The following is a 57,660-nucleotide window of genomic DNA, read 5'->3' as shown; positions in this document are numbered from 1 at the left end:
AAAAACTTTATAATTGTAGAATGACCACCATGTCAAGGATGCATGATGGTGACCTTTTGACATGTTGTTGGCACTTAGCATACTCCAATCTTTTGTCCCTTTGTTATAATAATTATCATATTCATCTACCCTATACATTACCTTTCTCACAAAATGTGGAGCTAATAACATAAGATACCTAATCCCTTAATTTGTGGGGTTCAAGACTTATGTTTGAGATGATTTTTAATCTTTTACGTACCAATGTAATTACAGGCATATTGATGTTATTGTCAATGTATCAATGATCTTACTTAAGCTTTGGTGACATTTTTTAAGATCTTGGTTTTGTTATTTGACTTCATGTTCAAAAGAATATTATTCTGTGATGACTCAATCTAGAAGATTCTTTTTTCTATCAATGTTAATGTTGTTTATTACGCTATGTCGATTATTGGAGAGTATGCTAAGTAACAACCATAGATGAAAAGTTATACAAAAAAAAAAAAAAAACTATAGATGAAAAGTTAACTAGATATTGCAAGTTGATAGAGCTATGCAACTACAAGTTTGCAAAAAAGCTAAAAGGAATTGAGGACTTATTCAATTACAATAATATCGGGCTATATCAATGGAAATCAATAATTTGAGATTTAACTAAGTACTTTTAAGATCTTTCGAACAGTTACCAACTTGTCATGAATCTAATAAAGCTTCATAAACAAGGAAGAGTATTGATTACAAGCAGACTACTTGCTTGCATTGAAAGCTAATAAAATAACAAGAGAGAAGTCTCTATTGAGTAGTTTGCAATTTGATTTAAGGGTATATTCCTTGAAAAAAGATACATCTAGTAATTTGATCTCATAATATTGTGTAACATAATCTTGTGAGAACCCACAATTTTACATATTATTTTTCTTTTTGTAAAGTACACATTATTATTTTAATTAAATTTAAATTATATTATATATTTAAGCCGTCTATTAGAATTTTGGTACACCATATTTTCGTTAAATAATGAAATATATACTTTTATATACAAACATCATCATAATTTAATAATAACAAAAATAAATACCGAATTTCATATTGAAAAAAAAATATCATGTTAAAGTTATCCATGCATTGCACGGCATACCAATTAATCAATTGCACGGCTTACCAATTAAGTAACATGTTCAAAAAAAAAAAATGCTAGAATCACATTTTTTGCCACAACTTACTCAAATGAAAAGTTGTGAGTAGCGAAGTAAAAGTGGTAGGTTCACAGATCCACCACTTACAACTTCCATATGAGCAACTTATGAAAAAAAATTGTGATTTTAGCATTACTCTCAAGTTGATATCGCGTTTCAATTTGCTGCTGTCACTTTACACATATCACATCCCAACATTGCTTTATGTATACAGCTGGCTGATTTTAATTTTAATTATTATCCAACAGATATCCCAATTTGATCCCTCCTATCTTTTTTATTTATATATTATTTTGATAAGACCCTCCTATCTTTTTAGGCTGAGCAAAAACATAACATAGAGGTTTTGTTCTTTCTACACAAACTTTGATAGGACTATCTCTTAAATTTGGGGGTTGCCACGCAAACATACATCCTTAAAGACTTCTAGCTTTTCATCACGGATGTATCATGTTTCTCATCATGACACACAGCCATATGATACATCAAAAAACCCTTTGAAATGGACATGGTTTTTTGTAATATATGACTCCCACACCCACCATCTTTTGTTTGTCAACGTTGCTTGGCCTCATGGCCATATTCCAATTTACCACTTCTACTTTCAGAGAGTATGGTGCACCCAATTATGTATCATGGTGTTTTGTCTCTTGTCACCATCTCATGTCAATGTGTGATGTGTTATGGGTTGGTTTTGGAAAAAGCTAGCTACATGTTATGGGGAACATACATGTATATTCCTTAAATTTTTGCTTGCCTACGTGTCCATTTTAGCTATCCGACATCCATGTATGGTCATTATACCACATAGTATGAATGCTTTGACTTAAACTCTCTCTCTCTCTCTCTCTCTCAATAGTTGATATAATGGAATATAATTACACCTCTAAGGACAAGTCAAGACATAAATTAATGACAAGTTATGCTAATATTAATCATAGATAATCATTATTATAGATGTTAATGATTACTTGAATAGATGTTACATGATTTTCTTTCTTTAATTGAACATTTTGTTCTCTCTGTTTATATGGTACATATATCTAATTCTGGAGTTACGGTTTGTCCCCGGTAATATCAAATTATTTGAAAGGATTTAACTGATTATAAATGGTTTGACAATAGTACAATTATTGGCCCAATTGAGTAGAACTTTAATAAGAAAACATCCATGAAATTTTCCCTAAATTGCATATTTAGAAATGACATTTTACTATCACACGTTTCTCTTTGAAGACACTAATTAGGAAGTAATGTGTTTTACTTGCAAAATATTATATGGACAAAGTGTTTCTTTAGATGTCTATGTCAACTCACAATGTATTTGTTCACATACTATTCATGTATACTTTTTAACAACATAATCATTATTTATTTTTTTACATTGTCATAATATTATTTAAAATATGTTGGGTAATTAAAAATACATGTAAATAATTGTTTCAATTACAAGTAGTGGATTTGAGAGGAAGTGTCCTTCAAACCACTTTAACAATGTGTTTGGAGGTTTGGAGAGTGGGGAGAGTAGCCAAGAGTCTTGTGGTCAATTAATAAACACTACTTGGTGTTTCCAAAACAAACATCCGTTATTTTAATCCCTCTTCCTTAATTATCGAATTATCAAAAAATAGAATACAAGAGGATGGGGGAAGGAGAGGAGAGAGATGGTTATCCTTTCCTCTTATTTGAATGTTTCAAAAAATTAAGTAGTGTAGGGTGGGGGATATATATCCATCTCATTTATTTCAATGTTTTTATAAAAATAATTATTGGAAGGAGAGGAAATTAAGACATCATATAAATTGAAAATTATATAATTATTTTTTACAATATAAAACATTAAGAAGTAGATTAAAATTTTGATATATAAGATTAAGAATAAAATTGATAATTAAGAAATTAATATGAAGCAACCTGGCCTCTCTCCCTCCAAATTCTTCTAGTTTGGAAGAATTAAAAATTAGGGGTTTGAAAGAATATCTCACCCCTTTAAATCCCCTCAAACCTTTCATGTCATTTAAAAGACATCAAATATGATGAAATAACCCCCCCCCCCCTTCTCCCCCAACCTCTCTTTCCTTCTACTCTTCTCTCCCTACAAATCCCACAAAATCTTCCCCTTTTCCTTTACAAAAAATCAAACTGGATAACTTTCCCAGCCCCATTCCTTTATCTAATTATTTAGCTAATGACATAATGTTGTCAAATATCTTTATAAGAAATTGTTATAAAACATCTATTTAAGCTACTAATTTTCGTTTTCAAAAAAAAAAAAAACTTATTAATTTTCTAAAAAATAGGATATAGTATACTGATTCACAATATGTTGTCAGATAATGGGGGAAGGGTGAGGGACTATCACTCAAACCCACAATATTTTGTTATAGTTGTTACTTATTACTTACCACTAGGTCAATCTATATTTGAGCTTTCCTATTAAAAAAAAAGTATTTGGCTTTCCATGTCATTATTAGTTGTGAAATACCTTTATTGCTAATTGGAATCCTATTCTTATATTGGTATCTTTAGCAAGTATAGATTAGGGCAATGACATTTTAGTCTAAAGTTTGTATTTATCTTTTAAAAGCTGTGCGATTATGACTACTTCATTGTTTTGGAATGATGCTTCATTACCACTTCTTGATGATGCCTCTATATAGCGTGATTAGCTATTTACTAGTACAAGTTATTCAATGATTGTAGAAAGTCAAGCACTTAGCATCATAACTCACATAGGTACCTATTGAAGCAATTTCCAAGGAAAATGACTTTAGATCAAATATTCCATTACTTCCGTGTTATACTTATCTGTTATTTTTAATTTTTGTTATCATGGAGTTCTTTTTTTTTTTTCAACGTGTTTAGTTTCCCTTCAAACTTCACTTCTTTCCACTTGATAATTTGGACTAAATTTAAAATTTTAAAAGTGTGTTAACCATAATGTTGTTTGAAGTTTTAAATGACATGACAATCTTTATACGATTAGATTTAAAAGATAAAATATTAACTGTAAAATAAATAAAATGAAAATAATCTTGTTCCTCTTTTACTTGTATATTGATAATTTGATCATAATTCTTTTAATTTTTTATTTTCTTTCAAAAGAACTAGTTGAGGAATTTTTGTCATAGATAATAGGATTTGACCTTGGCAACATTTTCATTATTATTATTATTATTATTATCACTAGGTAAAGACCCCCCCCCCCCTCGCGTGGCTATTATTTGTCTAGAGTATAGACAAGATTTAATGCAAGGGTGGAGTACATGTAGTTCTGTCCCCCCACCCACCCCAACTTTTTTTCTTCTTCTATAGATTAAGCATCTTAAAGGTTTTGCCTAAAAATTGGCCCTCCCAAAAATTTGAGTTAACTCAATAGTCCTCTTAAAAAATAAGAATTGCCTAATTTGGTCTAGTGGTTATAGAAATAAGGAACTCTATTTTTCTTGATTTCATTTTTTATAGTGAAACTTGTTCTTGTATGAGTTGATGTTTTAGATCACCCATGGTTTAGAAGACTTTTCTTAGAATATTTTTGTTCACTTTTGTAGACAACATGGTATTTTATATTATAAATGAATCTTTTAAAAACTAAATAGATGATAACATATGAATTTTATTTTATGCAAGATCATGAGTGAACATAATTTTGATTTGAGACACTAAGTTATTTATTTGTTTATTTTATATGTCTAATATCAAACTAGACAATACTTATTACTCGTTAGAGTTAAAAAGATGTTAAATTTTTTAAAATTTTACTCACACACATATATATGACTTGCGAAAACATGTAAGATTTCTCATGACTAATGTATCAATAGATTCAATACCATGAATTACCTCCCAAAACAAGAAATCCTGATTTGATCCTTGGTCTTGGTCTCATAGATAACCAGGGACGGAACTACTCAAGGGCAAAGGGGGGCCATGCCCCCCCCCCCCCCCCCAACCTTTGAAAAAAAAATGCTAGTATGTATGTTAACAAAAATAATTTTAATTCTAGCTCTTAAATTTATATACTTGGCCTCCCTTCCCCAAAAAATTTATAAAAAAAAATGCACATATTTTGATAATAAGAAAATCTTTTGAAAACTCATAAATCCGATCTAAGAAAAAACAATAACAACAAATCAATTACAAATCAATTACAAATTCTAGCAAAAAAAATTACAAAAACTAATAACCTTTACCCAATTTCTCCTTCTCATTTGAGAGCTCTATGTCCCTCTCAAATGACTCCACCCTCATAACCATAGAGACAACTTCTATGCTATATATTGATCGCTTCATCCACACATTAGTTAGACTTTGAAAACATTAAGATGTGTCAATTGACTTGCAAAATTCTTGATTATAAAATTTTATTATTAAATTTTTTTTTCAAAAGAAAAAATACAAATAATAATTAATAAATTAATGCTAATATGCAACTTTGTCAACCTCTAATATTGATATTCCAATTTTTTAAAATCGTTGAACAAAAAAATTCGGCCCCTCAAAGCTTGAATCTTGGTTTCGTACATGTAGATAACTATATCTTTCTTTTTGTATATATATATATATATATACCCATACATACGTAACACCATATAAAATGTAGCCATATATAACCCACTCCTTCCGGGAAGCATCACAAAGACGACAGAAAACACTTCGGTTCATGTTTCGACTAAGCTTACACTAGAAAACAACATAGAGCTAAGTTGCTAGCTAACAAACATTTACCACAAAATCTCTCTACTTGTATACTCTCCTTGTTCTTTTAGCTAAAAGATAAGGAAGTATAGGATTATGATATCTTTATCATCATCGAACTTATAGTCCCATGCAAAGACCCTTAAGGGAGGGACCATCCCTTGATGAGGGCAAATGGTTGGGTGCATGCCATGGTTGAGGCCAATGGGACTAGGGGTCCACTATGGTCCACTTGGCTTATGAAGGTGCAAGACCGCATGGCACACCCCCCTTTACCATTGAATTGCCTTGTCCCTTTTGTCTTGTAGAAAGAAAGATAGAGAAAGAAAGTTGATGGATTAAAGAAATAGAAGGTGACATTGATTTGATATATGGCGCTGTCCATATCTCTTTTCAGCATGGGCTGTCCCAAAAATGGACTAGGGAACTATGTTCTCCCTTTGTTTTCATATGTTTTTTGTTCTTTACTCAATTCTCAAGCTATAACGCACCAACATAATATAGACTTTGAAATTTTGTAATTTGCTGTTCATAGATCTGAAGAGCCAGGAGAATTAGCTAGCTAGATTGATAACTTGATGGATTGCTTTCCTAGAATTTGGATCAGGACAGAATGAAAAATTCTTTCCTTTTTTTAAAACTGATCTGTCCATGTTATAGAACATTTAAAGCCTAGCATTCCAATGAAGGTTGTTAAAAGTCTGATCTAGATTATAGGATCTACAATCCTAAAATCATATCTGTCGAAAACGATTAGGATCACATATTCGTAATTCGACATGATTCTTCAATATTATCTGTCCAAAACGATTAGGATCACATATTAATTCGATATTATTGAAATTCAAAATTTGATTTGAGTCGGCACAAACTCAAGTACATCCAATGACCACAATGAATACCAGCTGCCCAAATAGGCCCTAATGAGTATTGAAGTGTCAAAATTAAACCTAGATCAACTTTAAATCCCAAAAAAAAAAAAAAAAAACCTCAATTTAAAACTAAGAAAATCTTTATTCATTGTTCACTTTTCATAAAATCATGTAGCCCACTCTGAAAATTTCAAATCCCAAAAATCAAGACCCATGATCCATCACTGTTTACCATGAGATCAGAACTTGAAAAACATTTTTCACATGTGATAGTTATTTTTTTTTTTAGTTGCTTTTTTTTTTTTTTAAATTGGTATTTAGTTGCTAATTAAACATTTTTTAAACTTTTTGAATACATTATTTTAAAACTTAAGTATATTCATTTCATTAGCATAGATACAATGATGTATGGTATACAAATTACATCATATTGATGTAAATCTTTGTTTTTTTTAATGAATATATTCATAATTTATATGATTATTCAACATATAAAATCACTACCAATATATCTTTTCATTTTTTTTTCCTAAAAAAATAGGATCTTATGATCCACGTACGTAGAATCCCAGCTTTAAAAACTCTTCTTTCAACTATAGTTATAAAAAATGTTATAGGAGAACAATTTTATTGTAAAATATTTACCAATAGGTATAATATGTTAATATGATGTCCAGATAGTAAATGCTTTAAACTTAGATCGATGTAGCAAAAAAAATTAAATTGATTTTTTTTCCTCTCCTTTGAAAAGTGTATTCGTAGGCTCCTAGCCTCCCCCTCTCTCTCTCTCATTTGAAAAGTGTATTCGAGAATCGAGACAAGGAGAAAAAGTAAAAGAAAATAGGAGCTGCTTCAACTTTCAGTACACTAACTTTTTTTTCATTTTTGAGATCTAATCATTGATCCAAACATCTAGTTGTGGGCGTTAGATTATTTTCTTTTTCTTTTCCAATTGTCGTGTCAATATAATTATCAAAATGAATTTTAAAAAGTCATTAGAACTTTATGCTTGTGAACTCAGAAGCCATGGACAAATGACATTGACTAATTGTCCTCATCACAACAATTTACATATTAACTTCTTCTTCTTCTTCTTCTTCTTTTTAAGGCATTATTGCATGCAAGTTGTCAAGTTTGTCGACTTGGCTATGCACAACTACTGAAAAGTCAAGATAATTTCTTCAATTCTTAGTCATAGTTTTGATAGATATGATCAGACTATTTTTTTATTTTTTATATAGGTGGAATTCAATGATGGTTTTTTTTTTTTAATTACTAATGTTCCTGATAGCCTTTGAATTGAATCCTATTGCAATACAAGCAAACTTATTCATTTTGTCACTAAACTAATCAGAAAATGTAAAAACTGAGAAGGCTGCTAAATGCCCTACAGGCACTCCTAGCTAGTGCACAATCCAACAAGTTAAGGGACCAAGGGCCATTACCTGAATAATTGTCTGCTTTGAACCTAAACTTGGGTAGCAGCATCACGTGGTGTTTGGTTGTAATCATAATTTTTCCTAGAAAAAACATTGCCCGAGAAAGTACAAAGCCTTGTTTCTTGGAGAACAACATACTCAAAAAACGTATGGGTAAACAAGAATTTATTGCCACTTATTTATGAATTCAAGTCTGGCCCATACTTTCAGGAAAAAAAAAACTCTGGCCCATAGCTGTCTCGCTTGCACATGGCTTGGTTTGGTTGCAATTATCTTTATGGGCCATGGCCCTTTACTCACAAAACAACCTCTTGGACTTGGAGAGTAAAAAGCCAGTCCATCAATACTTTTAGAAACCCCCACAAAAATATCCATCAAAACGTGATTAAAGCCTTCAATCTCCAATTTTTCTGTTGCCAAGAGGGGTGTACTTGTGAAAATTGCCAAAATTATCTTATGCATCATTTAAAATGTGCGGGTACCACAATCAATATATGTATCATTGGCTCTAGGAATTTTTTTTAAGGGCCATTAAGAAATTTAAGTTAAAGAAAATTTTATAAAAAGATAATATGAATATGTAGAGTTAACAACACATGCACACAAAAAATCTAAACAAAATACACAAATACATGAATTTTTGGAATTTTCTTTAACAAGTTTTTATATTTTGAAATCGTTACATAATAGTTTATTCTTAGTTGTCTTTATTTATTGTCGATATGGGTAGGTGTGACCATTTTATTTGTTAAGTTTGTATAACATTTTTTTTTAATCTGGTTATCATTAACTATTTGTCATTATTTTTATAAAAATATTTTAAACTAAATGACAAAATTCATCTTAGTGGCACTGTATTAATTATTGACACACACAACTACACCCATCCATACATAAATAATACACTAATTATCTATTTAACCAATCAAATGTGTCTTATAAAAAAAACCAATAAAATGTTTGAACAATTACTAATTTTACTTTTTTTTTTTTGAATCACTAATTTTATAACAAAAATTTAGTATAACTTAATAAAAATGCACACATGTAACAAACCCTCTATAATTACTAATTATTAAAATATATCTAATTATATTATATATATTATACACGTGAAGATCTAGTCAATGAGAAATTTGGTGGGTCGTGTCAAAGATCTAGTCAATGACATTTACTTGTTTGAAATATATACTTAGGGGTGTTCACCAAACCGCAAAAATCGCACCAAAATCGCTCACAAAATGACATAACTGCACTGCACCGCAAGTAATTTTGCACCGCACCACACTGCATGGTGCAGTGCGGTTTGCGATTTTATAATAAGAAAACAACACAAACCGCACCGCATTGCACCCTCTCTATATATATTAATATTTTAATATTAAATATGTTATTAATAGTTTAATAACCCTAGTTAAAAAAAAAAGTTTGATTAGGAAAATCAGCCCAAAATAAAGAAAAATTAGCTCAACAATTTAAAACTTGGACTAAAACAAACGAAAAAATTAGTTTTGGGCTAGGTAGAAAAAGCCCAAAATTCAAAAAATATACCAATTTTAAATCATTCAAACCGCATTTTATACACCGCATCTTATACACCGCACCGCATATGTGACCGCAAAAATGAGGTGCGGTGCGGTTATGGTTTTGGCTATACTTTAAACCGCACCGCATATGTGACCACAAAATAAGGTGCGGTGCAGTTATGATTTTAGCTAAACCGCACTGCAAAGTGCGGTGCTAAAAATGACCCAAAACCGCATCGCGAACACCATTATATATACTTGTAAGGACACAATTCGAGCCTCTGACCCACAATCAGAAGGGAAATGGTCTGAAAGGTTTTTTTACAATAAATTTGTAGAGAGTGGGCTTAAAACCTAGGTTTTAAGATGGTTAAACAATAAAGAAAGATGGGCTTTCGGCCCAAAGGCACAAACAAGAAGTTGTTTATATGAATATGAATGAAAACTCCTCCTCGGACACAATCCGAGGATAGTTTATAATACTGCTTCTCAAGATAGATTACAATTATGAATCGTCAAGTCTACAATTTCCTCTTTCTTCTTTTTTCTCTCTAATCCTCCCTATTACCGAAGGTCCTTTCTTTCTTTTATACTCCCTCCTTCTCCCCTTCTCCTCTTCCACCTTATGGTTATAACGCTGGTTTAGATACTTGTCCCATCCATTTTCCCTGAAGTCTCTGGAGACAGGGGCCAAGTTTCAAACCTGATGTTCAGGTCCCATTTCTCCATTCATGCGGCCAGCATATCAGTTGCAGAGTTTTTAATGCGGGGGCGATGGCAGCAGCTTTATCTTAGATATTCCACCGTCCTTTCTCTTATTCTCCACGTGTACCGTGTCTTCCATAAACTATAAAAATTTTTATAGCATAGCCTGGGGATATCAAACCTTCCCTTCTATTACCTCAGCTTCACTATCCGAGGACACACTCTTCCTCAGACATATTTATTCTGACACTATCGCTTTTTTACCTAGTATTTTCTTTATGAGTTAACATTTACACACCCTTAGATCACTTAATATCCTCGGATTGGGCTTTTAGCCTAAAAGATATTCTTAGGCCACCTTTCATAAATTACTGGGCCCAATGTCCATACAATACTTATAATTAACTTAAATTAAATTATTAAGAACAGTCCACCACCCCCCCCCCCCCCCAAAAAAACTTAAATTATTAAGCTACATTATGAAGTAGCTTAAGTATAACAATGATTACTAGCTCTAATACTTGGCTTGAAAAAATAAAATGAAACAAAGCATTAAAAAACAAGTTAAAACTCAGATTTACATTATATTTTATATGTTAGTTTTAAAATAAAATAAGTAGGTTTTTTTTTTTTCTAATATTAATAAATAAAAATGAAATTAATTTTGTCTTCAATATTTTATCTTAATCTCCCCCCAGCTCTCCGAGAACCAAAACTCTAGCTCAACCATTGTCTTTATTCAACATATGTTAGAATCACTGCAAGAGACAAAAATTACAATCCTATAACAACATTCAACATGTGATACAATTCTTGCACAATGCAAACAATATAGTAGTTAAGAACAATACTCAACATGTATCAGTTTATTTGCAAAATACAAAAAATATGATTAAATATTGTCCCCAACAACATGCTAGTTATGCTGAGCCTTTAGGCCTATGACTTTCCAATATTTGAAAACGGCGTAGATGAATAAATTCTTGTTGCTTTGGATCTAAGGTGCTTAAATCCTTCATCATGATTTCATTTTCCATTTTTGCCTTTTCTATTCCATTCTTTTCTATCTTAAGATGAATCAACTCTCACCGTTCTTCTGATGCAATAAGCATTGCCTCTTGTCGTTCTTCTGCTTCTTTGCATTTCTCTTCCATTGCAATGCACTCCGTTTCCTTTTTCTCTTCATACATTTGCCTCTTTTTTTTCCTTTATTTCATCCAATTTGGTGGAAAGACTTAGGACCATATCATCTTGTCTTTTTCTCGTCACTTGTAGGAGATGATGTTGTTGAGGCTGTTTGTTTTCTTCCCTTCACATTATCTTTGTGCTCCAACCATGTAGCATCATACCTCAAAATATTCCAGCAGTGTTCAAATTGAAATGAGGTCTTGTTGTGGTTTTTATACATAAGTTTTGCAAAACTAATCTACAAAATTAACAATTTAAAAATAATAAGTATCTTAAAAGCATTAGTATATTGATTTACAATATATACTAGATGTTGACTGTATATACCTTGTCTTGCTCAATTTTACCACATGGATTCAGTGTTTCAACTTGTGCCAAGCATCCACAAAACTTATTGGTATGTTGTTTAATAATTGACCACCGATGGCGTAAAGAGTTTTTGCTTGTTGTCGCGGAAGTACAAGCAAATTCAATGCCATAATGTCTTATGTTTTTTGCCATTTGCAAACACTAAATCTAAATTAATATTGAGCCATGATGACACTAGCAAATTGTCTTCTTCTATGCTGAAATTCTGTTTTTTTTTTTTGTTGAGATTTCTTAGTAGTTGATCTTATTTCAACGAGTGGTGAAGACTGTCTCATTTCAACAAGGGATGGAGATTAATGGGCGTCCACGTTCATATTTGGGGTGTCTAAAAAAAATCATTGTCTAAACCTTATTCTTGATCCTCTAAAAGGGTATTAAAGAAGAGGTCTCATCTTTGTGAGTCCATCACTATAATAAAAAACAAACAAACTACCTACAAAGACACGTATTTATGCAAAGCAAAACATGAATATTTTTTTAATGAATAATATACTTTCATTAAATAAAAACTTGATATACAACAAAGCTCTAAACACCAACACAAGATTTAGCTAAATTTTACTAAACCAACAAATATGACATACGCAGTATAGCAAAAACAAGCTGAAAGATAGGCTACAAACCCAAACATCACAAGTGTCTGTTTGACAATAACTTTTTTCTGTGGAAGTTCAACTTACACCTACTGCTCTTTATGTACCAACAAAACACAATCAAAATGCAAGGTTCCAAAACACAATCAATTTATTAACAGAACAAAACAAGTTTGGATTACAGGTGAGTTTTGTTAGAAGAAAGCCCTAGACAGACTGGAAATTTACAGGAAAAAATTAAGGGATATTTGCTAAGTGTTGCATTTTGTTCAAAAAAGCCATTCCTTCATAGAAAGAGAGAACCACCATGAGACCACCAAAGGAAGAAATGCAAATGCAGAGAGACCACCACCAGCAAAAACCAAACGTCGTTGGTGAGAAATGGAGGGAAGCTGAGAGTGGTTGAGAGGGTGTTTTTTGTTTATAAGAATGAATGCACAGTTCTTCCTAAAGATAGGGAGCAACTTTAATTAGCAAAATCCTAAATTAGGGAATAGGTAGGAAGTTTGTTGTGGGGTGCTTTTTTTTTTTTTTGGTTTCTTTCTCTTGCTCTCTATTTAAGAACATTGGTAGTAGTTTCTCTAAATTTTCTCAATATTATAGGATAAGAACCTATTTTTTCTCTTTTAGCTAATCATCTTTTCTTTTCACCATGTTAGATTCCTTATTCTAAGTCTCGTTTAATTTAAATATTATTTCTTCATTTTATTTTTTATTATTCTTCTCACTTTTCAAAACACTTACTTTACTATATCATAGTTATTAAGACACAAAAACAATAAACAAATGTTTAGGGAATAAGCCGGGCTCCTTAAAGATAGAGAGCAACAGTAGCTAAAATTCATCTTGGGAGGAAAATGAGTAAGTTGATATAGGTAACTTTTTAGGTTTTTTTTGGTTTTGGTTACCCACATTCCCCCTGACCCTATTTTAGGTAACTTGCTACGGATATTGTAAGGCTCAACATTCACATCAAATTTCCTAAAATTTTCTTCTTGTTTTAAAATAAGAACTTACTTTACATATTTTAGCTAACCACTTTTCAAAACACTCACATCGAATTCCTTATTCCAAATCACATTTCATTCAAATATTATTTAATTATTACTTTTAATTTCTCACGTTTCAAAAATACTCATTTTCTTTATTTTAGTTACCAAGATACAAAAAATAATAAAATGCTAGTTTGGGCATTGGAGAACTAGTAGGAGCATGATATGTGAGTATTTTTGGGTTTTTCTTCTTAATTATGGGTCTCACTCTAAAATAGAGATCGAGCCTATGTTGGGAAGAAAATATGTTTTGAGGGAAAGTAAGAGTTCTTATTCGCTTTTTTTTTTTTTTGATAAAATGAAAGACTTTATTAAAAAAAAAAAAAAAAAGAAGCTAAGAACAAAGAGTAGGAAGAATTCAATAAAAAAAAAATGATGTATTTTCAAAAAGACAAAGTTTGAGTCATGTGCAAACAAAGTTTGAAAAAAAAAATTGTAGAAAAGTAGAAAACTAAGTTAATAAAAAACTATGACTCATTTTATCAAAAAAAGAAAAAAAAAAAACTAGGACTCATTTTGATTTTCTCAAAAAAGAAAAGAAAAAAAAAAAGACTCATTTTGATTTTTTTTTTTAAAAAAACAATGACTAATTTCGTAAGCGTTGTAAACAGAGCTTTACACACGCGCGAAGCACTAGATTGCTCCCTCTTCCTTCTCCTCTCTTGCGCGCCTGGCTTTCCAGTCTCAGATCCACCGCTTCACAAAACTGCAAAAAAAAAATTGAAATTAGGGTTTTTTTTGTTCCTTAATTTTTCCCCAAATTGAAGTTGTACGTCGAATATCTAATAGCAAAAGCAAAAGATGAGACTTTTGCAGCTTGGGTTGTTACTTGCTTTAGTTTCTGGACTCACCGCCATCCTCATCTACATCACTGGCGTCTCCAATCTCTGTACGTATATATATATTTATACATATTTGTGTATTTGTATATTTATCGTGTTTTAATGTGAATGTGATTGTGCTCTGTGTAGACAAGTCTCAGCCTTTGGATGAAGAAGATTTCCAAGCCTTGAGAGCTTTACAGACCCATTTCCACCAGTGTGTGGTGAGCTTCTTTTTTTTAGTTGAATTCAACTTTTTTTTTTTATTGGATTGGATTGGATTGGATTGAACTGAAATTGTTTAGTAGTATTGTTAGATTGGATTAATTGAGGCTACATTGTGAGAATTAGGGTAGCTTAAAATTAAAACCCGAATGGTTGATTTGGGGTATTTGTGAATGTTGTTAGAATAATGGTTAAATGATAAGATTCATCATTTTCTAAAATGGGTTGTCTTGAGTTCGAAGCTTGAATAATGGTTAAGTGATTAAATTTACTATTTCCTAACTACGTAAGCTTTTGGGACAAGTTGTAATTTATCAATGAAATTTGAGTTGGGTTTTTTAGTTATGATGTCTATGTGAGATACCACGAGTTGCATGTAGGGAAAGTTATGGTTTTTATGAATTTTCATGTACTTGCCGAACTTGATTTTTTTTTTTTTTTTTTGGGTGCAGAGTGCAAATGGATTAGGTTTACAAGCTTTGAGTGGTGAAGATTATTGCAAAGTCACAATAAAATTCCCCAGTGATACCATTCCCAAATGGGTAGGTTTCTCTTTGATTTTCGCAATATTTGAGGCTTGTGTTATTGTGATTCTTGAAAATGAATCAATTATGATTTGGGGAAATGTGATTTGATTAATTTCATGCTGCTATTATACTCTGACTTAGTTTCTTGGAAATTTTCATATGTGAACAGAAAGATCCTAAGACTGGTGAACTAGAAGGCTTATCGTTTGATTTTAATCTCTGTGAAGCTGTGGCTACGTGGGAACAGGTGAGCAGGCTGTTCTGCCTTCCTTTAATTGTGATCTTACTATTCAACTGCATGCATTAATGTTGAATCAGACAAAGACCTGTTGACATTAGAGAATATATTTGTTAGCTGACATCTTAGTGCAATTATGTTAAATCTGTTTCTCTCTTTCTTGCTTATTGTCTGATTCATTGTGACCTTTTATACTTAATTTGTTTGTTAGGATTTCCTTTTATGCTTTACAGTTGATTTGTTATATAGTGAGTTGATTACTCAGGTGCGCAATAGTTCTACAATACTCACCAAGGAGTTCATTGATGCTTTACCAAATGGATGGGAGGATTATGCATGGCGCAGGATCAATAAGGGAGTACTTCTGTAAGTAGTTGTACTAGTGACTGGCACTAGTTATCTTATTCAATGTATTGAATCAAAGATGAGAATAAAATGTAGAACAGAAATTATCAACTCATCTTATGAAGTCCTGAGAAGTCAAAAATAATACAGAAGAAAAACTTTTCTAGAAAGTTCTCAAGAGGCTTGGACTTTGTTTAGATTTTTGGTTTTTAGTTTAATATGAAATTGGGTTCTTAAAGGTGCTGGGAAATTCACAGTCATGTGCTAGCTGATGTAGTTCATTTCTCTTTTGCAGCAACCACTGTAAGAATAGGACTCTATGCATGGAGAAACTTTCACTGGTACTTCCTGAAACGCCACCATATCTTCCACGGCAGTTTGGCCGATGTGCTGTTATTGGCAACTCAGGAGATCTTCTGAAAACGAAGTTTGGAAGGGAGATAGATAGTTATGATGTTGTTATCAGAGAAAATGGTGCTCCAGTTCAGGTTAAGCTGCTGCAATGTTGATGTTAGAAATTCTGTTCTTTGCTTTATTTAATAAATGTTCTACCTCTCCTTAGTCTCCTATCATTTGATTTATTGCAGAACTATTCAGACTATGTGGGCAAGAAAAGTACATTCCGTCTTCTTAATAGGGGATCTGCTAAAGCTCTTGATAAAGTTGTGGAGTTAGATGGTGTGAGCACTGTAATTTTATTTTTTTTAACTTGTTAAGCCTGTGACATGTTACTAGAAGTAAACTAAAGATGTGGGTTCTGCAGAAAGAAGGAAGGAGGTCTTGATCGTTAAAACAACAATTCATGACATTATGAACAAAATGATACGGGTTGGTATCTTGTTTTAGTTTTGCTTGTCCCATCAACAAATGAATTTGGTCTCCTTTAATATTTTGCATAAGTTTGATCTTCTCCCCTAGCATTTACTTGTTGCCAAAAATCATCCAAGTGCAAATTTAATTAACTTGTGATTTAATTAACAAGTGCATAAGTTTGATCTTCTCCCCTAGCATTTACTTGTGATTTTAAAATGTAGTAATTTGTAAATTCATTTCCTTAACAATGTCCTAATAGATATCTATGTTCATGCATATATCGCTTTATTATAGGACCATGCTTTTAATTTCTGGGTTTAAGCTAGAGCAAAAAAGAAAGAAAGAAAAGTTTAATTGCTGAATCTAAACTATTTTTTGAAATTTCTTCTCCCAGTTACTTGTCTTGTCTCATTTGTATTCCCTCTTAAATAGATGGCCACTCAGGCATTGATTGATTAGACTATGGCAAATTACTTGCTTTTGGGGATAATTATCTTACTGATTTTTTTTTCTTTTTCCTGGGGATGCTTGTTATGCAGGAAGTTCCAATAAAAAATCCTGTATATCTTATGCTAGGTGGATCCTTTGGTTCGGCAGCAAAAGGAACCGGGCTCAAGGCTCTTGAATTTGCTCTGTCTATTTGTGAATCAGTAGATATGTATGGTTTCACTGTGGATCCCGGTTATAAAGAATGGTATAGATTTTATTTATATATCTTCCAGCAGTCAGTAGTTCTAAATAAAGTACTTTTATGAAATCTGATTATGTTTACCTGATCAGAGAGCCTTATAATACTCTTTCAGGACTAGATATTTCTCCGAATCTCGACAAGGTCATACTCCCTTGCATGGTAGAGCATACTATCAAATGATGGAGTGTTTGGGAGTAAGTCAACAACTTTCCTTTTTTTTAATATGCTGATACTATAGTTTAATTAATCTTAACCTCATGAAGAAGGTTTTGAGATAAGCTTTCCTTCCTTTTGAGAGAGGAAAGACTACCAATGCTCAATCCCTGTTATGGTGGGCTTGATGTTGCAAACTCAAATTACAAGGTCATGGAGCACTGGTAGAGGTTTATTTCTTCCATTTATGTGGTGTATGAACATCCCCCCCTTCCCAAACTTCCAACCCCATTTTTCCTACTTTATATGGCAGTATGGCACTATGCTGGGAAAATGTTGTAATCAATACTAAAATATAAATCATGGCAATTGGTAATTATCTAGGATTAGATTATCATATCATAAACTTTTCTCATTGCAACTTGTATATACATTTCCATCATTTTTCCTTACGTGAGTGAATTCCTCTCATAGGTTGTTATTTTCTATCATTAGCATTGTTTGATATATTTTACTTCTGCTTGTTAAGCTTATCAAAATCCATTCTCCCATGCGGGCTGATCCAAACCGTGTTGTAAAATGGGTACCAAGCCACGGCACAATTAGAGCGGCTAGAATTGCATCAGAGAAATTATTGAAGTGAGTAAGCTTTATTTTATTTTTCTAGTTTTGAAAACATATTAATTTAGAATAGGCAGGTAAAATTGTTTGCCTTGATGTTTAATTATTAATGAATTCTTCTTCTTCTTCTTCTATTTACTCTCATAATTTCCTTTGCCATTCTTGGTCCTGCTTTTGCTAGCTATGGCCCTCAATTTGATGAGTGGAATATATATCCAATTATCAGTTGGACAACATTGCAGAAATAGCATGGTTAAGTAATTATGTCATGTTTGTGTATGGAGATGTTTTTTGTTTGAAATGGTCTCATCAAGTAGAGAACACTAACAACAGTCAATGATCTCAACCCGATCTGAGATTATTAATGCTCCAGTGAATGAGCTGATTCTTATATTAACAATCAATATAAGAAGGAAGGATTTATTTTTGTTTTTGTTTTTTTATATTTAAAGATCCATTTCATGGGTAATTACTGACTGATGGAAGATCTCCCTTTCCTTGCCTCCTCTTTATAGAACAAACCTGTGGTTCTGTCAATATTAACATATTATTTAAAGTCAAATTTTGGTTGACATTCCTACTTCCATATCTTTATCATAAAATGTTAATTGAGTCGTTTAGTGCATTAGCTTTTTTCTAAGTTACTTGAAAAAAGGGAGAGGGGTGGATAAGGCCTATTATGCATAATCCAAAAGCTCACTCCAGGAGTACTCTAGTTCTTTATTTTATTATGAGTAGATCAATTTTCAATATCTTGGAGATCACTTCAGTAGTGGTTGAAAACTGTTGTCTTGCATGTTTGGTGAATGGTATTTTTATCCTCTTTGTTTGTAATTGCCTGCAGGAGGGTTGGAGCAGGGTCTAGTGACCCATTAGCTGCATGTTCAATTATTAGGAAGCAAGTTGAGAGAGAGCCTGTAGCATTGTCAAACCTTAGAAACGTGGCTAGTGACCATCAAAAATATGTGAAGGGCACAACCATGTACCCTTTGGAGCACAGTCTAGGAGATGGGGTACTTTGCACAGTGCCCGCCAGTTGAATCATATGAGGCTAACTGAATGCATTTTGAATTTATTTTCCAAGTTAAAAATTGGATGAGGAGAAGGCTGCAAGCAGATCTGAATTGGATTATTCTGGAAGCAGCTAGTACCTGCCAACCCATAGTAATACTTTTTTAAAGGCGCCGAAGATTTTTCATGTGGCCTTTTATCAAAGTTTGATATACCCCATAGTCAGATGGCAATTGGAGGTGAAGAATACTTTAGTTTTTCTTCTAAATGCAGCACTTTCCAGCGAAAAACATGTTTATAAGATGGTGAGAAATTTTGTAACAGTTATAATTAGTTTCCAAGAAGAAAGAAAGAAAAGCAAAGAGTGCCACTTGTATTCGTTTACATTTTTTTTGCTAATCTAGTTTACATTTTATTTTTGTTACTTAATATCCTCTGTCAACAATTTCTTGCAGTCCATCGTGCTGCAATTTTATGGATTGTTTATGCTCTTTGTACTTAATAAGTTCCAAAACAGGGGGGGAAAAAAAAAGAACTTCTACTCTTTTTTCCCTGGTCCTTGTCACTGGTTTCTTAGTTCAACTATTATCCAAATTTTTTGCACATAATGGCTCAAATACCTAACTTCCTGGTTTGCTATTGGTTTGTTTGCATTCTGTGTTTCAATGAATTAGATGCGACATGGGCACGGCATGTGTCCAAAATTGACTATATACTAGGCTCGGTATCATATTCAATATATTGGAGTACTACACGAAAACCTTGTCAAGTTGCTAATAATCATCCTCGTGATATACTAGTAATTGTTTGTTGCCTTGCGAATCAGTTTCTTCTTTTGTTTATTAGGTTGACTGGTGAAGATACAGGATACAACTGCAAGTCAAAGAACCTGAGCCTGAACTCTCTATAATCCCCTCCTGTATGAAAGAATAAGACATAGCCAAACTCATTGTGATGTAAAGAATAAAGATCCCAAATGATCATGGTGTAACTCAAATGAATCCACCTGAATTTCCCATTCATCATCTACTCTTTCCTTAGCTTGTGACTCACAAAGAAGTCATTCACTTCTCTCTCTCTCCCACCCTAAGCTAAAAATTATGTGATACATTTAAAATAAACTAGTGCATGAAGTCGATGAGTATATAAGAGTTTATAAATTATATCTTAAACTCCTTTTTAAAATAAAGTTATAATATATTATTAAGGTTAAGTGGACAGTAACAAAGGGTTACAATATTCTCATGTGGTATGGTTGGGTTTAATGTACTGAGATTGAACTCCTAAGACATTATGTTAGTTTGATTAAGGATGCCAATGGCTCGATTTTAATTGGATCTGAGCGGAAATGATGTTAGAATTGCTTGAAGAGTGCATATAAATCCGTAGTTCATGCATTAATTTGGACACTCTAGTTATTGATTTTCACCATTATAGAGACTACTATAATCTGGGCTAAAGAGAGTTCCATGAGTGACGTTCTTCCTCAATTTCTTATGTAATGGTGTACATGGATCAAGGTGGGTTTGTATGACTTTTTATCCTGATTCGACCTACTTGGAATGGAAATTTCCAGCCCCAATCTAACCTATTTAAACTTGGATTTAACCTACGCTTCGCTGCCTGGATTGTCTTTCAGCTGGAGAGTTTGTTAAAGGGTAGTGTGTACTCTACTTATATCAACTTGTTTTTTATGTGAAACGAAACTTGAACTTCAATATGATTATATGAAACCTCAATTTCTTGTTCTGCTTGTAATCATGATCAAGTAGATTCTATGCAAAGAAATAGGAGATGTTACCATAAAGTTTTTAAATGTAAGTTGGCAAGCAAGCATAAATGTCATGCCAACTTGTTTCTTTTGTGTTGGAAAAAGTATTTATTCTTTGACACAATGGGATGGTAATCTTTTGAGTTGGACAAGGTATATCTTTTTGGCACTTAAAGTTTTTAAGTCTAAGTTGGCAAGTAAGCATAAATGTCTTGCCGACTTGCTTCTTTTGTGTTGGAGAAAGTTTTATTCTTGAACACAATGACATGATAATCTTTTGAGTTAGATAAGGTATATCTTCTTTGACACAATGACATAATAATCCTATATATAGTAGAAGTTATAGAGGAGTTTCATATGACCTTATTGTTAACAAAATTGAAATTGAGGATAACTTGGAAACTTCCATAAGTGTGTTTTGAAGCCAAAATTGAATTATTCTTGCTGTAAGTATTAATGGTTGCTTTTGTAAAATTGTTCATATTAATGTTTTTCTATTGGTATTCTTTTTTTTTTTTTGGATGAATTTTTCTATTGGTATTCATAATCCATAGGTTACTTTGCTTTCTTAATATTTGTCTTATAGATGTTAAATGTACTAAGATTTTATTGCACTTGACACTATATATTTGTGAGGGATATAAATGGGTTAGTTTATATAGACTTTACTATAATCAGGGCTAAAGAGAGTTCCCATGAGTGAACTTCTTCCTCAATTTCTTATGTAATGGTGTACATGGATCAAGGTGGGTTTGTATGACTTTTTATCCTGATTCGACCTACTTGGAATGGAAATTTCCAGCCCCAATCTAACCAATTTAAACTTGGATTTAACCTACGCTCGCTGCCTGGATTGTCTTTCACCTGGAGAGTTTGTTAAAGGGTAGTGTGTACTCCTTACTTATATCAACTAGTTATTTACGTGTAAAAACTTGAACTTCAATATGAAACCTCAATTTCTTGTTCTGCTTGTAATCATGATCAAGTAGATTCTATGCAAGGAAATAGAAAATGTTACCATAGAGTTTTTAAATCTAAGTTGGCAAGCAAGTATAAATGTCATGCCAACTTGCTTCTTTTGTGTTGGAGAAAGTATTTATTCTTTAACATAATGACATGAAAATCTTTTGAATTGGACAAGGTATATCTTTTTGGCACATAAAGTTTTTAAGTCTAAGTTGGCAAGTAAGCATAAATGCCTTTGCCGACTTGCTTCTTTTGTATTGGAGAAAGTATTTATTTTTTGACACAATGACATGATAATCTTTTGAGTTGGATAAGGTATATCTTCTTTGGTACAATGACATGATAATCCTATATATAGTAGAAGTTATAAAGGAGTTTCATATGATCTTATCGTTAACAAAATTGAAACTAGGGATAACTTGGAAACTCTCATAAGTGTGTTTTGAAGCCAAAATTGAATTATTCTTACTATAAATATTAATGGTTGCTTTTGTAAAATTGTTATATGTATGTGTTTCTCTATTGGTATTCATAAACCATAGGTTACTTTGCTTTCTTAATATTTGTCTTATAGATATTAAATGTCTTAAGATTTTATTGCACTTGACACTATATTTGTGAGGTATATAAATGGGTTAGTTTATATAGACTACTATAATCAGGGCTAAAGAGAGTTCCCATGTGTGAACTTGTTCCTCTATTTCTTATGTAATGGTGTACATGGATCAAGGTGGGTTTGTACGACTTTTTTATCCTGATTCGACCTACTTGGAATGGAAATTTCCAAGCCCGATCTAACCAATTTAAACTTGGATTTGAACTACGCTTCCCTGCGTGGATTGACTTTCAGCTGGAGAGTTTGTTTAAGGGTAGTGTGTACTCTTTACTTATATCAACTCTTTTTTTTTTTTTGTAAAGCGAAACCTGAACTTCAATATGAAACCTTCCATTTCTTGTGCAATCATGATCAAGTAGATTCTATGCAAAGAAATAGGAAATGTTATTATAAAGTTTTTAAATCTAAATTGGCAAGTAAGTATAAATGCCTTATCGACTTGCTTCTTTTATATTGGAGAAAGTATTTATTCTTTGACACAATGACATGATAATCTTTTGAGTTGAATAAGATATATTTTCCTTAACACAATGGCATGATAATTTTATATATAGTAGAAGTTATAAGAGAGTTTCATAGTAGAAAGTTAGTATTAAATAATTTTGTTTAAAATTTGAAATAAATTAAATTAATAAATTTAAAATAAATAAATTTTCAAATTATTGTTGATAGGTATTTAATTGTGATACTCAAATTAAACTTGTTTGTCAACTCTGGACCTAATCCAACCCCACACATGCATCTAAAAAATCACATCAAATCAAGAAAAACTAACACAAGAACACTGACTTTTTAAAGTTCTTTTAAGATTTTTGTTATATTAAAGTGTACCCGTTAGGAATTTAATGGACTTCACGGCATTGAAAAATGTTAAAAACTAGTAAAACTCGAGTCTCCTGCAATGAAAAAAGACTCAACTCAAAGCTTAACCAGTGCAAGTACACACACACATGTTCAAAGTGGAAGCAAAGTGAGACATTAGTTCGAAGGATCCGAAGGTTATTAGATCCTGTTTCTTTAAAAAAAAAAAAAAAAAAAAAAAATAGAACGAAAGAGATGGGAGTCCCAAGTCCCAATTGAAACAGTAATAGTACTCAAAACTCAAAAGTGTTTCACTCATAATAGTACTCTCTCTCTCTGTCCACCTATTCAGTGCTTCCTAAACCTTTCATTTATAATACTTTCTCTCAATCACTCTCTCTCTCTCTGGAAGAAACACGACCCAAGAAGCCCTTTTTCTCTCTCTCTCTCTCTGCATATACACAAAGCACAAACAAACACATTTTATATAAAATTAGTACTATAAAATAATACAACTACATAGCAAAAACACACACACACATAAACACGCACAAACCCTAGAGAAAGAAAGAGAGAAACTTGTTTGAGAGAGTGGTGGTGGGGATCAAAATCAGATATCTCTTTCTCTCTCTTTCTCTCTCTTTCTTCAAATTAAAGATAAAGTTTTTATCTCTATACAAATGCCCGAAACACACCCACCAGAGAACCAGCTAAACGGCGTCGTCGTCGGAGGACCCAACACCCCTTTGGTCCTCGCTTCCTCCGATACAACCACCACCACCACCACCACCACCGTCGGATCCAAGCGCCAGCGCAGACCCAGCGTCCGATTAGGCGACATCGGTGGAGACCAACCCTACGATTCCCACGTGCGCCGCACCGCACACAATCACACCCACAACAACAACAGCAACATCATCAGCAGCAGCAACAACAACAACAACAACAACAACATCAGCAACAGCAACAGCAAGCACTGGAAGCTCACTATGAAGGACCCCACGAACTCGAACTCGAATTCTAACTCTAATTCCAACAACCCCATCTCAGGTAAAGCTTCAAAGACTCGAACTTTATTGCATTTAAGCTCTTCTAGTGGCGGTGGTGGTGAATTTCATGATAATTTAGATGTGGATGAGCGTGAGGGGAACTTGGATTCTGTTGCGATTGGGAGCTGGAAGGTTAAAGATTCGAAAAGGCGAGGTCTTTCTGCGAAAAGGGTTCGATCCAATTGGGTTTCCAGGGCTGATGAATGTGGTATTGTTGGTATTGGTGGTGGTGGGGTTGGTGGGGGTGTTGGTGGTGGTAGTGGTAGTGGTGGTAATGGTAATGGTGGAGCTGGTGTTGAAGGTGATGAGAAATACAGTGGGGGTGAAGATATTGATGATGGGTATCGAGAATTCGATGTGGAAAACTCGGAAAGTCCATTGAAAGAGCAAAGCCCAATTCATTCTCTTGAGAATTTGGGGGTGGATGGGAATGAGAGGGAATTGGTTTATAGGAGACCCTTTAGAGGAGGAGGAGGGGTTAGGGAGAACATTGATGGGGTGGAGTTGTCCGGGCCGTCGGATAGTGGTGATAGGAATGAGAATGGTGGAGGTGGGAGAAGAGGGAAGTGTGGAGAAGATGGTGTGAGGATTTGGCTTAATGGGTTAGGCTTAAGTAGGTATGCGCCGGTGTTCGAAATTCATGAGGTGGATGATGAGGTTTTGCCAATGTTGACACTAGAGGATCTCAAGGATATGGGGATAAATGCGGTCGGGTCAAGAAGGAAGATGTATTGCGCAATTCAGAAGCTTGGGAAGGGGTTTTCATGAGCTTTTTAAAATGGAGCTTTTTGCTTGTGTTTGTGTGCGTGAGTGTGTGTTGGAGAATGTAGGGAAAATTTCACAACCATGGCAATGTAAGATGCAATCTAAACCATTCTGAGCCTTTAGTGTATTTGCTCTTTGACTCTTGGGGTAGTATGATTAGGTTATTTTGTTAGTGTTTTTCTTGTTGCACTCTATGCCTTTTTTAATCAAGTGCAATTTCTGGTATATATTGCCCTGTTGATTTTGTTATAGTAGTTCTGGTTATTTTTAATAAGTGTGAGACAGCATGTGGAAATGTCCAGTGCCAAAGCAAGAAAATTGCTAAATGATTAAGCTAGTTCGAAGTTTTTTTTTTTTTTTTTCTCTTTCTTCACTCATTCCTTGTTCTCTCAGAGAATGAAATTTATGAAGCTGATGATGAGGTATATAGAATGATTTCCCTTGCATGGACATGTCATCTAGTGATTGTAATCTGCTTCTCTCTAGGATGATAGTCCTTAATGTTAATCTGGAAGTCTATCATTTAATAGCTCTTTTGGTTTTCTGATGTTGATGATTTTGAACTCGAATACTTGTTGTCAGTTGTTAAACAGGAGAAGATATTTACTTTGTATTGCTTTAAGTATAGTCGTCAATTCTATGCTGTCCAAGTTCCTCAGATATCTGTTCCTCTGTTTTCCTTATCTTTCTTCAGAAGGTCTGCCCCTGGTATCTTGATGTTTTAATACCATACATGAAATCAATTATCTGCAGCTACTATTTTGACCTCTGGGCAGAATATCACGGTTTAATGATGATTCTCATGAAACAGAGGTTTTATCTTGGTCTAGTCGATAAGTTTTTATTGATTAGAATTTATTTGTCAGAATCATCTATAGAACTGGTCTTGGCATGAGCTAAGCGTTTTAGATGGAGGCACAAGGTGTATTGTGTAGACATCCTTTAATTACCATCTTTTATTGTGATGGAGGCATTTTGCGGACTTCTAGAAATGGCAGATATCGGTCAATTTTTGTTGGCAGAAGTTGGAAGTTATGCATTAGGTGTAGGTTTATATCTCAACTTGTACCTTATTTGTTAATGCTGCTATGTTTGCTACAGAAGCTTGTGGAGTATTGGCATGTGTTTAAATGCTTTGAAGATATGTTTAGGTTACAGATAAAAGTTGGCAAATGAAAGATGGTTGTGGTGGGTTGGGTCAGTGTCATTTACTACTAAATCTAGGATTCTAGTTCACAACCTGCTTAAGCTGTGGAGCGGACTGCTTTAAATGATTGCAATTGTAGTTTTCATCCAGGGAGATTTAAGGAATTTAATGACTTGGGAGATATATTCAATTTTTCTAGAGGGACATTTTTTTCTTTTTACCAAGGTTAATCATTCAGAGATTAATACGTATACAAGATGAGAATATATCCTCTTTGTCAAATCAAGTAGCCAGGCGTGTTCCTAAGTTGAATAATTCATAAAATTGTTGATGTGATGTAGAGTTCTGTGATGCAAGAGTTGCATAACAATTCAGATATCTGACATCAAAATGAAGAAATGACACCCTCTCTAATTGAATGAGAAGGTATTTTTATGTATCTAATATATGTATTTTCTCTCTTATATCATGTGGATCTCACCCAATGCAGCTCAGATACTATGATAGGATAAAGGTATATCATGGGTTGGGTATATGCATCCTCTCTTAGTGTGTGGATTCCATGGTTGTGGAATACACACTGTGAGAGGGATGTTGCATTTATCTAGGTGTGGTCCGGCTTGGGTCTAGTGTCCTGAGCACTGGACCTGATGGGATGCTACCATCTGTTTAGGAATTGCCACTTGGGAGCATCCTATTGGGTCCAATGCACAGGACACACTGGACCCAAGCCTCTCATATGAATGCATGAGAAAATTATTGGAGATGATGTATATGTGAGATGCATGAGCATTTATTATTTTTTCTTTCATATCTGACTTGTCATGGTTGCTGCTGGTGGTACCAAGTTTGCGTCTTTAAGCTTTTCTTAATTTAATTTCATCCAAGGAAGAAAAAAATTAACACTGAAAAGCCCTTGGCTTACCATGTAGAGGATGTGAAGTGAAGTGAAGTTGCAGTGTCGAGTCACAGCTTTGGAACTAAGACGTCCCCAAACCCACTCAATCAACAGCAAATCTTTTATATGATTGAATGATAATTATGACAGGGTACAATGGTTTATGTGTGGATTATGGTTTTGTGTAAAATGGTGTTTGCCCTATGTTTTTCACAAAGGTGGTAGTGCTGTTGCTGTGTGAAAGCAATAATTGTTGTTCATTGGCTACAATGGTGGTGGTCATGGTGAACAGATGCGATTAGGAAGATGACTATAAATAATCGTTTTGAATGAAAATTTCATTCCACGAAAGATATTTAGGCCCAGCAAGTTACTATTATCACCAATGGTTTAGGTGGGAAAATAGGCATTCAATAAAAATTATCACCAATGTACCTAATTCATTAATGAAAGACCATTCACAATGATCTTGAAGACGAGATTTGTGCGTCTACCATTACATTTAAGCGCTTACAAATGCCAACCACTTATCAAAATTTTATCTCTTACATTTGTGACTTAAATTATTACAGAAATATCTTTTCGATGGAGGTCAATCTTGGCCAATTCGAATCCAATTTGCGCTTCCCACGTCCACCTTTTTTTTTTTTTTTTTTTTTAAGTAGTGCCTGAAGCACTGGAACATAAACAGGAACATAAACAGTACACCAAGGCATATGAACAGTAAAAAATAAACAGTAATTTATTATTTTTATTGTTTTCAGTTTTTAGCAAAATAAACAGTATCTAAACAGACACTAAAATCTGTCTTGACCATTTCACAAGATGGTGGGATTGAGCCATCAATGGCCCATCCGAAGAAGTTCCTAGTTCAAGTTCAAACCTTTATAAATGCTCTGAACCTAATAATTTGGGCTTCTAAGCCAGATAATTACACCTCAAGGAAGCAAAGCACCCTCGAAATTTTACAAGAACATCGAATATGAATCAATGAAAAGGATTACACCTTCACCACCCAAAAAAAAAAAAAAATGTAAAGGATTACAGCTTTGCCTGTACATTAAATAACCAAAATCTCATTAAGAACACACATAAGGAAGACTTTGAGAAGACCCCATTGAAGAGAATAAATACAAAAGAGGAATTATCCAGATGACTGGACAGCTACAAACTTTTTCTTTGGATTGAATACAACAATCCCATCACAAAGAATATACTTTACCATCGGTTTGATCAGATCTAAAGCTCCATAAGACTCCTGACGAACTCTACCTAAACTTCAAATTATTCAATCCATCTTGATCATGCCCTTCTCTTGCTGCTGCTTATTGGGCTCAGCAGGGAAATATTTAATACCCACTAAGTCACCAACTCGGCCGATAACCTGCAGCCAGAAAGAGAGTGCCATTAATGTTAAGTCTCAAGACACCAGAAAAGATTAGTCCTTGACAGTTTTCATCAGTTTTCATAAGTGGAATCCATACAGTGACCAGACTTGAGCAAAGAGTTCTTCAAATTGCATGTGAGCTTGCAATTAATCTAATGGCATTGGCTTTGCACCCTGATACCAACTAATCAGATTCTATTCCTGGGACGGTCCAAACTTCTAACACTAATATTAATGATTCATGGTTCAGGACTGTTCACCTACATGAACTTTTTGTTTAATAAAAAACAAAAGCAAAATTTTTTGCATGCCCAAAAATAAACAAAAAAAGAAGTTAACAAAAATGATAAGCAATTGCCTCTAATTCGAACACAACTTGCTTTGGTAGATGTAGTGCACTTGAGATAAGCTTATTAGGTATTGGGGGAGAAGACTGCTAGGAACATGGTTGAAAATGGATATAAATAGGAAATGAACTCCATACTGAAAGATTACCTCCAAGGCCTTCACAAGATCTTCCTTGGTATGAGAGGCCGATATGCAAATTCGTGCCCTGGCCAACAGTAATGGGGTAGCTGGAAAAGCAACTGTCACAACAGCCACCTGTGATGCATAATTTCATATTGATACTCAGTCTTAAATTTAAAAAAACTGAATATAAACAGAGAAAGTACCAAGGAAAAAAAAAATCACAATTTAGAAAATCCCGTCTCATGGAATTTATTTATGAAAAAGTTTGAAAATGGCAGGCAGAAATGCAGATCTTGGTGAAAAACTCACATTCTGCTTGAGACATTCCCGGGAAAAGGCAGGGATTTTTGCTGGATTGTAAAGCATTATAGGCATTACAGGAGAATCATTGTCTCCAAGAACCTCAAAACCCATCTTCTGCAGCTCTGATCTGAAAAAATTGCTGTTTTCACGTATTCGTGCAAGTTTCTGAGCGCCTTCATTACAGAAAAAACAGATCAATCAGAGTAATTGAATGTGAAGATTAAAACTGAAGTCCTGCAATTAGCAGACCAAAAAATCATATGCAGATAAGGGATAAGAGCCCTTTTATACCTCTACTAGTACCATCCTCTCCAAGTATAACTTTTATGGAAGATATGATCTGTTGTGCAGCTGGAGGAGATATCGATGTTGCATACAGATGAGCAGGACAAGTGTACTTAAGATATTGTATAAGCTCCTGCAAATGACCCAACAAAAAAACTCTGGTTTATTGACTTGTCAATTATATTTTCTCCAACCCCCACATTGGAAAAAAAAAAAAACAAAGAAAAATGTGAGTAAAAAACCTTGGATCCAGCAATATAACCACCACATGATCCAAAAGATTTTGTAAATGTTCCCATCATGATATCTACATCAGCAGTGTCCACTCCCAACAGTTCACACACACCTCTTCCTGATTTTCCAACTGCTCCAATGCTATGAGCCTCGTCCAAGTAGACATATGCCTACAAGAAATACAAGAGAAGTTTATTCAAACACAAATTATATTATAAGAATGTTGATCTTGACAAAAGACAAGAACAATTGTTTGTAAAAAGAATCCAAAAAGGAATAGAGAATAAAAATAAGAGAAAAATTATGTATAGGCTATAACTAGTATGTCCTAGCTTGTCAATCCCATCCCCCCCACTTGTCACACAAACAAGAAAGAAAAAAATCACAAAAGTCGAAGGTAAACACTTACAACTTAAAGGTTTAAGTAAAAAAATTTATGTTAGGATAGGAGGAAAAATCAAAGTTGAGTTCTCTTCAAACATGTAAAACTTTGAATTACTAATCAGTATATGATGTTTAAAGCTCCAGTGTATATAGGTTACCATCTAAAAATATCACCTTATACTTTTTGCATATTGCAACAATCTCAGGAAGCTTGCAGAGTTCCCCTTCCATACTGTATATTCCCTCCACAACGACAATAATCTTCTTCCAAGGTCTATGGGTCCTGGGTTGTCCGTCGGCAATTTGCTCTCTCAAAACTTTCTCCAAGTGCGATGGTGCTAAAAAGTGATAGCAAAGAGAATTGTTAAGATGAAAACACTCACACATTCATTTCCAAGGATATGCTCATGGGAAAATCAGAACCATAAGCAACTTACTATTATGTTGGAAAACTCGAATTGTAGCTCCTGAGCCCCGAGCACCATTTACAATTGAGTTGTGGTTTAGCGAATCACTAATTATCAACCCTCCCTGTTGGATGAAAGCAGTTAACAAATACAGCTCCTATTTGAACCTTATACACAGGGTGCTCTTAAATGGTTAAGTGCAAACCTTTCCCACCAGGACTGGAAGAATGGCAGAGTTTGTGACATAACCCATGCCAAAGACTATGGCAGCTGGCTTTTGAACAAAGCTTGCGACGCACTCCTCCAGTTCAGTATGCAATGTTGTAGTTCCTGATGGGAAAATGCATTAGTACTTACTGATATACGTAACCAGGTACACATTGCAAAGGCATTTGCATACCTCCATCCACACGAGCACTACAAGTACTTGGGGAGAACCTTTTTAAAGACTCAATTGCACGGGGTGTGCAATATTCATCAGATGCAGCAAAACCTAGATAATTGTACGATCCCAAATTGAGACACCTACTTTTCTTTGTGGTTCGCCTGCATGTGATGTCGTTAGTAAATTATTCCAGTGGGAGTGGGAGGGAAACTATCATCTTAATAAATAGTTCTCAAAAAATTTATTGACAGCTGTGTTCATTGTAAGATATCAAAAAGTATTAGATGCAAAAGGTTTAAAAACAAAAACCAAATACACACACGTGTGTAGTAAAATACAATAAGATGCACATAAGCTAACAACTAATAGAAACGTATAAGCTTTCCAAACACAACAAAAGACTCACTTTAGTGTCTTATTGTTGTCATTGGAATAACGCTCCACCACATCAAACCAAGCATCAGGTGCACTTGCTATGGGTCGTCCAAAACAGTCCTGCAATTTGTAGAATAGAAGGAATATTAAATCTGATATTAATCTCCTCAGAGAAAACCTTTTATAACAAGGTAACAAAAACCCACAGTTCTTTTGAGGAGCTAGTACATCAAGGCCACAGTCACACAATTGACCCTATCTTGTTGTAGTTCAGAACAACGGTATCAAAAATAATACTTTTTTTGATAATTCAATAGTTGGGGGTGAAAGAGATTTGAATCCTAAACGTCTCCGTTGAAAATACCAAGAGATGCCAATTGAGCTACAAGGCTCTTTTACTAAATTTATTAATAACCCAAGTCTTCCAATTGTATCTAAGAAAAATTCAAACTTGTGAACTACAGCTATCCAACAAGAGCTACAAATGCAATCCCCAAATAACCGAATCCGAAATTTCTTTATGCCTAGGCTAAATTATGGTTAATTTACTTCTCATTGTACATAACATGCACGTAAAGCAGCTAAATTTACACGAATCATTTAAAAATGAACAGTTTTTAATAGCACAAAAATTTGAACAGTTTCAAAATTTAAAATTTCTTATGCTTCATCCAAATAAATCTGATTTAATTCACATTGCACAAAAAAAAAAAAAAAAACACGTAAAGAAGCTCGATTTAAACGAATCATTGAGAATCCAAAATATATATATATATCAAAAAAATCAAAGTTCTTGAAATGAAACGAAACAATTCAATATTTTTATTGAAGAAAGCCTAACCTGAATACGAAGATAGAGACGACGAGTGTAGAAATCTTCGAGTCCCAAACAGATCGGCGCGTATCCCTAAGCACACAAAAAATCAAAATCAAAATTCAACATTTTCGAAACGAAAAACGAAGTAAAATCAAATCCGTACAACGATTCAGAGAGAGAGAGAGAGAGAGAGAGAGACCTGAAGATTGCTAGCGCGGCACCAATCGAAGATTTTCCTGAAGAAGTCACGGAACTGACCGAAGGCGAAGAGCAAACCGTAGCTGAAGTAGGTGGTCAACGCGGTCAAATACGGAATCTCTATCATTTTCTGGCTCAGAGAACTGTACCAATGGCGTCTCTGGATCTGAGGAATTAGATTGGAAAGTCTGAGAGAGAATGAGAGAGAAAGAGAAAGAGAGAGAGGGAGATTGAGAGATTGAAGAAAGGATTGGATTCTGTTGACCAATCCTCTCTCTTTTAGATTTTGAATTTTTTGGATTAAATTTTTTTGACTTTTGTATGTGTTTGTGTTAAAATTTTCTTTTAGATTCTATGTTCTTTGGAAAGGTGAAGGAAGGTGGCCAAGGGATTTGTGCTGGTCTGTTTGGGTAAATTGATGGGCTGGGCTTTGAGAGGCGCACTTGAAATATCAACTTGTTTGATGATGTGGCTGACTGTTTGGCCCACCTACATTTTGATCCTAACTTAGGGGTGTCTAGGACCTGCTCGATCCACCGGAATCGCTCGACCCGCCGCCACTCGAACCGAAAGCCGACTGACTCGAGCACCACTGCGGTCAATGACAGTTTTGTCTAACAAAACCCGACCCTTGTTGGTTCGAGTTTCGGTTTCACTTTTCTCAACCCGCCGGAGCCAACCCGACCAAAGAATAGGTAGGTTTGTTTGATTTTCTTCCTTTTCTCTCTCAGATCAACCTAGTTTTAGTGGAGATCTACCTTTCTATGCCAAGATTTGGTGGAGATCTCAAGTTCTTCACCTAGATTTGGTGGAGATCTCAAGATCTCCGTCCAGATCGAGTGGAGATCTTGAGTTCTCCACCCAGATCCGGTGTAGATCTCGAGTTCTCCGTCCAGATTGGGTGGTGATCTCATGATCTCTATCCATATCCGGTGATGGTTGATCATTTATCATTATTCTCTTAGTTTTGAGCGAAACAATTCGACTCGGGGAAAATCCGACTCGATCGAACCTGTAGGTAGAATCGGTCGGTGGCGGGCCCGTCGACCTACCACTCGATGGAATCTGGTCGGTTTCGAGTTGGGCACAAATCCAACCCGGATTGACCTATGGACACCCATATCCTAACTATATTAACAAGTTACGCTTAACATTAGCTTAAAAAGCTAGATTTTTTTACTATTTAGCTTATTTTTGTTACTATTGATGGGTTCTATTATACTTTTTGGTATTATTCATGAATTCTACTATATTATTTCAGCTACTTTTTAGCTTTATTTATAGTACTTTTAGCTATATAAGTTCTTTCCAAACGGACTCAAAATGCTCCTTTCAATTTTCCAATTTATTCCTCACAAATTGAATTAAGTAATAACTTCAGTCTCAATTTCAATCTCAATCTTAAAGGTTAGAAAGAGATAGAGACGGCAATTCGGCGATAAGGTAGAATTTAGATAAAGGATTTTTCTCTTTTTATTATTGGTTTTTTTTTTCTGGGGGGTTGGTGGGGGGGGGGGGGTAACTCCATGTGAAGGAGGAGCTTGATTGGATTGGATTGGATTAGGTTCTGCAGGATGGGTGTGGCGGAAGTAGTATGTCATTTCATCTCTATCTAAGTGACATAGACACGTTTATGAAATTAGAAAAAAAGATGAGAGAGAGAGAGAGAGAGAGAGAGAGAGAGAGAGAGAGAGGTGTTTTGAAATTGTATACTAGGATATGTATAATTTTTTTTTAAAGGGTAAAAGAGACGGTTTAGAGATATACCATGGTGCCTTATTCTAAAATGAAATTCACTTCTTCTAGACTTTATAATTTTATCACTTTCTCTTTTAATTTTCACTGCTTTTGGTTGACATATAGACTTCTTTGATTTCGAATGTTATTTTTAGTTATTTGATTTGCTTTTAAACTTCATATCATTATTTGCTTTTTAAATCACTTTGAAAATTTTGACTATAAATACACAACTTTGTATGTTAGATTGTGCTAGATTAGTTTATAAAAAGAAAAAAAAAATTGTGCTAGATTCTTTTGTTTTCTTATTTTTGTCTTGAGAATAAAAATAGGTTTGCTTTGGAAATTTTGGATTTATTGTGCTATGCTTTGGATAATTTGATAGTTGAAAGAGTGAGGATTTGAACTCTAGATATATCCGTTAAAGATATAAGAAGTGCTAGCTAAACTACGAGACTCTCAGCAAATCATATCACTTAATAATTAGTGATTGGGAATTAACAGCTAATAAGCAATCATTATTGCTCAAAGTTGCAGTGGTATGCATATAGGAATTCTAAAAGGATTATAACAAAAAATTATAATAAATTTTTTTTTTTTTTTTTTTTTTTTTTTTTTTTTTTTTTTTTTACAGTAGCAACAATATGTCTTATTACTATTATTGAAAATATATATTAAGTAACATAAAATTACTTTTTTTAAAAAGTCTCAAATGGACAATTAACAGCTAGGAAGATATGACAACAAGATCATCAACAATAACAACATGATACTGATTCCAAATGTGCAAATAAAGCCAAAGAAAAATTAAAATCCTAATATGCTGATAGCCTTAACTACATTCTCATTCAACTTACTGTGTCACATACCTTTTTTGTTTGTCAGACTCTCAATCGATTGCCTATATGTATGTAATGGAAGATGAAGGTCTAGCATGAAAGATAAGAGCCAGTCAGGTTAGCCGAAGGAGCTTGCCTATAAACCACGTAAGGGCTTTATATCAGGCTACTTACTCACATTCATTCTTTTTTTTTTGAAACCCTGCAGTGAATGTAGGCAAGTCATCCTTGGCTATCAGACATGACTCTTTCATTTTCATACAAGACCTCTCTTCCTCTCAATGAGCTCGATGCTTCAATGCTTCATTCCAAGGTCTATATTTATGGGCATCCAAAAGTGGAGGATAGGTTCGAATAGCTGCCTAATTCACCTCCCTAGCACCATGTATTTGACTTCCCTTATCTCATTTTAAAAGATTCAACTATCAATGTACCTATTACAGAATATATTCTCCTATAAACAATGGGCCAACAGTGCCCCATCAATGTTGATCCTAATAGCTACATGTTGTTTGCTGCATTAAGGAAAATGGAATGATGAAACTTGGGAAAAGAAAGGTCAAAAAGGTGCAAAAGACTCACTCTTTTACCACCCACCTAGCATTTTGGTGAACCACTTGTAATGAATCAGTTCATTTGACCATGTTCATCAAGTCTAATCTACTCATCCGCATCTTTGTACAGTTTTATAATGTTTGTTCCTCCATATCTGTAATCTACTGGTGTTTGTGCATTTCCAATTTAGTGAATTCCAATGCCCGTTAGACTTTAATAAAAGAGGATCTTCTCCATTTGATTTGACTTCTATTTTACTATTAAGATAATTTCTTCACAAAAGGTCACAAAACTTCAGAATTTTAAATGACATGATACTAGATAAAGTTTTAAGTTTATAACATTTAATTTGAACCATGAAATCGTTCCATTTCAAAATGATCTAATACATAATGTTTCTAGAGGCCATTTTCAGGTCTCTTAATTTGTAACTGAAATGTTAATTTAGATAAGTAGGTTTTGCAGAAGTGGTCCATTGCATGTTGTGTTGGGCACCCAATACCTGGTCAACTAGAACCTATCCAAATCCATCATTTTCAAGTTGCCTGGCTGACATTCTCATAACCCTTAAAGAAGGAACTTGATACCTCACCTGAACAATATTCACAAAATCTCTTACCGTAAATAATTTCAATGAAGTCAATATTTAAGGCCGGGTCGTGTTAACGGATGCTCTTAAAGCAATTGTTAATAATCCATAATAGAAAAGTTTTGACATAATTTTCATGGGAAATGTAAAATGTTGTCAACAACATTTATTGTTTTATCATTTTTCCAATAAAATATTTTTGAAAATGATTCCTAAACCAATGCCTTAAGGATTATGAGAATGGTTTCTAAAAATGTTATAAAATGATTCTAACATTTCCTTTTTAAGGTTTGAAGATAATAGAAAATAATAAGATGGTTAAGATTAGACACCTATAGACCTTTTATTTGATCCCTTTTTAATGAGAACAATTATTCCGATACTAAGATCAACCGATGTCAAATGTCCACGTAATTAATTGTCAATCAATGCTTTTTAGAGTTCTACCACACCATCAACTCAAAAATATTGTTCTGTTTGACTTAAGATGTGTCACCCTCGCAATATGTCCTCAACTGTTGGATTTTCAATCGCAGTGCAGTGAGGATTCTATATATGCATTATTCCAATCTTCTTCATTCAAAAAGTAGTCCCTTGAAGACCTATTCTCCTTCACTTGCATTCAACTTTATTTCATTTTGGTTCTCCTATGAGCTGATAAGAAGTATACAATGTACTGTATATGATATGGTGATTGTCGGCCAGAATGGCAAAATACCTCTTTCGCCGAAATTTCCCAGCAAAATGCTCCATATCTAAAACTATTTAAGGATATGCTCCTATTTTGAAACTTGATTTTTAGAAAATTGAATTTCAATGAAAAACTCTATTTGCCGAAAATCAAGTTTCTTGAAAAATCCTGCATGGAACTCAAGTTCCATGCAGGATTTTTTTTTTTTAATTTTAATTTGATTGCCTATAACTTGATTTTCACCAAATTGATTTTTTCATTGAAACGCGATTTTTAGAAAATCGAGTTTAAAATAGAGGTATATCTCTAAATAGTTTTAATTAGAAGGCATTTTGCTAGAAAGTTTCAGCGAAAGAGATATATTCCTATTTTGGCCGATGATTGTCTAGTTGGCAACCCCATTTTCTATTTTTGCATTTAAGAAAAACAAAAAAGCCCATCATTTATTTTCCTGACTTTCTTGTGTAAGAAACTTCTTGACTTCAATGTTTTTTCCACCCTTTTAAGTGGCAATATCTTCTGGGTGTAGAAGGAATTGTGATAACACTAGATCTGGGTCAGGCTATCAGCAAACTTTTGAAGATTTTAGATCTTAGCAATATTAGTAAATAAAAAAAATAACACAAAAATTTATGTAGTTTGGCAACATACCTACATCTAAGGGAGTGTATGGTTCCAATATCATCGCTTATCCCCGAAGGGACTAAATCCAAGGGAGCAAGCAGTAGAAAAATTCACTATTAGAAGATAAAGAGGTTTACTTATAAAGAAACATTAGCCCTATACATTGACATTTCTTAAATGTGAAATTACAATGACTTTTCGTTGCTCTGCTACTCTCCATACACTTCGTCCATGAAGCCCCTAAACTAGAAACCAGTGTTACTTCTCATTCATAATAAGCCACTATCTCTATAACACACCAAGGTAGAAAAATAATCATGATTCAACTGCTATTCTCATCATATAAGAATGAAATATGTGAAAATTAGTTTGTGCAGAAGAGCACGTACACCATGAATTATAAGGGCATACAAGTCATGTTTTAGAGAGTTTTTTTTCATGGCAAGGTTAAGATATATAAAGGCGAATATAATATCATGTTTAACATAATTTGTCATTTCTTATTTAGTAAAAGATAATTTTAAATAACGCGGTATCATGTATACTCTTAAATTCCGAAAATTAACTAAATCAAACCATGAAATGGACCCCTCCATTTTGAGCCAAATTGAGAGGATTCTAATCCTTTCTACTTATAGGCACGTTGGACTGAGCACACTCTGGAAGCAAACTATAAATCATTATTCTAACCATAGGCTAGCCTATCCCAATATGAGCTGTGTTGGATTATATGTGAAGCATGTTTCTGGTTCTACCATAAGTAAAAAGCATAATTTATGGGAAGGATAGACTTTTCTCTCAAATTGGTTTCAAGTAAATTCCTCCAATTAATAAAAGGACAATTTAAATGACCATCCATCGATACAAACTTAGCTCAATTCTTGAAGTGTTGTCCTGTATTCCCTTACCTAAATTCAAAGAGTAGTTGCATTGCCATCATGAGATGAATATTGGTGGAGGCAGAATAAGGATTCCAGAAGTCTTAAACCCAAATCCAAGGTGATAGGAAAAGATTGATTATTGATTCTTACATATTCCACTTTGTGCCACTTAGTTCCCTGCCTATTTGAGACAATAAATGACCTATTTATATGCAAATGTTCAAGCTAGGTGGATAGTTTATTAGTAAATAAAACATTACAACATGTATTACATGGCTAAGTTATTACCAAAACACTTTCTTACCCAAGACCAAGTTAAAGCACGAATCAATGAATGTCTGTCTTTCTAGGATAACTTTTATCTCAATCCCTCCCAAGTCATTGTTTTAATGGCATACCATAAGTATTAGAGTGTGAAATCAAGGAGGCAATATCTTCGAGCTGCCTTGATCTAATATGTTCCTAAAGTCCTACACTCTTGGTCAAGAACATATGGAACTTTATTTTCCTATTGCTGGTATTTCCAAGAAGCCAAAAGGCATATAAATTGTGCATTTAGATTGAATTGGATGCTAATTTTTCTTATTTTGCTAAAAATGGTTAAAGTATATTTGTACCAAAAAAGGTAATGTTTAAAAGATTGAACACAATAAATAACACAAATAAGTTCTAGAAAAAACTAAACCAAATGCTCATATAGTTTTATATATATATATATATATATATATATATATATATATATATATAATATTCCAATAATTCCAATATTCACTTAGTTACTATTACTTTCCCTGTTAATAATGATTCTTTGACTAAAAACGATGAAACACTTTGCTTTTGTTGGCCTTTGGAACTTCTTTAAATTTACATTCTTAGAAGAAATATATATATATATATATATATATATATATATATATATATATATATATAACTGAAGCTTTTGTTGACACCATAATTTTTCACATCAGCACAACACAATATTTAAAAAATTAAAAGCCACAATATTTGCCACTAGTTATATTAAAAGACATTGCTTGGAAATTCGAAAAATGCTGTCTTTTGAAAGAACGGCAAGTCACAAGCATAGTCTAGCTAAGCTAGCAGCCACAAGGCCCACAACCCTTGATGGGTTTCAAATATTGAGCTGAAAGAAGTAGATGACCCAGTTAAGTTTTCACTTGGGCTGATTTGAAACTTGGGCTCGAATTTTCAAATACAGCCTCCGTAAACCATAATCATTCCTATAAAACAGCCAAAAGCTTCCTATTAGTTGATGGGCATTACCCTTCCAGTACCCTTCTTTTTTTTTTTCTTTTTTTTTTTTAAGAAAAAGAAAAAGTGACCCGCCGGTGTAGTCATTGTCCCAAGCCATTTAAACTCGAATTTGACATGGTTAAAGACTATTTAAGTAATAATAGAACTTATCATTACTCGAACTCACAACTTTATACTTACAAGGTGATGAAATACAAAGACTTTTTAGCACTAAGTCATTTCCTAAATGAGGCGGTCTTTTACTGTCTATTTCAATACAATTTGACCTTAGAGGGCTTTTTTTTTTTAATATATATAATAATAATAAATTTTACTTCCAAACTAATTTAGAAGAAAAGTCATCTTATTCATAATATGTAATGATTCATAAAACCAGACACATGAACATTTGGTCACATGACATATATAATGAATTATGCGACTTATTTAAATAATTTAATAATTAAGATATGTGATTTATTATAGATATTTATTGTTTTAATGAGCACCGCATAATAGGTTTAAGGAGGTTGTACTTATGAAAGGGTCAATTAATTAATTCTTTGTATATATGATGCACTAAACCTTTTATTTGTTCCCATCAAAGAAAAGAAAACCCTTCTATTTTTTTTACTTTTGCAACTTTTGGGAATGAGCTGTGCAAAGAATTGATGGAGTAAATATTTCTAAATTTTCCAAGTCATTCTCAAAGTCGTTGAACTAACCATATAATAAATTAGCTACTTTTTGTCGATGAGGCAAATTGGATATCTGTTACGTTCGCATTGATGTTGACACCATCATTAAAATAGTAAACTGATATATATATCAAGTTGATTTAACCAATTGCATTTGCAGAATATAACTGGGTTTTCACTCCAAGATATATATTTTAAATATGAATTATTGTACGTAGACAGCTTATTTTGCATTGCATGACGCGTAGTTTTCACTCTAAAAAGGTTTAAAATATGAATGCTAGTGGACTTACACCTAAGGAACTCGATCTAATGCTTCTTAAGTTTCATACTCCCTTTTTTTTTAATTGAAAATTGTGTTAAGATAATTTTTAGTGTTATCCAATATAGAGTATGATTTATTTTTAAAGATTATTTTTTATTAATTTTTTAAAAATAACTCTATCTTCTATCAAGTTAAATTGAAAAAATTAAATAATTATTTTTTAACTCATTTATAATTGCTACAAAATATAAAAAGATAAAATAATTTTTAAAAAATATTACCACCGAAACAAATAGAATATTACGAATCTAGAAAGTTATAACCAATAACTAGTGACTATTTTTAAGGGTTTTTTTAATAAAAAAAAAAAATTGCTTTGTTTGGATAATAAGAAAGTACTGGGGTGGGCCGGTGGGCAAGTAGAAAGTTATAAGAAACACTCATTTTTCTTTTTCCATTCTTAGGTGAAAATGAAAAGAATCTAGAAAAATCAACCTCTTTGACCCAGTTACCACGTGTGAATGTTGATGAGACCTTCTTTTTTTTTTTTCTCATAGCTTTATTGTGTGATTGGAGCTTTTTCAAGGCTAGAACTAGAAGGTAGAAAGTAGAGCTAGCAATTGGCTTGTTTCTCAGACAGAAAAGTCTAAAAAGCATGAGCTTACGAGGAAACTCCAAGCCCTCTGAAAAAAAGTTTTCTTACACATTTTTTGCATTAAAAAATGTGCCCATAGTGACCACTAGCTTTAGTTTTTGTTCACACACGCAATGGGCTCCATTGCAACCTTTCATTGAAGGTTTTGTTGATAATGATGGAAAGGCATGGTACTCTTGAAGTAATAATTAAAGTTGTAAGAAGATTGTATCTTAGTACCTAGGTAATATATGCCCAAACCTATCTTGTAGTGACATTTTTAGTACATCCTACATTAAAATGATCATACAATATTATAAATGTCAATACCCAGAACAATATCTTATGAAAAGATGCTATAAAGTATAAAGTTATAAGCTATAAAGTACCTAAACCTGTCTATCACACACAACCATTCTTCTTGATCTTTTTTTTTTTTTTTTTTTTGAAGATTGTATAAAACTTAAGGGTCAAGTTAAACAGCAATTCCCACTTGAGTGTTGATTTTAATAGCGAGTTACTGTTCACAATAATTATCTTCTACATCTTAATTATACATATTTTGAGCGTAGTGCCCACTTGTGAGAATGATGCATACATCTAATATATATTAGATGGATGAGATATCTTAACAAAAACAACAAAATTATGTCAATTGTTTAAGTCCAAGTCGAGAAAAATGAGCACATTTGATTGAAATTAAACTATTGTAATTTTTTTTTTGAATTATATATAAAAATATATGTGTGTGTGTGTTTGCTCACACGGATACATATTCATTTCTTTTTTATCGATCAAAATTTCAAAAACAAAAAACTGTGAGGATGGATGGATTATTTGGTCGGAACTACTTTGACAGAGTGGTGAGCAATATTCAATTGCGAGCATTATTGCCTTTTTCCTTTAGAAAGGGAGCATGGTTTTTTTTTTCCTTTTACTTTGTCTTTTTGCAACTTTGTTTCATTATTTTTATTTTAAAGATTTGAACCTAACCCTTATTCTTAAACTTTCTATCCTACTTTACCACAAAAGCGTCCTCATCCGCCGAAAATGAAAGCTTCCAAGAGTTACTTTGCATTAAAATCCAATATTACTGGGATCGATATAATAACCCAATTCCGATCCACACTTAAAATATTTTTTAGTGTTGCTTTTACACCATAGAATAGGCAAGACTAGTGCGTTTAGCACTTTGCTAGGTTTACAGTTTCATAACTTATTTGTTTAAAGTAATTTTCTATCTCAATTTAAAACAAACAAAAGATAAGCTAACCCAATATATGCGGCATTTTTTTTGCCAAATTTTCAGTTTTTGTAAACATATTACCGAAAAACTTATGTTTGAAGTTATTTTGCTATGTAACCCATTTTTATATTGAGTATGCTAAACTTGAGTTTCAAGTACATGACTCGCTTGGATCTTTTAATTGAAAATACTACATCAGATGATTCGCATTTGTTTAGAACTTAAGTTTAGCAAACCCAAATTCTAAAAAATGGGCTATATAACTAAATATATTTGGATATATACTTTTCAATCAATTTTTTTTTTTGGGTGCAAAAACTAAAAATTTGGCAAAAAAAATACCCAATATAGGCACACCAGCAAGTTGGTTGCAAATTTGATCTAACATGAGAATGTGACATTTTGTTTTTCTCAGCTCACATTCTAGAACGATATCTCATGTCCATTATTGATTTCTTGAGCTTGTGCATGCATATATACCTCATCGATTTGTTAATATATATATAAAGTATAATATAATATAATATGGTCAAATGGTCAATAATTAATCTATTTGATGAAAAAATACTTATTTGGTTTGAAACAAGTGATGATGACTCCTTCATCCATAGAGAAAGTCAACTATTTGAACTGCCTCATCAATTGCACGTATCATGAAGTTTTGGTTAAAGATTTTATAGAAATATATAATTTCTACCCTACTAACTATCTATGTAATGCATGAATCATAAACGAGGAGCAAATTTTCAAACCTCTTTTCTGTACGTAAATAGTCAATACCATGTGATTAACTTATTAATAATTACGTTAGGTATGTATGCTACTACCACATCATGTACATGTGCCTAGCTAGCTATGTTTGATGAAGAAAGCTATTGTCTAAAACAATAAGTAAATACAAATGTTAAAGCATGAATTCTAGACAACTAGAAATCCTATCTTTTTCACACACGCAAAAGCTATCATTTTATTTGTTTTACAAGTGTCGAAAACTATTTTGGAAGTTAAAATACTTATTTTGAGGTGGACTTAGAGGTTTATAAGCTATCATTTTATCTGTTTTACAAGTGTCTAAAACCATTTTGGAAGTTAAATACTTATTAACGTACACTACTTCTCTCTTTGTGGACTTAGAGGTTTATATTTATAAGGTCTTTAACGTACACTACTTCTCTCTCTCTTTTTTTTTTTAAAAACACCTATCATCTATAATTATCGTTGTGTTGGATAGTATACACCTATTATTAGTTTCAGGAATCAAATTTAATCCCATTATTTATATTTAGTATAAAAAAAAATGATAAACCATCAAACATTATAATCCGAATTATTGTAAATTTATAATTCCCTCTAAAAGATAAATATATAATCCGAATTATTGTATCATCAATCTATGTATAACTTTTAAAATTTTTTTTTTATAAATATAATTAATTGTACTTTTACTTAATTTATCTTTTAAATAAAATATGCTAAAAAATATTAATAAATTTCTTTTTAGTGTACGTGAGAGTTAATATCGATCAATATGTTATTTTATATATGTACCTTTTACTGTCAAGAGAAGTTTCAATTGAGTTAAGGTAAATCAACAAGGATAAGATAAACTTAAGTAGAGATCAATACAAGTGGAAGATTAATCATTAAAGACCTCCCAAATGATCAAAAGTAACAAAATAACCTCCAATTTCGTTAAAGTAAATCTTTTTTTTTTGGGATAAATACAGCTAAGATAAACTTAAGCAGAGTTTAGTACAATTGGAAGATTAAAGTCCTAATAATCAAAATAAAGAATTATCCATTGGTAAAAATCAAATTCGAGAGAATTTTAACTTATAGCGTTCGTTTTTTATAATATTATTGAGAGGAAAATCAAAAATTAAAAAACGCATACCCTTGGTATGATAGTCACTCCACAAGTACAAGTGCTTGTGGGGTGTAGGGGAGCAAGACCGGAATGCAAGTCTCTAAAAAAGAGTTTCACACAAATATATACTTAGATTAGACTAAAGTATAAATTTTATCTTGTATAAAAAAAAAAAAATAATAATAATAATAGAGCCTCTGAATGAAGCAATGTACATAAATGCATGAGATTATTAATTGTTTAATACTAGTGAATACACGTATGTATGAAACTCATAATAATTATTTTATTACCACCATGCTTCCCCCGCCAATTCATTATTGCTCCAGGGAAAATTAATTTATTCGCACATTGGTACTCTAATAATATTTAATAACTTCCAGTAAATAAATAAAAGTCAAGTCATCAAATTTTGACGGCAATCAATTTTAAAAAACAAAAATAAATATTACATACTATATATGTATTAAAAATGATAGAGCCCCTAGATGAAGCAATGTACATAATTGCATGGGATTATCTATTGTTTAATAATAGTGAATATACGAATGCATAAAACTCATAATAATTACTTTATGAATTCTACTAACATGTAACCTAAAAGTACATAATAATATATATATTTTTTTAATTTAATTAAAAATTAAAAAAAATTTAACAATTTTTTCAATTCCAATAAATTTTTTTCAAAAACAAATTTGTTACCGACCCTTATTTTATTTTTTTTTATTTTTTTTTTGGTAAACAAAAATGGGGCGCTTATGGTTGTATTAAACCCTCGGACAGGGCGCCGCGGTTTTTTGATTATTTGTTCCGCGTGTGAGGATCACCTCATTGCTGAGAACACCCCCTCACTAAGGATGTCCACCAACAAAAGACCGTTAGTAAGACTCGAACTCAAACCTTTCAAGCAGGAAAGCGAGAGCCTGACTAACTCAGCCAACCCCCGACCCTTATTTTATTACCACCATGCTTCCCCCGCCAATTCATTATTGCTCCCGGGAAAATAAATTTATTCGTACATTGGTACTCTAATAATATTTAATAACTTCCAATAAATAAAAAAAGTCAAGTCATCAAATTTTGACGGCATTTAATTTGATTTACTTTCGTGTAAAATGAAGAAGACGAGACGATGCTATTAATTGCCACGTAACATGTTACCATGTTCATCATAACTTTCTGTGACAAAACACAGACCACAGACCAATGATTAGCATCAATTATAGCAATCTGGCGATTGAGGATGGGCTGTGAGGAAGTCTGGGGTGTGAGGTTTGGAAGAGAATAGGTGAGCCTAGGAAGTTTCGCTATCCGATCTGTCACTGAGGAATGGATGGACCAGTATTGTGATTGGAAAGAGTAAAGGGCATGGACCCCAATCCCACCTCTTAAATTATATAAAAACTGTGACCTCTCTGACTTGCCTTTCAGCTCAATTTCCGATTTGCTTAACAAACCTCTTACTCTCACTTGCATTCATGTGCGTTGCTTAACAACTCTCTTATATAAGCGGTGATTGGATTACTTTTTTTTATCCAAGTCCTAGTAGTGAGCTAATGTGTATCTAAGTCCTAGTAGTGAGCTAATGTGTAACTACCAACAAGTGTGGTTCAACGGTAAAAAAATCCATCGAAAGTTCCATTTACTCAAAGTTTTAAATCTTAATTTTTGCAACTTTGTGTTGTTTTTCTAAGTACTAGTAGTGAACTAATGTGTAACTACCAGTGAGTGTGGTTCAACGGCAAAAAAAACCCTCGAAAGCTCCATTTACTCAAAGTTTCAAATCTCAGCTCTTGTAACTTTGTGTTGTTGGCTGCTTTGACATTTGGCCCAAGATAATTCGACAATATAAAATGTGACTGCAAGTAGTGATATGTCATATTGTGCGTTGCTGGTACCTTTGTGCTTACTTAACCTGTACCTTGGAGCGTGAGACAATGACTACACGTGCAAGCCCCCTCTTTTTTGGTTCCTAAAAAAAATCATCTGTAAATAGTGTAATTCGATTACAAGTTGACACTTATATAAGTTGTAGAAAAGTATATAATCTTAGAAAAATACATAAAAATGAGATAAATAATAAGATGAAAATTTACTATCGTAGGGAATAAACCTTATGAAAATTTTATAGAATTTTTTTTTTTTTTTGCTAAATAAAAATTTTATAGAATTTGATTGTATATTTATTATTTTCTTCATGGATTTCATTGTAATGATATAAATTTCTATTATTGAGAAACTTCTAGAATATTTCATAACCCCTAAAAGCCCAACCCCATTTGTAACTTTCCTCAATTTTGATGCAATTGGCTTTATCCTATGTTGGTACTTTAGCGGATGATGATATAAAATAGGAAGCAAGATTTTTCAAGAATATTTCTTTTTGTTTTGTTGCTAAAGGATTGCAGCAACTCCACGGTACTTGCTTGAGCTGTTGCTACTCAGTTTTGAGCAAGCAAGATAGTATGGCCTTGAGGATTGCTGTCATGTTTTATTTACCTTATACAATGAAGCACAAGATTTTAGTGGGCCACTCTTCCAAGAACTGCATTGGAAGATCTGTATTACACAAAGAAACACTCAATCGGAGTGGTATTGATGTGATGCCGGCCAAAACTTCTTCAACATTTAAGCTTAAACTCACAAATCTTGAATATTCAGTTTATAACTAGTACTAGGATTTTTCTTTTATAGCTTTAAAGTGGGTGTGACTTGATGTTTATATAGAACTTAGGTTTAACCATGATCTTCAAAAAAATCTTCTCTTTTTCTTAATTGGGGTGTGTGTGCAATGTAATGGTCTTGATGATGGACCAAAATTACAAGATTAATGCTCATAATAGAAGATCATGAGTGGGTGGATGAGGATCTTGCCCTTTTACTCCACGAATTGCCCATTTTCTATATTGGGGAAATTCGTCATTCACTCCACACACATTTCATCATAGATGCAAATATGTTAGACGGCTCATAAGCGTTTGGATGGGTCAAATTAGACGAGTGATTCCCCTCCGCTCATGTACTACTAGTGGCATCTATTTCCATTTGAATTAAAATATATCATTAATTTTTTTAGCGAAGAAAACACTTTTCCTTTTCTTTGGGATTTAATATTGATGATTAAGTCTTAGTTTGATTTAGCTTTTATATTTTGGACTTTTTGAAATAGTGGTGTTTTGGAATTGTAATTTCGAGTAAGCAACGTGAAAACAGTGAAGAAACACGTTTCATGAACCCCTAAACACATGATTTTTTTGGGTCTAAAAAGTGAAAACAAACAAGCAATGAATCTTCTTGTACATGCATAACAAAAATTAACACACTTGAACTAAGAAGGAAGTTTGAGACAATTTTATAAGATAATTTTTTTCTAATCATTAATTGATATATGAAAAATTAAGAAATAAAATCCCTTAACAATAGGTGGAATAGAAAATCCATTTCCTATCCATAACATTTTAATAATTTTTCACAATAAATCTCAAGTGACAAGTTGTTATTATTATTATTTTTTGTTGAAAAGTTGGCTACCCATCCATTGTGGATGGGGTGCCCTTTAACCCAAGGGCAAAGGGCACGCTGAATATTAACTCCATTGTGGACAAATCTACATATAAACCACATCTCACCTACCCAATCGCAATATACATTTAACCACTTTAATGCCCCAACTTAATTACAAGCTTACATTATAAAGCTTGACATGACAGGTGATAGGTTCAAATTTAAATCAACAATTTATCACCTCTGATTTATCCTGAAAATACAATAAACTTAGCACTTCTCTTTTATCGTAATTATCGAAAAAAGAAATTTCGACTTATTAGGAGATAAATATCTATCTCCCCAAAAAAACAAAACAAAGATAATCAAAACTCCCTCCAAATAAAAATCATAGATACGGCGGCTATCAACGGACCAAGTCAAAGGTGTCAAACTCAACAACAACCTCAAACCTCTGACCTCTGCGACAGTGTCCACCACGCTCCAAAACTCGCGTCTGAACCCACCTCTCTCTCTCTCTCTCTCTCATTGATAGTGTATTGTATTTCTTCAATCTCTCTCTGTACTACGCTAAAGTCTCTCCTCGCACAAACCCATCTCTCTTTATCGCTTTCTCTGTGTGTTTCTCTGTCTCTGTGTGTTTTGTTAGCGAAAAAAAAAAAAAGAAGCTATGAAGGCCTCAGAAAACGACGACCCCATAAGCCTCTCGACCCAGCTCCTCTCCACACTCCAAAACCAAATCTCACACACACAAAGCTTCAAAGGCAAATGGGGTTTGATCAAAACCAAGCTAAACGACCTCCAAACCCAACTCACAGACTTCACCGACTTCCCAAACTCTCGTTCAAACCCTCTCTCTCTAGACCTCCTTTACTCCATTTCCCACACTCTGAACGACGCTGTTTTGCTCTCTGCAAAGTGTCAGACTTTGAGCTTATCGGAAGGGAAGCTCAAAACCCAGAGCGAAATCGATGCTGTATTGGCTAAACTCGACCGCCACGTCAGAGACAGTGAGATCTTGATCAAGAGCGGTGTGCTCTCTGACGGTGTCGTTTTTGAGTCGAAGAGAGAGGCTGTGAGAGCTGAGTCGAGGAGTTTGATAACTCGGTTGCAGATTGGGTCTGCTGAGTCGAAGAACTCGGCGGTGGATTTGCTTTCGGAGCTTTTACAAGGGGATGACAAGAATGTGATGATCGCTGTGGCTCAAGGCGTGGTGCCCGTGTTGGTGAAACTGCTTGATTCGAGCTCGTTCGAGATGAAAGAGAAAGCTGTGAGTTTGATTTCGAGGATTTCATTGGTGGATTCGAGCAAGCACGTGGTGATTGCTGAGGGTCTTTTGCTTTTGAACCATTTGTTGAGAGTTTTGGACTCTGGGAGTGCTTTTGCTAAAGAAAAAGCATGTGTGGCACTTCAAGTTCTGACCTTTAGCAAAGAAAACGCACGGGCCATTGGTTCTCGAGGTGGGATTTCATCGTTGTTGGAGATTTGTCAAGTGGGAACTCCTGGTTCTCAAGCTTTTGCAACTGGGGTTCTGAAAAATCTTGCTTTGTTTAGTGAAATTAAAGAGAATTTCGTTGAGGAAAATGGGGTTGGTGTTCTTTTGGGGGTTGTGAATTCTGGGACTGCTTTGGCTCAAGAAAATGCAATTGGGTGTTTGTGTAATTTGGTTTCTGATGATGAAAGTTTTAAGCTTTTGGTTTTTAGGGAAGATGGGGTTCAGTGTTTGATGAATTTCTGGGACTCTAATAATAATAACAATAGGGGTCTTGAAGCAGCGGTGGAACTGTTATATCACTTGGCTTCTTGTCAAATGATTGCTGAAGTTATTGTTTCAGAAGGGGTTATAGGTAGGCTTATGGGGGTCTTGAATTGTGGTGTGTTGGGTGTGAGAGTTGCGGCTGCTAAAGCTGTTTATGAGTTGGGGTTTAGTACTAGAACTAGAAAAGAGATTGGTGAATGTGGGTGTGTTGGTCCTTTAATCAGAATGTTGGATGGTAAGGCTGTGGAAGAGAAAGAAGCTGCTGCAAAGGCTTTGTCAATTTTAATGTTGTATGCTGGGAATAAGAAGATTTTTAAGAAGGATGAGAGGGGGATTGTGAGTGCAGTTCTGCTTTTGGACCCTTTGGTTCAGAATTTGGATAAGAAATACCCTGTCTCCATATTGACCTCGCTTGTGCATTCAAAGAATTGTAGGAAACAAATGGTTGCTGCTGGTGCTTGTCTGTTCTTGCAGAAGCTTGTTGAGATGGATATTGAGGGGTCTAAGAAGCTTCTTGATAGCCTCGGTCGGAGTAAGATATTGGGGGTGTTTTCCAGACCTTAGCAATGGAAAGTGAGCTTGAATTGGAGCAAGCATGGTTATAGCAACGTGAGGATGATTCGTTGATCTGTATGTAAAAATAGTTGTGTTTATTTGTTTTCAGTTTTTGTTTATGGTTTTATCTGTTTTTATGTTTATAAGCGCAGTTTATTTGCGGTAGAGAAGAAAATGTTACTAGCTTCATTGTTGAGGCATAGTTCTTTGTAGAGACATAATCTTAGGTCTGGTTACCTAACTCGGTTGGAGTTGATTGTTTTTTTTTTTACCCAAATACTCAATAATAAGTGTTGGTAGCTAATATGTGAGCTTATACTTTGCCCTGATTGATAAGGGATTAAGGCTTAAGATGAATTCTTTCAAATTAACAACTCACAAGATTGGTCTTCTTGCTCCTTCATTCTCGTTTGGCTTGTATTTTATCTATATGAAATCTTTGATTCCCGAAACAAATTTCATGTTGAACATTGGATGAATTTTATTATTGATGCTAAATGTTAAGAGATTTTGCTAAATCTAGAATTCTATAAGAAAATATTGTGCCTTTGGCTTTGATTGTTATGAGTGTCTAAAATTTTCATTGCTGATCCCTTATATTAATGTGTATTTCATTGTGGCTTCTAGTCATTCTAAAGCATACCATTAACTTATCTGGGTGGATCAAGTAATTAGTGTTTTTCTGTGCTTCGGAAACTTCTGAGTTCAGGGCAAGGATTAAAAAGTCTTGGAATTTTCTTTTAGGCCATTACCTTAAATTCATGTTTCATAAGCTTCCCTTATGTAATAAACAAGTCTTTCTAGCTTTGAAACCAGGTAGGTGCCTCCTCTTGTTTTCTTATTTTGCATTATAATCTGGCCTCTAAAAGTGACTAAATTGATGTATTAATTGGTTTGCCATGTAAGTCATAATTCAGATTGTCACATTAAATATATACTCGTTTGGTACTTTGATATGTCTCTTCTTTAATGTCCACCTAATTGTGGGTCTAATGCATGTGTATTTGGTCTTGACCATGTGCATTTGTTCTACGCGTTGCCCAAAATTGCAATCTTGTGTTGGCAGTAGCTTAAACAAGTAGGGATATGCCTGAATCTATTTGCACTTTTAAGCTAAGTTCTGGTGTCTAAAAAAAACTATTTGGTTGAAACCTCCCTCTGCCTATGGCAAACGAGAATATTGAAGCCCTTTCTTAATGTCAGTACCTTAGTTGAAAGGGAAGACAGCTCAACCATAGAATTTATTGGTCACTTCTGGATTTTTATATGATTTTATATTTTAGTTTAAGCATCTACCTTTTTCAATAGAACCATATTAAATTCATTAATGCTATCTTTGGTAAAAGAGAACCTAAAGTTTCTGTATATGTCTGAGAATTACTCCACAGTTTATTAAATATCAAAGGTATGTATCCGAATAGATGACCCTTTAGCTTTAAGACAAAGAATGAAGCAGTTCAGTTTTTGGTTTACTTTTTAGCCTTGGATTGTTCTGTGGGTTAAGCAAACATGAAAGAGAAGGGTAGTGAATAATGGTCAATTTGTATAACATTAAATCTGGTACCAGGTCATTCTTTCAGTCAATCTTAGAGTATTCATTGACATGCAATTAACTAACTGCACGAACTCCAGGTTCAAACCTGTAGATTTACTTTGAGCTCCCATTCATTACACATGGAAGCAAGAGAAACAATAATTTTCAATCCATTAGTGCCTCCACTTAAGCTACCACTTCAGACAACAGGCTTCGCATGCACAATTCCTGTTGTGTTCTCTATTTTTGTAGGCAAAGTTAAAAATTTTATTGGTTGTAGATTGTAGTCTCTCTTTGTCATAATTTAATCTACATGTAGAACCTGGAATTCATGCAGTTAGTTAATTACCAACCGTAGTTTCATTTTTGATTTCCAACTCTCAATTTGATCTTCTTGATTTGCTTGTATTTTTTCTAGGTGTTTTATGTTCATCATCATGCACATAGAATAGTCATTTTCAACTTCGAAATTTTTTTCAAGGTGCTTATGTTCATCATCATGAACATGGAGTAGACCTTTTCATCTTCAATAAAATTCGATTACTTATAAAAAAAAAAAATTGGAAGAATTGAGTATGTTTTATAGTAGATCCTACACTTGTATATACTCCTGGTACAAATGGAAGAGTTGAATATGTTTAGATCCGACATGTGTAAATGTTGTTGGTATACACTGCAAATACAGTATAATAGCTCTTCATAATCGATTTTTTTTTTTTTTTTTAATTTCATGGATAGGTGACGAAAATTTTATTAACAAAGAAGCCAAACCGAGTACATTGGAGATGTACTGTGAGGACAAAAATTAAGAACCAAAATTACAACGATCAAGAAAAACAGGAAAAAAAAAAAAAAAGGAAAATTGCCATAGTCCAAAGACTCCAAACAAATAGAGTATGTAAGAAAAAAAAACTTAATCTCTAGTAAGGACCTTTCATATTGCTCAAAATATATAGCATTCTTTTCACCCAAAATACACCATACCAAGCAATTTGGACAAGTCTCCAAAATGCTATTTTTTATATATATACATACACACATATATATAATCCCTTCTTTGTCTGTTTGTTGATTTGGTATCTTAAAAGATAAATAAGATTTGTATCATCTATGGGTATATTGGCAAGGTTTTTCATATGGTTGTAACTTGTGTGCCATTCCTATTCTAACTAAGCCCAAAAACTAAGCCCAAACTTGTTTTGATGCTATGACTTCTAGCTTGTCTAAAGTAGAGTGGTTTACATTTACAAAACTATAAAAATTTGAATTTAAATAATTGATTGATAGTATGATTATTAATCTTTAATTACTTTAAAATTTTGCAAGCATGGAGAATATGCAAAGAAAATGTAATCTAACGGTGAATTTATCAAAATTCGCATTAAATTAAAAAATATTAAGTGGTGTAATATTGCTTAAAGTCATACCAAATGTAATTTGAATCCAACTCATATATATAAGAAAATTAAATATTGTATAATGGCTATTGCCCTTAATATTAACAAATCAACTAATTGTATGATTGTTTTTCTTTAAAAAGAAGTAAACTATTTTTTGGCAATCAATATGTACCTTGATCATGGTCTCCAAAATCTTTTGTAATGAGTTTTGATGATGACATGATCGTTTTTCTAAATATTTGGTGTCGGGCTGTACATGGGGCAAGGTTTGTCAAGATTGAGTACATGAGGTGGACCAAGTGTTGACTATATTTGTATAAGTATTACTGCATTTTTAATGGGTACTAAATTGAATAGTAATTAGTAAATTTTTAATTAGAGCCGTCAAGGTCAAATCACCTTTATTTTTTTTTATGTTCTTTTCCTCTCTTTTTCCCCTTTTTTTCTCTTATTTTACTTGTTTATTTTAATAGTGTGTATTAAAAATAAATTGCAGAACTGATATATGATATTTATATGACGACTATATTATAATAATGTTCTTAATGGACAGAAAATTAAATATAAATTTCGATTATGTTTATTTTGTTGTTTGGATGATGGTCTAGGAAGACACATGGCTATAGATTCATCAATAGTATGATATGTGGACCCCATAATTATGTAGGACCCATATACTGTGATAGGAATAATGCATTTGCTGGATGTATAAGATATTTTTCTCTTCAATGCATAGGCTTCCAATCCATTCCTAGTTGAGCAATATTTCCCAATGCAGAATGTGACATTTTGTAGGTCTCTCACATGGGAAAAGAACTCCACAAATGTGCGACTAATGTCATTTGAGAGGGGTGTTACATAGAAATGTTAAGACAATAATAAATCCAACGAAAGTCTTTTTCCTACTTCCCTTGTAGAACACAAAGAGTTGAATCTTCTCATGACTATTGCCTTTAACATGTTTTCATACATACATTTTTTAAGGTTAGGTTAAACTCTCCTTCCTACTTAATTATGAGTAGTCTTCTACAAACATAATTTTTGTCGCAATTTATTACCGTAGTTGATTATATTTTGTTGAAGTGGTTGATTGTAAGTAGTGAACAAATTTTTTTTATCGCTCAAAATCAATCATTTTGATAAGTTATGGCAAAAGTTATAGTATTCCTTAACTTTCTCTTGTTAGAAATGCCATTGATTATTTTCAACACTACCATAAAAACAAGAAGTAATACAATTGCCATAAAAACAATGCCTTTTTTCCTTTATCAAAGATATGCATAATGCATGCACAAAAATACTTTGAAGGTTCTGAGTTTTATAAGATACCGTTTATTTTGCTGAAAATTGAAAATAAAAAAATTACTGTTCACGCGTTTGGCACTGTTCATAAGACTAAAATCACTGTTTATGGATAATGAATAATGTTAGAGCACTGACTAGAGAAAAAAAAAAAAAAAACGCAAACACCCAAAACGCAAAACCCGAACGCCACCTCCATCCATGGTAATTCAAATGGTCCACGCGGTTTCTTTTTTTGGTGTTCCTCATTGGCCCATCTTTACTTTATAGCAGACCCAAGAACTTGTATATATTTCTAACATTTTTTTTTTTTTTTCAAAATCCCACTGTCAAATGTTCTCCAAAGAGACATGAACCTTATAAAGTTTCTTTAGACATTATAGGATTTGTAACTTAATTACCAAATCTTTCAGATAAAATCTTTGAGGTTGTTAGGCATTGTAGAGCTTAATTGTGTTTGATCCGGTTGACAATTTAACCCAAAATAATGTTGCATAGTTTTCAATGAGAGAAACCGCTTTAGCCCATTGTGAATCGTGTGCGTAGGATATAGAAACTGTTGTTTTGGTGATTAGGATTTCTTATTGTTGTTTTTGAAAGAGTGAAAAACTGTACAACCGCACTTTATATTTTTTTCCATAATAAAATCTCTGCAACTCACATAGATAAATTGCCAAATTACGTAAATATTATCTTACTAATGTGATTTTATTTTTTAATGTGTGTTTTCTTTATTTTTTTTTGTTTGTCTCCTGTTTGGAAATTTCGTGTTAATTCTGTGTTAATTCCTGACAGAGGTTGTGTCCATCAAATTCCTTGAAAAGACAGGTTAAGAAGAAGTTTATTGACAAGAGAAATGACAAAATAATGTTCAACAAGAAACAAACAAAACCATGCAAAGTAAATAACTATCACAGTTTTTGATTGGTAAATAAGGGAGGTATTGGTGGGGTTCCACGTTCGAACCCAGACACCAACCACCATAAATGTGTCGGTAGGTGACTACCAAAAATTACCAATCAAAGACTCGGACTTGCATCATGTTGAACTCATTTTTCATTGCATATGGAAAAAAAAGAGAGTAGAAAAGTCAAGAAAATGTTTCATCTAAAATGGTGGTTTTTTACTCTTTCACTAAAGCAGAATCATAGCATTACATAATTTTATATTATACAATCATCAATATCATCATCATAAATTACTTCTTCTTCTTCTTCTTAGGATACATCAGCTAAATTATTTAAGAGTCTTAAACTTGAATCAGTCTACAATTGCTAGCAGATAAGATAGTAAGCATCACTAAGCAAGCGAAAGCCAAGTAAGAAAGTATCACAGAAGTTGTCATCTTGTTGCAGAATTTGCCCACATAGTCACAAACTGGCATCCAACCACTATGAGTGTTCCCATATCGTCCAATGTTCCCTTCAGCAGTTGCAGCCGCGGACCCAGCAAGAACCAGCAACGTCATAGACTGTCACAATCAAAAACCAAAACAAAATTACACCATATTCATCACCTTAACAATGATATATATCTAACTTCCATGACATTTATTGTTGTAATAAAGTATTGGACAACTGTTCGCATTAAATATTTACAATAGGAGACTTGAAAACAGGCAAAAAGATTAAAGAAAGAAAGAAGAAAAGAACTCATACCAAATCATGAAGGAACAAGTAGTAGAACTTGGCAGGGTTTGAGCCTTGATGACAAAGGAAGAAAACAAGGAGCAAAGATAGGACAGAGAGGACACAAACAATAGCATTTGCAAAAGCTAAGAACCTGCATATAGAAGGTTTAATAAACAAATATGAGGACCAAATTCAAGTAATTCTTTTTATCTTTTAATAAATTTTTTCTTTTTGTATGAAAATTTAATCTTACTTGAAAGTAGGGGAGTAGCTATATCGAGCATCAACGGGGATACCAAAAGCCATCGTTGATTGCCGGCTAGTTAGCACCACCCATGTTGCAGCCAATGTAAAGGAAACTGTCAAAATTCTCAGCCCAATTTGGGCTCCAAGGACAAGCTTTTGGGTTTTCAGAGGTGGGTTTTGTGGAAACTTGGCTTCAAGGCTAGCCATTGTGAGAAAATTGGGTGAGAGGAAAGAAAAGTTGTTGGAGGCAGAGCAAAAACAGAGCAAGAGAAGGGTAATAAGGAGGAAAAGAAGTACTTAAGCTTAGGGAAAGGATAGATGAAAGAGTGTGAAGTTTGTGGCAGTATTTATAGAAGAGAGAAGTGAGGAACCTTCGTAGGCCACAATGATGACGTGAGTATTAATTTCAAGCACAGAAGGTGTTGGGGTCTTTGTTCTCTTAACATCAAAACATTACCAGTCAAGTGGATCTCATACTGCTATAAGGTCTTTGTATGGAAAACTCAACTTGGGTTTTTGGATTATTAGGCACAGATTATTTTTTATAATTTCTTTTCACAACTTGTTAAACTGGCAAGTTGTGATTTTAAATAGTGGACTATAGTTATTGTTAATTTGCTTTAAAGGGAAAAGTTAAACCAATAAATAAAGAGAATAGAAAGTGAGATTAATTTTTCTTCACAAGGGGGGGTTGACCTTAATGTTGTAACGGATTTCCTCATGCAATTAAATGTTGAACTTATTCAATGCCCTTTTTGTATTACACTTTTCATTTAAGGTAAAAGTGGATCCAACATTTCTAAACTTTTCTCAAAAAAAAAAAGTGGATCCAAGATTATTTCTACGAGCAATAATCTAGAGTCACAAAATATTTCATCTAGTAAAAATTGCAAAACTCTTGTATGCGCTGGGCACATGAGACGTGTTTCAAGACCCACGTGTCAGTGAAATATATGTCTCATGCGCCTTTTACTTGTCAATTTAACTGTTCTGAAAATTGTTGTGTTTGTAGCATTATTCTTATGTATGAGAGAAGAGAAGAGTAGTTCTTATACAAAATTGTCAGTAGATCCGTCAGCTTCTTTGTAAATTGAATTCAATTTGCTGTAAATAATTGGTTTAACCGAACTTTGACAGTCAGTTGTTGGGGGAACACAGAAGGCTGAAATTCTCTCAGGAAACTCTTAGAATAGATATATGTACAGGTAACAGGTTGGTATTGTAGTAGGTGCAACGCTTATACATTGATTTGCATAACTTGATTAGATAATAGCTGCGTTCCAATAATTAGTCTTACTCGAGAACTGAACCCATCAATCCTGTGTTTGGTTACCAGATCACAAGCTAAGGTGACTAGTTATCTGGGTGTAAATGAAATTGCCCAAATTCAAGATTTATAACTTGCTTCTAAAATGAGTTTCTGCTCGATGACATTGCTTCGACTTTTTTTATTTTTGTGCTACAAAGTCGAGGCTTAAGAATTTGGAGCTCAACTTGTGAATTATTATATTCTTATTTCTTA

General features: G+C 33.3%; 5 protein-coding genes across 6 annotated transcripts; 3 read left to right on the top strand and 2 right to left on the bottom strand.

Annotated features, from left to right (window-relative positions):
* Positions 1 to 14,255: 14,255 nt before the first annotated feature.
* LOC142630460 (sialyltransferase-like protein 2) lies at positions 14,256 to 19,564 on the top strand. Of its 2 annotated transcripts, none has more exons than XM_075804456.1 (12): positions 14,256 to 14,509; positions 14,592 to 14,665; positions 15,119 to 15,208; positions 15,363 to 15,440; positions 15,697 to 15,797; positions 16,072 to 16,264; positions 16,364 to 16,454; positions 16,540 to 16,604; positions 17,129 to 17,283; positions 17,393 to 17,474; positions 17,963 to 18,072; positions 18,899 to 19,564. In XM_075804456.1, exons 1-12 carry the CDS (start codon positions 14,422 to 14,424, stop codon positions 19,092 to 19,094), a joined length of 1,323 nt encoding a protein of 440 aa, XP_075660571.1. In that variant the 5' UTR covers positions 14,256 to 14,421; the 3' UTR covers positions 19,095 to 19,564. The 2 variants fall into 2 exon arrangements, with proteins under 2 accessions (XP_075660571.1, XP_075660570.1); XM_075804455.1 differs by having other exon boundaries at positions 16,525 to 16,604.
* A 4,048-nt stretch (positions 19,565 to 23,612) lies between these two features.
* Positions 23,613 to 25,258, top strand: LOC142632132 (uncharacterized). The gene is made up of 2 exons (XM_075806547.1): positions 23,613 to 24,269; positions 24,348 to 25,258. Exons 1-2 carry the CDS (start codon positions 23,900 to 23,902, stop codon positions 25,034 to 25,036), a joined length of 1,059 nt encoding a protein of 352 aa, XP_075662662.1. The 5' UTR covers positions 23,613 to 23,899; the 3' UTR covers positions 25,037 to 25,258.
* A 2,809-nt stretch (positions 25,259 to 28,067) lies between these two features.
* On the bottom strand, positions 28,068 to 32,687 carry LOC142631740 (long chain base biosynthesis protein 2a). The gene is made up of 12 exons (XM_075806031.1): positions 32,326 to 32,687; positions 32,151 to 32,216; positions 31,341 to 31,429; positions 30,950 to 31,095; positions 30,755 to 30,879; positions 30,580 to 30,673; positions 30,317 to 30,480; positions 29,767 to 29,928; positions 29,531 to 29,657; positions 29,246 to 29,412; positions 28,961 to 29,068; positions 28,068 to 28,462 (listed from the first exon to the last, which is right to left on the bottom strand). Exons 1-12 carry the CDS (start codon positions 32,449 to 32,451, stop codon positions 28,367 to 28,369), a joined length of 1,470 nt encoding a protein of 489 aa, XP_075662146.1. The 5' UTR covers positions 32,452 to 32,687; the 3' UTR covers positions 28,068 to 28,366.
* A 15,582-nt stretch (positions 32,688 to 48,269) lies between these two features.
* On the top strand, positions 48,270 to 50,329 carry LOC142630213 (uncharacterized). The gene has a single exon (XM_075804179.1). The coding sequence runs from the start codon at positions 48,382 to 48,384 to the stop codon at positions 50,032 to 50,034; it is 1,653 nt and encodes a 550-aa protein (XP_075660294.1). The 5' UTR covers positions 48,270 to 48,381; the 3' UTR covers positions 50,035 to 50,329.
* Positions 50,330 to 55,362: 5,033 nt separating this feature from the next.
* On the bottom strand, positions 55,363 to 56,602 carry LOC142630616 (CASP-like protein 1F1). Its single transcript, XM_075804640.1, has 3 exons — positions 56,146 to 56,602; positions 55,920 to 56,043; positions 55,363 to 55,732 (listed from the first exon to the last, which is right to left on the bottom strand). The coding sequence occupies exons 1-3, from the start codon at positions 56,343 to 56,345 to the stop codon at positions 55,511 to 55,513; spliced, it is 546 nt and encodes a 181-aa protein (XP_075660755.1). The 5' UTR covers positions 56,346 to 56,602; the 3' UTR covers positions 55,363 to 55,510.
* Between the last annotated feature and the right edge of the window lie 1,058 nt (positions 56,603 to 57,660).

The sequence above is a fragment of the Castanea sativa genome, chromosome 4 (assembly GCF_040712315.1).
Source record: "Castanea sativa cultivar Marrone di Chiusa Pesio chromosome 4, ASM4071231v1".
In the NCBI taxonomy this organism is placed as follows: domain Eukaryota; kingdom Viridiplantae; phylum Streptophyta; class Magnoliopsida; order Fagales; family Fagaceae; genus Castanea; species Castanea sativa.
Note: the sequence above shows the minus strand (reverse complement) of the source record. Positions and strands in the feature narration are given on the sequence as shown.

Bases quoted from the DNA above. Each gene is read 5' to 3' on its own strand.
- LOC142630460 (XM_075804455.1), top strand. From the start codon at position 14,422: ATGAGACTTTTGCAGCTTGGGTTGTTACTTGCTTTAGTTTCTGGACTC. The intron at 14,510-14,591 runs GTACGTATATAT...TGCTCTGTGTAG, and splicing joins CACTGGCGTCTCCAATCTCT to ACAAGTCTCAGCCTTTGGAT. The intron at 14,666-15,118 runs GTGAGCTTCTTT...TTTTGGGTGCAG, and splicing joins CCCATTTCCACCAGTGTGTG to AGTGCAAATGGATTAGGTTT.
- LOC142632132 (XM_075806547.1), top strand. From the start codon at position 23,900: ATGCCCGAAACACACCCACCAGAGAACCAGCTAAACGGCGTCGTCGTC. The intron at 24,270-24,347 runs GTAAAGCTTCAA...ATGATAATTTAG, and splicing joins TTCCAACAACCCCATCTCAG to ATGTGGATGAGCGTGAGGGG.
- LOC142631740 (XM_075806031.1), bottom strand. From the start codon at position 32,451: ATGATAGAGATTCCGTATTTGACCGCGTTGACCACCTACTTCAGCTAC. The intron at 29,413-29,530 runs GTATAAAAGGGC...TCTGTAATGAAG, and splicing joins AGAGGATGGTACTAGTAGAG to GCGCTCAGAAACTTGCACGA. The intron at 28,463-28,960 runs GTAATCTTTCAG...TTCTGGCTGCAG, and splicing joins ATCTTGTGAAGGCCTTGGAG to GTTATCGGCCGAGTTGGTGA.
- LOC142630213 (XM_075804179.1), top strand. From the start codon at position 48,382: ATGAAGGCCTCAGAAAACGACGACCCCATAAGCCTCTCGACCCAGCTC.
- LOC142630616 (XM_075804640.1), bottom strand. From the start codon at position 56,345: ATGGCTAGCCTTGAAGCCAAGTTTCCACAAAACCCACCTCTGAAAACC. The intron at 56,044-56,145 runs GTAAGATTAAAT...TTCTATATGCAG, and splicing joins AGCTACTCCCCTACTTTCAA to GTTCTTAGCTTTTGCAAATG. The intron at 55,733-55,919 runs GTATGAGTTCTT...TGATTGTGACAG, and splicing joins ACTTGTTCCTTCATGATTTG to TCTATGACGTTGCTGGTTCT.